Source organism: Zootoca vivipara, chromosome 9 (assembly GCF_963506605.1).
Source record: "Zootoca vivipara chromosome 9, rZooViv1.1, whole genome shotgun sequence".
Taxonomy (NCBI): Eukaryota; Metazoa; Chordata; class Lepidosauria; order Squamata; family Lacertidae; genus Zootoca; species Zootoca vivipara.
Window position 1 is genome coordinate 40,854,853 of NC_083284.1, and position 72,089 is coordinate 40,926,941.

General features: G+C 41.6%; 1 protein-coding gene across 5 annotated transcripts; it reads right to left on the reverse strand.

The window, feature by feature from the left end:
• Nucleotides 1-29,648: 29,648 nt before the first annotated feature.
• Nucleotides 29,649-51,938, reverse strand: MAP9 (microtubule associated protein 9). 5 transcript variants are annotated; one of them, XM_060278671.1, is made up of 15 exons: nucleotides 51,711-51,938; nucleotides 49,038-49,169; nucleotides 48,090-48,174; nucleotides 46,641-46,856; nucleotides 46,299-46,538; nucleotides 43,529-43,758; nucleotides 42,524-42,635; nucleotides 41,820-42,097; nucleotides 41,123-41,178; nucleotides 39,860-40,025; nucleotides 39,038-39,127; nucleotides 38,113-38,277; nucleotides 35,958-36,103; nucleotides 35,130-35,262; nucleotides 29,649-31,371 (listed from the first exon to the last, which is right to left on the reverse strand). In XM_060278671.1, exons 2-15 carry the CDS (start codon nucleotides 49,107-49,109, stop codon nucleotides 31,249-31,251), a joined length of 2,112 nt encoding a protein of 703 aa, XP_060134654.1. In that variant the 5' UTR covers nucleotides 49,110-49,169; nucleotides 51,711-51,938; the 3' UTR covers nucleotides 29,649-31,248. The 5 variants fall into 5 exon arrangements, with proteins under 5 accessions (XP_060134654.1, XP_060134653.1, XP_060134655.1 ...); XM_060278670.1 differs by having other exon boundaries at nucleotides 46,299-46,541; XM_060278672.1 differs by lacking the exon at nucleotides 46,641-46,856 and having other exon boundaries at nucleotides 46,299-46,541.
• Nucleotides 51,939-72,089: the final 20,151 nt, after the last annotated feature.

A 72,089-nucleotide genomic window follows, 5' to 3' on the forward strand; every position in this document is an offset into this window, starting at 1 on the left:
CCCTCCTTTCAAACCGGGCACAGTCCCGTCCCCATCAGAGTTCTATGTCAGTCAGGCTGGAGGTGGGTTAACTCTTTGCCAGCCGGGCAGGAATAAACATTTTAAAAGTGCTTCAATTTGTCACACTCCTCCTTTAAAAAAAAACCACGTGGAGAATTAGATAGAGTCTGTTGTGTAAGTGTCAGTTTTAAAGTCCACACCTGACTTTCGAAGGAACATCAAGACCACACTCCCTACCTTTTTTGGATGTATCAATTTTAATTAAATTTTTCACTTACAAATCAATCATATCATACCAAGTATTCCAAATTATACAAATGCATATCCATTAATCCCAATATTATGCCAAATTATATAATTTTTTGATGTCCCATGCTTCAGATTCTGAGGATTCTATACATCAATAATTACTGCCTTCTAATTAAAATTCCAGATCTTTCCCAACAGTTCTATTATTATTCTCCTTCGATCTTCTCACAGCCTCTGAGATGTTTTCATGCGAGATTTAACAAAGAGTCTCTCTTTCTGTGTGAATTTTATGTCCAGCTTCCCCATAAATCCTTTCAGATTCTCTTTCTAGACTGGAATGTTTATCAAGTCCCACCAACAGTTTATCACGAGCAGTCGCCATCTTGAAAATCCAATGAATCATGTCCGAGCTTCTCCTTCTGCTCATTAATTTCTCTGGTTGCAGATTTACAGTCTTTCCAGGCAAGGTTCAGCCAAGTCCAGATATTAAACACAGCTAATAACAAACCAATGGCTCCCTCATCCTTTGACGGCTCTTCCGCTACCCGGCCTCCATTTTGGTGGGCTCAATTATAACTACGTCACAAGCCACAAGTCTTCTTAAAACCGTTTACAAAGAATTTTAACAAACTCCAGCTGTTGATGTAACCACATTGGGGAAGCTTTGATCTTACAAGCTTATCGAAGCAAATACAAATACAGCGTCTGTTATATATATTTCAATATCCACACAGTTTATATTTTATAATTTCTCGCTTGTTCTAAGTATTTTAGATGGTTCTTCCAGGGAAGGTGTTAAGTGTAATCTTGAAGCATGAAAATAAAAGAGTCTCATTCCCCTTTCGGTTCTGTCCGACATACCATATCTTTAATGCAATATTTCCTTGACCCCCAGCCCCTCCTTCCTTCCAAATTTGGGACCGGGTAATGGGCAGCCGCGGGTGAGACTGCATCTTCCCTCACCCGGGAAGAGTTGGGGAGGCTGCTTTACTCCCACAACAGCCTCTGAGCCCTGGACGGTCGGAGCGATGGAATGTTCGGCCGCCATCCGTCGCGCCCAAGCGGAAGTCTAGGACGTAGAGATTTATATAGACCAATCAAAAATAAAGAAACTTCCATACAAAAGGAGCACTGATAGAAATTCATTGTTACATTACAGTTTAAACCATCCTAGACACCTTCGTAAAAATCTTCCCCTTGGTCAATTTTTAAGATTAAAATGAAATTCATCTGATCCCCAGGACTTTAAAGTCCATTCAGAAAAACTGTCTACATCCCTAATAAGACAGGGCTACACACACACTGTTATATCCACCACCATTCAAAAAACATATTTGACAGAGAGATCGACCCTTCTTGCATCTTGTTCAGAGGTTGAAAAAAGACCTACGTGTATTCATGCCTCCCTTGAATACAACCACGACTTTTGAAATAGAAAAAATTGTCAGGCGACATTGGCACATTCTTAAGGACATTCCAGGGTGCGATATGATCCCCCGTTTTGCCAAACATCGCACTAGATCATTGAGGGACATGTTGGTTCACACGGATTTAAAACCGACACCTACACAACAGACTCTATCTAATCCTCCACGTGTTTTTTTTTTAGATGTGGTCACTGTACCTCATGCAAATATGCACTGCAAGTAAAGGAGTTTTCTAACAAAGAAGGCTTTAAATTTGTTTTATATTACTCCTTGCAGCATATGGGGAATGGGGAAATCTGTCACTCTTGGTTTCCTTCTGTTTCTCATTTTCTCAGTTTGCAATTTTTTTGAAAACAAGGACTCCTCTTGGAAATTTATCAAGTAAACTAGTGCAAATTTCTCCTTATATACACATTTGCAAGCTAATAAAATGCATTCTGGTATCCCCCCACCAACTAGCATATGTGTTTTTATGTGTTGATTCACTTTTGTACATACTACTTGGCTGGAGAACTGCACAGCAAAACTATGGATAAGTGGGTATTTTGAAGAATGGCCATGTTTTGGTTCAAATATAGTTTCAGGAAGTGTGAATTTTCTAGATACATCTTTAAATGTGTACTGAATTTCTTCCCCATTGCTGCTGCCAGCTGAGCAGCACTAATATATCTCTTTATATAGGAATTGAGGGAAACCAAGCCAGAAAGCTATAGATGCAGAATACATTATTTATCGACAAGACTAACAGTATAATCCAAACTCAAGATTCACTGGAATGAGAGAGGTTGTATTTGGCAGATCTTGACCTTTCTCAGCTGGGGCTATTCCAATGTAAGTCCGTCACCCTGGCTCGCTGGAGATATGGTGGCATAACTTTCTCAACGCAGTTCAGCTGGGGTTCAGCTAGCAGAACTTAAGTTGGTATAACTTATACTAGCAAACATCCCTCCCCTAAAAGGGGCATTCTGGGGGGTATGGTCAGGGCAGAACAGGACAAGACAAGGAGAGACTTCCACCTATTCCATGTCTCTTTCAGCTCAGCCATACAACCTGGCATGGTGGAACTTAGTCAACAAAAAGCAGGGTGCAATTCAAATTTCTCTTTAATTGTATTTGGAACAGGGTAAATCATGCTGGCTAGTTAAGACTTTTCTATGAAGGAAGGAATTTGAAGATGGCTCTGGGATTTTGTTCTGGAAACAAAGACTGCAATCTTCTACATGCTTATATAGGAGTAAGTCCCATGGAAATTAGTGGGACTTGCTTCTGAATAAACACCCAGACATTTTTTATTATTATTATTGATAGCATTGCCTGTGGCATTATCTACCAATGAGCAGAGTGAAATTAACCGAAAAATTAGTTAAATGTGTTGTAGAAATGCACTAAAAAGCCCCACGCGCTAAGGAAAATGTCAGGTTGACACGATGCAGTGTTTATTGTAAAAATAATTTGAAAGCAGTCAAATGGAATAAACGCTACTATTGTAGTTCTCAGTAGGTGACCCACAAATGCTAAGCTCAACAGATAGTCAGGTAATAAATACAGTGTCAGATGTTTTCGTATGATCTGAGACTTTCCACCATGGTTTCAATGGGTCATGGTAACCTACAACTGAGTTGAGACTTCAACCTAAAATGGATCATACCAGTGGAACTTCACCCATTGTTCTTTTTTCAGAGTATTTAAAGTGGGAGAAAGAGGCAGAAGGAGGTGGAATGACAGAAGCAGGAGAGACAAGGGTCAGAAAAAGAGATAATGAGGAGGTGGTCATCTTCAAATACAGTAGACCCACAACCTATGTGAAGGTCACGTTCTGGGGATAGCACATAAAACCAAAAACTTGTATAGTTTCAACACATTGATTGGTATGGTGGGTGGGATTTTGAAAGTTCCCCACCAGACACCATCCTCCTTTTTATTTTTTATCTTTTGCCATGTGTGTAAAGCTGAATACACACAAGTTGTGGGTCTACTGTATACATTAATAACATTCATCTTGAATACTGCGGTGAAAGATGGATCCCATGTCTGAAAAGATGTATGCGTTATGCAAACTTTCTTTCTTTTAATCCCCAGCTTTGCTGTGCTTGCTAAATTCTTGGTCCCAGTTCAAAGATCCTTGCTGTATGGTAGGTTTTCTCTCCTCCTCATCAACTACCACCCCCTCAACTACTTATTGGTTAAGGTTGTGTCACACCAGACTTGCAACACCTAATTAAATGTCCTGTTTGAGTGACAATTGGAGTCTGAATCTTATTGACCATCAAGGCTGAACCCACAGGGTATTGGGTACCGAACCCCAATATTTCCGCAACAATACATTTGGAAGATGCAAGTCAGCAATGCATACATGATACAGGCTATAACACATATATAGATGTAGACAAAGTTATTATTGATTACCTTATTTAGAACTTTAACACAAGGTATAGGATTCTGGGGGGATTCTGGGGGGGAATACTAAATCTCCCCTTATTGGCAAAGAAGCACACGGCAGCCATGTTGATGCGCTTAGTGATTTAGAACAGAGAGGGGCCATCTGCTAAAGTTGTACAATCTGAGCCAGTCTTCACCAACCAGGTGGCCTCAAGATGTTTTAAAAAATCTAGGCTACAACTCTCATCAGCCCCAGGCACCAAGTTCTGGGAGATGTAGTCCAAAACACATAGAAAGCATCAGGTTGGCAAAGGTTGATCTAGAAAAAGGTTATTTTCATTTACTTGCCTTTAACGAGCCACACATAGCTGAGGTATGGCTGTATTATACACAAAGAATTCCAAAGCCAGAACGATGATGATGATGTTGTTTTCCCATGTATCTCATTTTCCTCATTTTTCTTTCATCACATAGGTAAACATTTGAGATGGCATGTGCGCTTTTGGTTCCTTGTTCTATAGTAGATGGTTCAGCATGTTTTCAAATATGGTCAAACTACAAGTCTAGGGGCAGGCCAAATAAAATCATGTGGTGGTTCTTCTATGTAATGTGGTAGACTTTTATTTTGCTGATTATATGTTGACATTCATCATTCATTTTGAGGCAGCCAAATCTATTTATTTTACAGTTGCCATAGTAGTATAAATGCATGGCAATCATCTCGAAAGCACCCCACCCTCTTGGCTGAGTCACAGAGAATGTACTCTATTTGTTTCAAAAGCAGCCATTAGCCAAATGGAATATTTCCAACTTAGTGAACATTATAGCATCATTATTGGTTTTATATGCAAAGGGCAAAACTGACTCTTTGTAAACAAGTTGCAAAGCATCTCCTAGGCACACAAAAGACAGAATGAATTTTGTGGATGCAGTTAAATGGAATATTCCACCAAAGACTGCAACAACAAAAAGAAGTAAAACCTACAATTGGTACAAATGTAAACACATGTATGGGCTGAAGGTTCAAGCCTACCTATGGCTCTCCAGTATTGAGCTCTTAACACACACACCCCAACACCTGGTTCTGCAATATACAAGCAGAAGTTGACTGCACTCAGTATTGATTTGCTGGCCCTGAGATGCCACCAGGAAACCTCCCCAAGATCCCTAGTGCAGTTTTGCATTTTAAAACCAGTTTCAGAAACGAACAGGATGAATGAACTGGACACAGAACTCCAGGTGTGGTCTGACCAAGGCAGAATAGAGAAGTACTATGAATTTCTTTGATCTCAACACTATACTTCTGTTGATGCAGCCTAGAACAGCATTCACTCCCCCGCCCTGCTGCATCATACTGTTGACTCATGCTAAGCTTGTGATCCACAAAGATCCCAAGATCCTTTTCACATGTATTGCTGGCAAGCCAGGTGTCCCCCATCTTATATTTGTGCAGCTGGTTCTTCCTGCCTAAGTGTGGAACCTTACATTTGTCCCTACTGAAATTCATTTTGTTAGTTTTGGCCCAGTTCTCCAATCTGTTTAGGTCATATCGAATCCCCATTCTGCCTCCTGCAGTATTAGCTACCCCTTCTAGTTTGGTGTCATCTGCAACTTTGATAAGTATCCCCTCAATACCTTCATCCAAGTTGTTTATAAAGCTGTTGAACAACAATGGGTCCAGGACAGAGCCCTGTGGCACCCCGCTCGTCACGTTTTTCTAGGATGACAAGGAACCATTTGTGAGCACTCATTGGGTTCCATCAGTCAACCAGCTACAAATCCACTTAGCAATTATCTCATCCAGTCCACATTTTACCAACTTCCCTGCAATAATATCTTGCAGGACTTTGTCAAAAGCCATACTGAAATCAAGATACATTACATCCACAGCAGTCCCCTGATCCAAACTCTATTAAAAAAGTAGCACAGCAAAACATTTTAGCATGTAGGTGGATGCAGAAGATTCCCATCTAGAGGCAGTTGGCTATGATTAATATTAATTGCTCGATTCATTGAATTTCAAGTCAAATTAAAAACACCACCCCTCAAAATCTCTCTCTACCCTTTGGCAGTAGGGCCCAAACTTGCATCAACTAGAGTCTAAGAATTTTGAAACCTGGGAGCAAGGACCAAGGAGGCAGATGTCCAGACCCAAAAACATTCTGAGAAGATGATAGAAGAGTAGGACCAAGGCACTGAAATTTAGTATGAACAGAAATGTGGCATGGAATAAATAAGTTCAGCTGCTCAGATATCTCTTCAGTTGCTAAGAATGAAATGATATGCTGGTCCCTAAATTCTTTGTATATAGCAGGAGTAGGGAACCACTCAGCAGACTGCCAGCACAATCCTATCCTATCCTATCCTATCTGTTTAGAACAACATTCCACTGAGGTCATGAGCGTAGGATTGCAGCCCAATTGATTAACTGCTGCCACCTCAGGATGAAGCCATGACTGGCCCACTCCCCAAGGATCTATAGCAATGAGCTTATTACAAAGGAGTTGGGTCTCATAGGCATCAGTACTGTATTGCTTATCCTCGGGGTGCCTGAAATTTTAGCTCCATGTCACAGTTTTTATTACCATATTAGTAAAATGGCTTTGTAGTAGTGCTTTGTTCCTACCTCCCACAGTAGGATCTTAGCTGAAAGAAAAAGGGAAATGAAAACATAAGGAGTGAGTCAGGAACATATTGATTAAAATTTTAAATACATGCTCCCTCCTGTGATCAAAAGAGAACGCAGCCCTCTTTATTATGTCAAGTCTTATCCCCTCCCCAATGTGCTAGACACAGTCTAAGCTAATTTACTGTTAAAATCTCAAGCTTGAAATATCTGTTTTTGATTTGGATATTCATCTAGGGGCAAAATGCCAACCGCCTTCAGTTTTCATTTCACTTTTAATTGGATGCTCAATGAGGGAGAGATAATGACCCATTTTAGACACTTGGAAATCAGAAGCCAAACTGGTTCCTGTTAACAATTAATCAAGCAAATACTGTATTGGGCAAGGAACTGAATATTATTATTATTATTTTACCATTTTGAGGAAACCAAATGGTAGAGCACATGACTTTACACATAAAAGGTCCCGGGTTCAATCTGAGGCATATCCAGTGAGAAGTTTTAGGTTGCGGGTAATGAAAAGACCTTTGCCAGTGACCCCGGAGAGCTTCTTTCTCCCCCAGCCAAAGGATTTTTTCTTCTTCTGTAATTGGAAGTTGGCAGCCTGGCCACCATTTTGCTTTGGATCTAGGGTCATTCCTAGACAAATTGTAGTGAATACTGAATAGTGAAATTATGTCAAGTGGCCTTCTTTTTCAAAGCAGGGTGAGAATAAGAGAATTTTTGGCTCATCTCTAGTTCATACAGACAGACTGTCTAAGTGTCCCCATTTTCCAGGGATGTCAGTAAGATGGAGGGAAAGCTGTCTTTCAGGAAAGTCTGGAATGCAATTCTATTTTATGGTGAGTGGCCAATTACTAGAACCTGTGTTGAAAATCTTTGCCAGTAAAGTGGTTTCCCAGATGTTTCACGGAGTAGCGATATGGGGCATGGATCCAAATGCTAACAAAGCCTTAGAAATAGTGCAGAACAAATTCCTCAGGAAAGTGCTCTCACTCCCCAATGGGACCCCAGCTGCTCTTCTCTGCGTGGAAGTGGACGTGACAACAATAAGGGCTAGAACTGATTATCTGTGTCTAAACCACGCATCCCCAAACTTCAGCCCTTCAGATGTTTTGGACTACAATTCCCATCTTCCCTGACCACTGGTCCTGTTAGCTAGGGATCATGGGAGTTGTAGGCCAAAACATCTGGAGGGCCGCAGTTTGGGGGTGCCTGGTATAAACTATGTGAAAAGACTTCAGTCTCTCTCGGAGGAGAGATTCCCCTCTATGTCCCACACAGAACGGGAGCAGACCAGATGTTGGAAGGGTGGCATTCAACGCCTCTTGACCCAATATCAATTACAAAATATTCAGGTGATCATGAAGATGGATAAGAGGCACTTAAGAGATTGTCTCTTCAGGTCCGATGCAGAAAGGGATTTAACCACGATTGCCTCTACCAAAAGTTCACCATGGTTCCCACTTATCAAAACGGGGCACATCCGAGCTAGTTATTTGACAACGCTCCCACTTGCTGTACTAAGAATCGCTTTTACAGAACTACGATTCCAATTGATGCCCTTGGCGGTGGTGGATGGTCGGTACGGCAATGTACAGTACAAGGAGAGACTTTGCCTGTGTGGGCAACCTTGCGTACCTATACCTCTATTTATTGCAATGCCCGCTATATATAGAACCAAGAGACTGATTTATAAAACCCCTGCTCATGAATGGAAGACACTCGAACAGGGTGGAAAGGGTGAAATGGCTGCTGAGTAATACTGATGACTTTGTAACTTATAAAATAGCACTATACGCGTTGGCAGCTAAGAAGATCAGGAGAAAAAAACTAGATAAAATAGTGGTCAACTGCAAAGGTGATTCAGACATTTAACCTGGCACATTCTACCTGATAACCCCTTGCTATTCTATTGTATGCAACAAATAACTCTTAGGAGATGTGACCGTGGTTTATTTTATCTGCAGTGCCTGATATTTTTATGGTTTTTATGGCTATTGTTGCTTTTCTTTTTGTTCCCTTTGTGAATGATGCCATGGCCTTTGGCTAGTGCAATAAAGTTGTTGTTGATGATGATGTACCGTACTTGACTATACTGTGTGCATATAGCTTTCTGCTCCCTTTCACCTAAGTGGTTAATTTTTGAAATCTCACCATGGGTGAAAAAAACAAACCCCGAAGCTCCTTAGCCTCCTCTACTTCTCCCCAGTTGCCTATGATTTTTGATGCTTGAACATGAATAGTATATGGCAACATCTGCATAAAGAGAGATTAGTATATGATTTATGCAGGTATCACACAATCCGATTTGGAGCAGCTTTTTGCCCAAATGAGTATTTCAGACCAGGTGTCTCCATTGAGATTTATGTCAAGCTCATTCAACTTCAGCTAATCACTAGCATTCTTGCCACAAAATCCCCTTTTGAAAGTCTGTTCAGGTTTCTCCGAGTCCCACAGACAGAGCATAACAAAAAAGAGCTGGAGATTCCTGAAGGAATGTTGATGGTGAAGCGAAATAAACTGTAGCCTATGAGGGCAGCTTTCACAACAATTGTTTTTGCAATTCCCACATTTCACTCAAATGTAGGGATTGGATTGGCTTGCTAGGCAGCCCCTATTTTTGGTAGACGCCTCCACTGCATCCTCTGTGCATGTACAGAGGGCTTGGGGGGAAAGCAGGATGGTCTCTTATTTGTGCAGGATATGGTAAGGTATCTTCTAGTTTTTTACCTGTATGAAAAGTGCAGTGGAACTAAGACCTGCAGAGTGGGGATATACTGCTCAGAAACTCACTCCTGGCAAGCGAGCAAGTGGCTTTGTGGATGCCTGCTTAAATATAATATATACCCTGGTCAAAGTGTATATTTAACTTCAAAGCAGTGATGCCATCAGGGCAGGACTTGGTGGGAGCTGTCCAGCGTTCTATGCAACAAAATAAGCAGGAGGGCCTCTAAAAGTGTCTGCTTACAGGATTTTGAAGTAAGTTACATAATGCACATTTCCATCTGAAAAGGGGAAGGGGAGACCATTATGTCCCACATCTAAAACTACCTACCATTGCAAAAAACTACCTACACCACTGCAAAGAAGAAAGAGGCTTTCTACCAAAGTTTATCCCCCTGTACTCATAACAGCATAACAGAAGCAGAAGACATCAAGAAGAGGTGGCAAGAATACACAGAAGAATTATACCAGAAATATATGGAGGTCTCGTACACCCCAGGTAGTGTGGTTGCTGACCTTGAGCCAGACATCCTGGAGAGTGAAGTCAAATGGGCCTTAGAAAGCACTGCTAATAACAAGGCCAGTGGAAGTGATGATATTCCAGCTGAACTATTTAAAATTTTAAAAGATGGTGCTGTTAAGGTCCATCAATATGCCACTCAATATGCCAGCAAGTTTGGAAAACTCAGCAGTGTCCAGAGGATTGGAGAAGATCAGTCTACATCCCAATCCCAAAGAAGGGCAGTGCCAAAGAATGCTCCAACTACCGCACAATTGCGCTCATTTCACACGCTAGCAAGGTTATGCTTAAAATTCTACAAGGCAGGCTTAGGCAGTATGTGGACCGAGAACTCCCAGAAGTGCAACCTGGATTTTGAAGGGGCAGAGGAACCAGAGACCAAATTGCAAACATGTGCTGGATTATGGAGAAAGCTAGAGAGTTCCAGAAAAACATCTACTTCTGCTTCATTGACTCTGCAAAAGCATTTGACTGTGTCGACCATAGCAAACTATGGCAAGTTCTTAAAGAATTGGGAGTGCCTGATCACCTCATCTGCCTCCTGAGAAATCTCTATGTGGGACAAGAAGCTACAGTTAGAACTGGATACAGAATAACTGATTGGTTCAAAATTGGGAAAGGAGTACGACAAGGCTGTATATTGTCTCCCTGCTTATTTAACTTATATGCAAAATTCATCATGCGAAAGGCTGGACTGAATGAATCCCAAACGGGAATTAAGATTGCCGGAAGAAATATCAACAACCTCAGATATGCTGATGACGCAACCTTGATGGCAGAAAGTGAGGAGGAATCAAAGAACATTTTAATGAGGGTGAAAGAGGAGAGCGCAAAATGTGGTCTGAAGCTCAACATCAAAAAAACTAAGATCATGGCCACTGGTCCCATCACCTCCTGGCAAATAGAAGGGGAAGAAATGGAGGCAGTTAGAGATTTTACTTTCTTGGGTTCCATGATCACTGCAGATGGTGACAGCAGTCACGAAATTAAAAGACGCCTGCTTCTTGAGAGAAAAGCAATGACAAACCTAGACAGCATCTTAAAAAGCAGAGACATCACCTTGCCGACAAAGGTCCGTATAGTTAAAGCTATGGTTTTCCCAGTAGTGATGTATGGAAGTGAGAGCTGGACCATAAAGAAGGCTGATCGCCGAAGAATTGATGCTTTTGATTTATGGTGCTGGAGGAGACTCTTGAGAGTCCCATGGACTGCAAGAAGATCAAACCTATCCATTCTTAAGGAAATCAGCCCTGAGTGCTCACTGGAAGGACAGATCCTGAAGCTGAGGCTCCAATACTTTGGCCACCTCATGAGAGGAGAAGACTCCCTGGAAAAGACTCTGATGTTGGGAAAGATGGAGGGCACAAGGAGAAGGGGACGACAGAGGACGAGATGGTTGGACAGTGTTCTTGAAGCCACCAACATGAGTCTGACCAAACTGTGGGAGGCAGTGGAAGACAGAAGTGCCTGGCGTTCTCTGGTCCATGGGGTCACGATGAGTCGGACACGACTAAACGACTAAACAACAACAACATCAACAACTGTAATCAATGGCAGACTTGGGTACTATGGCACGCTGTGTGAAGCCAAACTTTGGTGCCCCCCAGCCCTTGGTCAGCCTTTCCAAAGGCAGGTAAGGAGGCAGTCAGTTTGGGAAAGGAGGTGTGAGGCTCTGGTAGGGTCCTAGAGTCCCCTCCCACTGCCTTCCCAAATATGGGAAAGTGCTAACTAGGCTTTGGGAAGGAGACAAGAGGACTCTAGTACCCTGTCAGAGCCTCACACCTCCTTCCCAAAGCCAAGCACCTCGTTTACCGGACTTTAAGACAGCATCCCCTTGGCTTAGCTGTAATGTGTGTTGTGTGGAGCTGCCTTAAGTTGCAGCTGGTGGCTAGTGGATCATATAACACTCCTGTACAAGCTGCATGGGTTGCCAGGGGATCTCCAGGCCCAGTTTAAAGTGCTGCTGGTTGCCTCCAAAGTTCTAAACAGCTCAGGACCAGGTTATTTGAAGGACCACCTGCACTTGTATGAACTTTTCTCCATTCAATAGCTGAAGCAAATGGTACAGGCAAGTCATATGGCATGGATGCAGGGTTGCTACCTGTATGTCACACACACACAAAACAAGAGGCCACAGACTTGCGTACAGTAATTTCTATGTACTGAATTGGAAATGATTGCTATAATTCAAATAGAAATACAGTACATCTCACCTTAGTGAGGAAGACTGTGACCCAGTGGCCTGTGTGTCTGCCAAGTCTGCTCTACGGCTGCTATCTTGCTGGGCAACTTCAAGATACTTGCTTTCCCTTCTTGAATCTTTAAACTGGGCTTGGATCCGGACAACCTTTCAAAGAGAAGATTCTTTCAAACAGAAGACCATCGTTTTTAAAGCAGGACACATGACCATGCAACATGAATAAATGCAAGTTTGCATATTGAAGTGTGCATATGCATTGCAGCACGGTAAGGATAAGCTAGGCACACAAATTGTGCTTCAGTTGTTTACAAGTGCTAGACATGACCCAGTATTCATGAGAGGAATAAATGTGGGGAGTGTCAAGGACCCACTTAGGGTCCATAGGACCCACCTTGCCTGAGGACCCACTTAGGCTGGGGATGGGGCCTGAAGATAGACAAACATTGTTCAGAACTCTGCAATGCTCTGGAGCATCTTTCCCATTAGAACTTCTCACAGAGCAAACAGCGTTTAATGATCTTCCCAGTCCTTTGTTGTATACCAAGGAGTAGACAAATTTCTGCGATATGAAAGTTCTCCTCCATCTCTGTTTCCCCCGTAATAGACAGCTTATTAGAAAAAATGCATTTTTTCCCCCAGGACCATGTTGACAAAGACTGTTGCTCTCTAATAACTGTGCTTACGGATGTCTCACTCTTGCTAAGTATTGCAATGCATTTAGGACTAAATTGTGAGTTAATAGAAGCACTTTTCCTCTTCAGCCTTCTCAAATGTCACATTAGTCTATGACAAGAAGCAAACTGTAACCTTCCTCATCTTGGCTGTTACCATACTCACCAGCGGAAAAAAGTACTGTATTAGAACAATTCAATGGATTTTTCATAAGAGATGTGATGAGAAAGAATAACATGTTTTGGACTTTCTAGAGTACAGTCTGTGTCCTTAGATGCACTGTACCAATTTAAGAATAAGCCTGTGCTTCGTTCCTTGTTGTCTCCTCCAGTCACAGATGTTCCACCTTCCTTGATCTGACTTATTGACAAGGAACAATCATACACTCGGTTCAGTCATTTGACTCAAATGTTTCCTTTGTCATGAAAACGAGCCTGCCTGAAATGGTTCTTAGGAAGCCTTGACAACACAGGATGGAATGTATTATATTAGAGACCAAGCAGTCCATTTGGCCCTCGAGTAAATGAAGTAGTAATCCCACTTAGACTCCTTTTTTTCTTTTATTAATCCACAGAATGTTCTAGGTTTAATACTTCATCATATGGTCCAATGGGGAGCTCAGGGTGGTTTCAGATGTCACATTATCTACTGTTCTGCTCCACACTCGCCAAATAAATAAATGGAGACTACCCAAGCAAATGCTGGAAATGTGCAAAGGGAAGGAGAGGAAGAAGTCCTGTTGTGGAAGTGGATGCCTGCATATGCTACTCTGCATCTCACCCAGGACTTTTTTTTCAGCTGGAGCTCACAGGAGCTCAGTTCCGGTACCTCTCAGGTGGGCGCCACTGCCATTCTAAGAGAACAAGGGAGAAGTTTGTGGTCACCTCTGGCACCTCTTTTTCTAGAAAAACAGCACTAATCTCACCCAGTGATTTTTGGTTCCAGCAGAAAATTTAAACACATTCTTTGAATTTATCAGAACCATGCTGGGAGGAATTGTTTAGCTCAAGAGAGAATGCAATTGACTTTGTATTTTCTGAGTGCTGGACAAAAGGGACAGAAGGAAAAGCTTCATTATTGCTAGAAAAATGATGTGCAGATGACAATGGACTTGAATTTTGCAGGGGATTTAGCAACTTCTTCTATGCTGGTATCTGTTTCTTCTTTACTTTTTAAGTACTCGGCCATTGTAAATGGGAATTATGTTTGATTTCCTTGTGTGGAAAATACATGTTTGGATTTCAGAACAGGCTGGGTTTGGAGAAGCAGTGGGCACAGGCCAATAAATAACCGCCCCTGCTGAGGTGATGCAGGCCGGTGTGCTTCAGGTGCAGGGGGGCAGCTCATTCTGAAGTAACAACCTGACATTTCTAGAAAGGAGCACAGGAGGAAATAAAGCAAAGCTTTTGGCTTGTGGTTCTCATTTGCATTTGCAACTAGCTAAGAAACCATATTGGGGCAGCAGGTTGCGAGGTTTGGAGAGACAGAAATCTATTTGCCAGGAACACCTTTAGACAGCTACTCCTCCCATTCCTTCTCCTCACTGTCGGAGCCAACTGATTGTTCACACTTGCCATATGTGAGCCAAACCTATACAGAATTCCCTCCCATTAAATATTTGACAGGCACTGTCTTTGCTGTCTTTTTGGCACCTACCGAAGACTGTCTTCTTCTAGCCAGCCTTTTATGCAGAGTCTCCATCTGCACTGGAATTGTTTTTAGAGGTTTCAGTTGTTGTTGTTTTTTCATTTGTGTGTTTGCTGCCCTGGGCTCCTTTGAGAGCAAAGGTGGGATATACCGGTACTCTTAGCCAACAAAATAGCAACAATAAAAAACTGCCGCAGGAGAGGGATGTGAACAACAGCATGGCAGGGGCATTTCTAGGACTTAGGTGAAACCGTGAAGCACCCTCATTATTTTTGCTATTGGATGCTGCATGTTATTTAAGTAGTCTTGTTATATTTATAGCATGGAAACTGGATTGCATGTTATATTTGCCATTGTGTTCTTATGAAATGGTTACTAATGTGATTGTTTTGCTGTTAATATGGAACTGTTATATATTATTTTACTATGTTTTTATCAAATGGCTTTTGTGGTGTTTGTTTAAAAGGTATTCGTTGTTGTTGTTGTTGTTGTTGTTGTTGTTGTTGGTGTTGTTGTTACTATTTATTAAGCTACTATACTGTCCTTTATCTGAAGATCTCGGGGCAGTTCACAGCTGCTTCATGGATGTCCTGACTGACCCAGTGTACTGAACCAGTTCATCAGACTGGTTTTCAACACATGTTTTGGTATTGCTGCAAAAAAAATCAGGGTTGTCAACTATTCAGCATGCAAAAGTACATGGGTGGTTTGGCTTGTTGGGTTGTAAGTTGTGCAGGCTTACCCAATAATACAAGCAAGACTGCCCCATCATGACTTGGCAGCATTATAAGCAAATGTTAATTTACTCTCTCCAAATTCATTCCTAAAGCATTTAACTGAACACGGAGACTCCTTAGAGACTCAGAAATCCTGCACTTCTAAAAGAAAAAGAATGCATACAAGCAGCAGCTCAGACCAAAATCCAGTCAAATGGGGTTTCAGCCAGCTGTTTCTCACTGTTCTACACAATTGTCAAATCAAATCAAAATTCCTGCAGGCAGAAACACCAAACAAAGAACACACAATTTATAGTTCAATAAATAATGGATCTGCAAAACAATCGAAGAGTTCTTGCCTTCTTTTCCATTTTGTAAACACACACACGTCTTTTGTAGCAGCAATGCCTTTGTTATGCCGCCCCTCTTTTACACTCTTCAATAGGTTGCATCTCAACTTTTCTTTTTGAAGACTCTGCTGAACATGTAAAGCAACAGCAGCTAAGTGACGATAAACTCAGAATATTCACAACTACACAAGGGGCTCCAAGCTTCAGGCCAATAGCTGTAAAAACAAAATTGCCCATTAAAAAAATAGTCGCAAGTCATTCCTCAGAATGCTCCACAAAGGTCTTGTTTCTTGTTTTCTTTTGTAATGCTGCATGTATTTATCAGTATTTTATTTCGGAGTTGGCTAAATTACATTTACTCTCAGTCTCCTCTCTTGTACTTGAAGTTTCCCCAGTGCCTCTTTCAACTTGTGTAATGTGAGGAAGAAATGTGGTGATGAAGGCCTGGGCCTCCACAGGACTCGGGGAGCTTGCTAAGGTGGCTTTGGCTGCGAGGGGGGAGGGCATGTCCTAGCAGAGCTCTGTCTATGTAGTTTGGCACAGTGGCATCTGTGACCATGGCCACAAGAACTGGCAAAAAGAATTGGGTAAAAAAGTTTTTGATAAAACCCAGATGCACACATATTTTTCTGATTTGGCCTGATAGACACTGTATAAAACACTGTATAAATCTGAAGCCCCAAATAGGTAAATATATATATATATATATATATATATATATATATATATATATCCTGCAGGATAAATCTTTTTATTTAAATATTATTTCTCTGTGTCGTGCTCCTCTTACATCTCCCGATTCCTTTAGTCATATTTCTAACACAACTAAGGTAACAGTCATATTTCTAACATGACTAAGAGAACACAAACTGCCAATCAAAGGTATGAAGTGAAGCACGAAGACCTGTTTGATTTTGAACACTGGCTCCATTAGTCATTGGCTATCATTAGATATAGACAGTAACAAGCTTGATTCACTAGAACTGGATATTATTACTTGGCCAGCTCAGATTGGGTTTGTGTCATTAAAAGGAATATGTATGGCCAGAAGAAGAAAGCATTTCAAATTAGATCTGTGCTAGCAGCTTCCTATATATAAATTCAAGTTACTAACACATGACATTAGAAATCTCTCTGAAGGTTCTGAAGAAGACAATGTTATTATTTAGAAATCTCTAAGTGGGGAAGTAATTAATGACCAGATATAAACCAAGAATTAGTCTTCTGCCTGGCACTGCCCACAAAACAAAACAAAACAAAACAAAATGAAGGGGTTAGGGTCTCCTCTACTTACCTCGGGACCACTGCGATCTCAGCTGCTTCCTTTCCAACACATTCCCCGTGTGCAGCCACCGTAGTAGGATGCCCCTCTGCTATCCAGCTGGTGAGTAGAGAGTTCAGCTCCACTCAGTTTGGCTGTGCACATTTGCAGTCCCTTGCTGGGAACAGGCACATATGAAGTGCAGTGGGTGCGGTTTAAAAGCTCTCTTGCAAACAGTCCTGGGCTGCTCTTTGCAGAGCCTGATTGATTGCCTCTCCTTCATCCTGCACACCCTCTGACAGCCCTGGAGATGCTCCAGGTGGCCCAAAACCAGAGTGAGCTGGGGGTTGTCTTGTCTTGGACTCAGATTGGCTTGATTTGGTTTTGGGCTCTGGCACTATTACTTTCATGCCAAATTTGGTAAAAAGCGCTGCAGTTTTGAAAAGCTCTGCTCACATTCTTGATTCAGAATGGCATCTGATAGTATCCGAATATAGAGCAAAGCCAGTCCTCCATTTTCAGAGACCACTGTACAAAATTGGACAATGTTTCTCTTCAGAGGTGTGCAAATCAGTCCAGTTTTAAACAGATCAGTGCTCCATCTTGATTCAAAATGGCACCCAACAGTATCCAAACATAAACCAAAATGCTCTCCTCGCTTTTGGGAACCGTCACATCATATCGGGCAGCCATATCTTCAGAGGCTTCCAAATCAGTGCAGTTTGGTATGGTTCGATCAGCTAATCTTGTTTCAAAATGGTGCCCATGACACAACATACTTGGAATGCATCAGAATACCACCAGCGTAATCTGTAAAATCTCCAATATTTTCAAGGCATTGCTATATCAGTGAAATTAGAATTCCAGGGAGTTTTTAGAATAGTAACATACCAGCTCCAGGCATCAGATAATGTAAATCACTGTGGTGTTTCTTGCTTCAAATAGTTTTTCTGCTATCGCCTTATCTTTGTTTTCAGCTCTGCTGGGAAGATATTTATAATAGCTTCTTCCTAGGTACAGATGTGAGATTGTATGAAAGAACAACAGAAGCTCCATCCAGCTTTGGTTAATGACCAAGAGCTCCTGTTAATTAAATATACCATGTTTTGACTTTATGGTGGCTCAAATTTTGTGTCTTCTTTCCAGTTCACTGATTCCAGCTTTTTCTTCTTTTATGCTGCTCTGCTAAAGGCTAAAGTAAAAAGTCATGATACAATCTGCAACATCCAATTTATGTTTCCAGCTAACCCTTTGCCTTGGGCATAGTAAGATATCGAAAACAGCTGAAGAGCCTTGGTAAACATATTTTTTAATAATCAAAAGATACGTTGTGCATCCTTGTGGGTGTAAATTTCACATCCCCTCTTCGATTGCTTTGGATTCAACAGAGAATAAATATACAATGACGTGAATTATGTGTACAAGAACAAATAGCTAGATAAACCCTTCTTCTCCAAATGAATATTGGCTGTTTTTGCAGCTGTAGCTACATATAAAATAACCAAGCAAAACATTTCAGCGTTTGTTATAAGCCCTCACGTCCTGCCTTTCAATTAAAAATGTCCATGGGAGCTTAAAAGAAAAGATTGCATTTTATTGTTTTATGAATCAATAAAGCAGAAGCATGACAAAGCCCAACGTTCTAAAACACAAAGGAACTAAAAACTCGATTCATTAAAAGCCCGGCCATTTATATATATATATAAACTCTGAACCTACATGCCAACTGGTTTCTGCAAATCACTCTGGAAGCTTCACTGAAAGGTAGAGTATAACTCTCTTAAATAATTGTAATAATAGTTATAACTACCTCATTGATGATGGTGCCTGGGAGCATCTCTAGGAAGGTCATTCTAAAATTGGAGTGCCGCTGCTGAAAACACTCTGGATTCTAATGGCTGCACTTTATGCAGGGCCTCCAATGATAACCTTGAGAAGTGGGAAGGTTCTTTAGAAATGGTATTTTAGACCAAGGATGGGGAACTTATGGTCAGCTGCTGGACTACAGCTCCCATCATCCCTGACCATTGCCTACACTGGCCGGGGCTAATGGGAGTTGGAGTATCTGGAGGGGAGGGGGATATTTATTTATTTATTTACCTTATCAAAGCCCAACTTCCACTCAAATGGTTTCCAGACCTGTAATGCTGCTACCAGAGCAAATGGGGTTCGTCAACCTGGGAAGGTAGCCCATCTAGGAGAAGGAAAACTTTGAACCTAAACCTCTGCTGCCTTGCAGGACATCTTTGGGAGAAGAAAAGGCTAAGGAGTAAACCCTACACAACTCTCAGGAGTGGAGTCTCTAAGACAGTCTTGTGCACCTTCTTTTGGCAACTCCTGCAGCCAAGCTGGTGTCAAACCTTAGGACCACATCAGTGAGGCAGAGGGGGTGTGTGTGCTTTTTATCTGGGCAGCCCAGGCCCTCCATGCACACTGCCCAGGCTTGTACCCCAGGGAGGTCACTTCAGTGCTGCCAACATAGCAAAACAATTCAGGAGGCAGTAGTTACAAGTAACTGGTCTCTGCAGCCACAGCAGGCGCTGTGATTCTCCAGCAGTCTGCCTTTACCGCCAGAGATACACTCCATTGTCTCTCATTACAGACGGATGCCAACAACAACTACTGCCACCATTTAATATAATTTATACCCTTTGCACTCTTTACCTACCAATAATCCTAGTGGTAATTGTGGGCTATAGGTGTAGCACAAAGCCAGTCAGATATAGTCACCACATTCAGCAAATATAATAATGCCTTCCTATATACATAAAAATGTAATTTCATGGCCCCCATTGGAGGATTTGTAGTGTCTCATTACAATCCTGGATTTGCATGAAATCATGGTGGGGTCAGAGGAGCAAAAGAGAAGGCAGATTGCACAACACTGGTGGCCATGGCATGAGAACTAGAATGACAGGACAATGACATGTGGAAAGAGGTGGTATGAAACCACAGAAGTTTGAATAAAGCAAGAATGGACAGACATAGAGGAAAATGGCAATTTGAAACAACAGCAGAGGTTTGAGTAAAGCAGGGACATTTTCTCACTTCTTATGGTTTTCAACAGCTGCTCTGGATTAAAAATAATAATCTTATTTTTGCTCACCCCATCTGAAAGAATCTGTTATAGACTGTAGGGACTTTGGGTATCCTTTGATTCATCATCTCATGCGTCCAACAGGAAACTATCTTTATCCAAACTGTGCATTGCGAGGCTCTGCGTAATTTAAATTTTGATTTGATGTTTCAAGCACTCCAAGAGTTCGATGTGATTTTTAAAAGAGGGTGGGGGAAGGAATTGCCAGCACACAGTCAGATTTGCAATTGTTTTCAGGACAGATGGAAATATTATTCTCTGCTCTCTGCACTGCAAAAGCTGTCTCGGAGGAGTCATTTCCCCATGGAATAAATTCTATTTAATTTCACTCATTTTGTGGTCGCACAGCTGAGTGATGCGATACCACCGGGAAAGAGCAACTTTTAAAGAATACAAGCGACTCTGTATGCTGAAGCTTGGAAAGTTAGGATTCAATTTTCAGTCTGCAACAGATGTTCAATATGAAGAGAGACACTGAACATTGTATTAAAATTAAAACAGTGATTAGAAAAATACCCTTATCAAGTTCTCTCACTATAGCATATAACACAATTGGTTCATTAAAAAAAACACTAAATGTGATTTTAACTAACTTGGACTTTCCCCCCTCTCTGAGTGCAAGCTGGTATGAACTAAAATTATTTTCCTCTTTTCCTTCCCCAAATGGAATGGGTTTCCCAATGTATATAATGGCAGGTAGACCATCTGATTGTCACAACTTCCGAAGATGAGTTGCCTCGTTGCTTTTATGAACTTTGCAGTGCCCTCCATATGAACTACAACAGCTGCTTTGTGTGAAAACTTCATTGGAGGCTGAACAAGGAAGTGAGCAGCAGAGGAGTTCACAGCCAGAAGGACTTCTGTTTAGATGATTGCTGCTCTGGGGAGCTTGTGACCAAGGGCATTTGTGAGGGTGTGTTGAGGCTAAGGCCCGAAATGCTGTCTCAAGGTGTATGTAGGGCCAAGAGACATGGTTTAATCAGGCATCCCCAAACTTCGGCCCTCCAGATGTTTTGGACTACAATTCCCATCATCCCTGACCACTGGTCCTCTTAGCTAGGGATCATGGAGTTGTAGGCCAAAACATCTGGAGGGCCGCAGTTTGGGGATGCCTGGTGTACTGCGGTAATTTGTGTGCCCTGCTAGTTACTCTTCTAATAAGACTACATCTGCCTCGTAATGCTGGAAATTTACTACTTAGCATCATATCTACTAACTATGCCTTGATTTTGTTTAAACAGAAAACTACCTTGAGGTTAATTAAAGTTATTTCAAAACTATCTGCCTCAAATATGCAGGCGTTTACATAGATGTGTTGTTATTGTGAGAAGTGTCTGCGTCCCTCTTAATTTGCTTCTGTCCACCTTGCCTGGTTTAAATAGTGGCATGTACACCACACACACACACACACACACACACACACACACACCCTTAATCTCTACCCTGCTTTTCTACATACATTTGGTTCTTTCCTCACCATCCCTTTTATGGGTTCTTAACCATCTCTTCCTTCTTCTCATCTTGACTAAAAAAACACAAACCCTCTTGGCAGCTGTGCCAGATCAACAGCATGGAAGGAAAGTATATCTGACAGGAATGTTATGCATGTTAACGAGTTGCTATATGCATGACTTTCTCATAGTTCAAAGAAATTATCTCCGGACCTTTCTCAATTCAGAAATGCTACCTCTTCATCAACTCTGCTCCACAAGACTCCACTGGATGCTTTCTGAAGATCTCACTGTCAAGAAAATGGCACATTGAACAGTGGCTGGAAAAGCATATGGAGAGATATTGTTAATTATGAGGGAATACTGTGTATTTTTAGCATGTAGTCTCCTCTGCCAAGTATAAAGTATGCATCACCAAGCTGAAGCACATTTAATGGCTTTCCAAAAATGTGATTTTACTTGACAGCGCTGCTTTTTTCTTTTTTTAAAAAAACTTCTCAGAACAGCTTCCTCTAGACTAGGAAGAAAATAAGCAGGTATGAGTACCATCATCTTTAAGATTCAAAGGAAACCTGTGCATGTCTACTCAAAGGCAAGTCTCACTGAGTCCAAATGGGGTTGCTCCCAGGTAAGTGTGTATAGGATTGCAAGCTTAATGTTGAAAGGAAATCGTGAGAAAATCTAGTGATCTATATATTATTTTCCTTCAGCTTTTTTTAAAAAGCATGTACTGTAAATGTTTGGCTCTGGGACATGAAATACCCCCCCCCCCCATCGGCCAGCTCAATGGTTGGGGATATTGAGAGTCCAACAGCAACTGTTGAGAACCTGAATTATCCCTGAATTAGGCAAATGATAATAGGGCATCCTGAACACAACACATTCATTTTCCTTTGCATTCCTAAGGGATTACACTTCATATTTTGGGGGCAAGGCTGCCATTACACAAAAGAACTGAAATGGAGACCCAACAGTTAAAGTAGGCCCTACTTTTTGAAAAATTAAATAGGATTGACTTTGCAATTTTTTTCATTTATGTGATTTAAATCCTGCCCTTTCTCCCAAAGGAGCCCAGGGTGGCAAACTACAAAGTGATAAAACAATAAAAACATATTAAAAAGCAGTGCTATTTTTCTATAAAAAGATGTGCCTACAAACTCCTCCATTGTTCTCTTAGAATGGCAATGGCACCCAGCTGAAAGGTGCCGGAACTGAGTTCCAGTGAGTTCCAGCTGGGGGGAAAGTGAGGAGAGATTGGACAGATAACATTTTTTTCCTCCTTTGCTTGCCTTTTGCAAGGTTCAGGGGGTTTCTCCCAGTTCCGCCATAATTTGGGGACCAAAATTCCATGGTTGGGAATGCTTTAGAAATTCCCCATAGGAAACAATGCAATAATAATAATAATAATAATAATAATAATAATAATAATAATAATATATTACTTAGACCTTAGACCCTGCCCATCTGGCTGGGTTCCCCCAACCACTCTGGGCAGCTCCCAACAGAAGATTAAAAACATGATAAAACATCAAACATTGAAAGCTTCCCTAAACAGGGCTCCCTTCAGATGTCTTTTAAAAGTCAGATTTCCTTGACATCTGATGGGAGGGTGTTCCACAGGGCAGGCGCCACTACCGAGAAGGCCCTCTGCCTGGCCCTGTAACCTCACTTCTTGCAGTAGGGGAACCGCCAGAAGGTCCTTGGCACTGGATCCCAGTGTCCGGGCAGACCAATGGGGGTGGAGATGCTCCTTCAGGTATACTGGGCCAAGGTTGTTTAGGGCTTTAAAGGTCAGCACCAACACTTTGAATTGTGCTTGGAAACATACTGGGAGCCAATGTAGGTCTTTCAGGACCAGTGTTATATGGCCTCGGTGGCCACTCCCAGTCACCAGTCTAGCTGCCGTATTTTGGATTAATAGTAGTTTCTGGGTCACCTTCAAAGGTAATGGAAATCATCAACTTGTTATGTGAACACTCACCTAACAAATGATTACCTGAGAACACATTGTGTTTGGCTAATGGGACTGGTGTGTAATTCATTGAGTGTGTAATTCATTAAGAGCTACAGGTCCATTCTTTCTTCCAGGAAGAGGGGTCTACAGTTGATTTCCAGCCCCTTGGAATTCTCATTCGCCAAGGGGGTATCGTTTCTCTGCAGACTTTTACGACATACTTTATAGCTTATTGACATTATAAACGTTCACAGAAGCTGATCCAGTACAGAAAATTCCCTAAGATATTGCTGTTGGTGGGCAGTAATGTGTGTCTGTTCCCTGTGCCCCCCCATCCAGAAACCTTTAAAATGCTCCAAGAATGTGAGAACAGGAACCAGCACATGCAGTAATTGGTGCTGGCATCTGAAGAGAAATAAAAGTTGAACCGATGCCTCAAAAGCTATTTGGTTTTGACATTAGAGATCTAAAACACAGGACTGTCCCTTTTCGATTCTCTGCAAAGCGCTAAACCCACCCAACCTCGTGTGGCATGGGCTTGGCTCCTATCCGTTGCAAAGTTACCAACTGCTGTTTGCTTGGTGGTATTTGCACATAGCTTCATTCTTTGAAATGTTAGGTGCCACACAGATTTTCAATAGCTGCAACCAGATGGAAATATTTTTAGCACAGTGATCCACCCAAGCCTGGTATCTGACTTAAGGCTTGTTTGATTTCCATTATCCACATTTTCATCACTGGAGGCAGATACTGAACATGAGGCATCACACTCTGCTGCTCTGCCCAGCAGGTTATGTTTAATACCCAGCCATTTGCAAAGAACACCTCTTTGCATAAGAGCTTTGATCAGTTTGGTTCATGGGAGATGCAAAACATTAGTCACAGGGGAGGTTACCTTACCTTTCCTTTCCCAGTAGCCCATAAGGCTGTAGTCTTAGGCTTACTTACTTGGGCACAAAACAACAAGCTATTCATCCTAGGTTGGGAAGTCTCACTGGAGGAACCTGCATGAGAACACCTTGTCTGGCACCAAGAATACTGTGTGCTGGAAACATTCACAACACAGGCTCCTTGAGCACATAGAATCATAGAGTTGGAAGAGACCACAAGGGCCATCCAGTCCAACCCCCTGCCGAGCAGGAAACACCATCAAAGCATATGGAAGATGTATCCCCCAGGACTGCTGGAACTCACAATGTTCCACGCAGCAGGGAATAAGGGAGCTGTTTGGGCCTCTAGATCTCCTTCTGCAAAAAACAAAAACAAAAAACCACCTGCCAGTCGAGGGGCTATTGATAAGAGTGTGGCAAAGGACGCCCAGGGAATTATTCTACACCTCTTATTACAATCCAAAATGAACCTGCAGTGATGGTGCCTGGTTAAGGATTTGACCGAGCATTATGAACTGGTCAGATTCACACCCTGAACCACTTCAATGCCAATTGGTGGAATATCAACCGTGAAATAATTCATTTTTGCATATGATCCATATGGCCAGAATTGGTTATGTAGTTTAAAGGGAGTCTAATGTCATATCCAGGATGTAAGCATTTGTTGGACTTTTGCTAGTTTCACTACCTGAGGTTTTTCCCAAAGAATCCTGTCCATTGGTGTTTGATGAGCTGGGGGTTCTACCCTTACCTTCAGCCTCCAAGAATGAAATTTTCCCAGTGGGAGTAGGAATGACAGGTAAACCGGTTTAGATCGGCAGTGTAGACATGCATTCTGGGTTTTGCTTAATGTGAACTCTGCTTAAAAGAAATCTGAGGGTTGGTGCCATCTGGAATAGGGTTGTAATATGTAGTGGTATTCAACTAAGTTTTATTGAGAGGAGACCTACTGAAATCAATTAACATGACTAAGTTAATTTCAGTTGGTCCACAGTGAGTAATACCAAGCTGAATCATCACCCTAAGGGTCAGTGGACAAAGATTGTTGGAGGAATTAGGAATGGTCAGGGATTATGGGAATTGGGTGGTATCTGCAGGGCTTCTGGTTGAATAGCAATATCTTCATTATGCTTCATTCTTCCAAGGGCCAAATAAAACAATAATCCAAATAGGAGAATAGAGTTTATTATATATAAATAAATATTATCTTCAAAATGTGCAATAAATATAACCATAGCATCTGCTTATGGAAAAACAACAACTTGTTTTGTAGAAATAAATAAAATATACCACACAGGTTTCTTTAAAAAACAAATAAATCAGTGCACAGTAATCATACACAGCCAGTTTCACAAAATAACATATATTTTAACTTGTCTGTAATTTTGCCTCGCATCTTAAAAAATAAGAAAACATGCCACAGAGGCACTGTGTCATCTCCGCCATCCTTTTTCTCAAACCATTATCTTCTAGCTGCTGAAAACTGGCTTTTTTTTTTTTGCTGTTGTTTAATATGCCACATTCGGGCACCCATTGTTATCTCTTCTGAGTCACCAGCTACAATAATTTCCTGAATAAATACAACCTTTAAAAGTGCCTTTCTAATTATCCAGATCCTAATCAAAATGAGAAGCTGAGAAATACTTTAGACCAAATAGCTACGGGGTAGCCAAAAGAGGCAGATTGGTACTTCAGAAAAAGGACTTGCCTTGTGTGCAGGTTAGTATTGTAACTATAGTTCCCCAAAATGCAAGTGAAGCCTCCATGCAAAACTGCAGACAGTTGCTGAGAGAATAACCATGAAAGAAGCGGAGAAAAGAAAGAAAGAAGGGGGGGAAATTAGAGGAAGGGAAGGAAGAAACAAATCTAATGTACAGGGTGGGTGGGGTGGGGGGAAGAGACAGATGATAAAGGTGAAAGATGGGGGGTAGCTTAGTTGGTAGAGCACAAGACTTTTAATCTCTGGGTTGTGGGTTTGAGCCGCCCCTCATTGGGCAAAACATTCCTGTGTTGCAAGGGGTTGAACCAGATGGCCTTCGGGGTCCCTTCCAACTCTAAAATTCTATGATACTGTGACTTATATTCCTTGAGCGGAGAAAAATTGCATTAGAATAATGAATTCTGGTACCTGGGTAGGATACAGGCGTGTACCCAAAAGTAGATAACTACTTGCAGAGCAAGAAAGTGGATTTAAACACGTTGTCCTGCCAAATCACATGCATGTATCAAGGGATTTAGAATGTAGAAACTTCCTACCCATTTTATAGGAGGAAACAGTCTCAAGGATGATCGCTGCCACCATGGTCTGGAGTTGGCAGGTGGTCGCCTGGGCAAGAGGCAAGTCATGAGGAAGCGTTGCTTCCCCAGCTGAGCTGAGCTGGCTGTCTACCTCAGTGGCTTGCACCTATCAAGAGGAGTGGAGGCAGTGGCAGGACACACTTACCAGTGACTTGTGGATGTGCAGAGTACTAAAGAGTGACTATGACCAGGCATAGGCCAGTGGTTTGCAACCAGGGTGGTGTGGCACCCTGGGGTGCTTGAATGATGATCAGGGGTCTGATTGGCAACATTGGCCTCTGTCCCTCTTTCCTTTCCTCTCTCCTCTAATGCTCTCGTCTCTCTGGCTCCCAAAGGCTTGCACAGCTGTTTGTTGCAGCTACAAGCTCCCAAGGAGAGGGGAGAGGAGAGGTTGTTGAGGGAACACTCCACAAAGGAGGGTGTTTGAAAAAGGGGAGAGGCTGCCAGCTCTGCAGGCAAGGGGTGACATAACTGGACTCCTAAGCCCCAAAATGGGTGCCGCAGAAAGAATGTAGCTGGTTAAGGGAGCTGTGGGCTCAAAAAGGTTGGAAACCTCTGGTTGAGGCCAAGCAATTAATTGTATGATTTCAGAGTGCCAGAGAAAAAGAGCCTATCCGGAGAACAAATATCTTTTTGCACACTGGAACATTTTAACACACAATATAACGGATAAGTAAACTTGAAAAAACAACAGAAAGATAATTTTTCTGAACCAACACAGACCTACCTTTTTCTGTCGTTTTTATATTGTGTACTCCTTGTACCATTTAATCCGTTCACCCACCGCTGTGTATCAAAATTGACATTAAAGTTGACAGTTGCATCTTTCCCCTCAGCTTTGACTAACTTTTCTTAAACAGAAAACCCTCTGGGCAAAGAAGCACATCATTTTTCTTCTGTTCTACATAGCATATTACAAGTTGAGCACTGACAGATTGTTTCTAACTATAATGGCGGCACATTCATTGCTTAGCATTTCCTCCAGATGGAAAGTAAAGTAACAGCAGCAATTGTAACTTTTCCTAAGTTACAGCCACTATCTGGGCAAAACCAGTCCCATCTAGAACCACTTTTAAATGCAGTATGTCACACACGGAAGTAACTCTGGTGTATGGAAGAGAATGCAGATTGCATGCAGAAGGTGATGGAAACTTTTATGTTTAATTTCACGGTGTCCAAATTTGAAAGGTTTATGTGGGGTTATGGGACAGACTACCCCATCACTATGTGCTTTCCAGGTAGAGAATTTGTCTCATTTGAAAGAGCCTTTCATTTGAGCTAAATAACACTTTGCATAGCTAATCTGTTTATCTCATGCTCGGCAGCACAGACTGACAGCCTAACAGGATGCATACAAATGATTGTAGCATTAATGTGATGGAAAAGTTTCTTAAAGATCTAAAAAAGAAGAAAAAGAAAAAGGGTAGCACATCTAATTGTGTTAAGCAGGGTGTTTAAAGTATATTATCTCTGCAAAGAGGTTTGCCATCTTTTCTTTTAAAACTAGCAGCAGGAATCTAAAAAGTAGAAGGCAGGAGCCATGGTAGTCCCTTCAAAACACTGCTGTTTTACCTCAGAATTGTTTTAAAAGCTGAGAAAAGTAAGCCAAAAGAAAAGCAGGTGTGATTTTAATAGCTTACTATTGTAACTAACTGTCAGAAGTGTTATGATGAAATGAGTTTCACACAATTATCTATTTTGATTCTGGCAAAACAACCTAAAAAACAAACAATTTTTTTTTGTAAAGCCCCTCAAATACTTTCTGAAGTCCAAAGAGAATTTAGCTCTTTACAGAATGTTAAAACCACATGCCATTGTCTGCCAGGGTCTTGAAACAAGACTATTGCAAAGTCTGGCATAAGACTTATTGCAAAGTCTGGCATAACAAAGCAAGCTTCTGAGGTGCCTGCCTCTGCTAAAAGACAGAAAACAACCCACAAACAGTTTAGTAGAGATGATTTGCCCTATCGATTTTTACTGGTTCCTTTTCATTTTTATAGACAGTCATATTCCTGTGTGCCAAGATCAATGAAATAAAAGCACTGCTGGTCTTTGTAACTGATTCACACGTAGGAGAACAAGTGGAGACCTTTGAATTTTTTTTTTGCAGGAAGGAAACTGTTCTTTCCACTTCCTTTCCTCTCACCTGACAAAAAGGACCCAGAGAAGCTGTCACCTGCCAATCCAGTTGATTTCAGACCTCTTTAGGCTGACAGACTAAAGAGCAAGGCGGCAACTGTTCCCTGTGCTTTGCCCCTACAATGAGAGGGGCGTGCAGAGATATCTTGGGTTGCACTGTGAAGGGTGCAGGTGGCCTAAAATCCGCTCCCAATGCCTTGATCAGTCTGAAGGCTGCATTCGCTTCTGGGTAACATTCTGAGGGCCACCTGCCAGTGGTGGGTGTGGCCAGATCCAAAAGCGAGAGGGGCAATGAATGGAAGCACTATCCTTGTGCAGTGGGCTTATTTCTACATCCTCTCACACACCTCTCTATCATCCTTCCTCAAGGAGGATGCAAAGCAGGGCCACTGAGGAGTGAGGCAGGCGGGGGTGGGGCTGTATTTGGACCCTGGACCTGAGTTTCCCAAGCCCTGCCCAAGAGGCAACCCCCGAGGACTATGCTTTGCTATAACTTGGACATCCACACCCCAACACAGCTAAACGAACTAGCAGTGCTGGTTCAACAATATTTTCTCCACCAGAGAGAATGAACGCGATAAATTTTAATCCAGACAACCAGAGCTGGAGAGACAGCTTCCATCTGTGAGTCAGGGCTCACAAATATTTCACCATTCCCTCTGGAGGTCAGCAGAAGCTGTAGTTGCTTCCGTACCCTGGCACAAATTCTGAAATAATTGCAGACAGAACGACATGGCTAATGGTGCAGGTGCCACAACTCTATTGCCAAGCTGCGAATTAAATAGGTTTTGGGATTAAAACCAAAAGGAAGGCAAGGCTATGGCTCTTGAACTGCTTTAGTCATGATTCAGTAAATTCATGAAATCTACGTTAAGTATGAATGTTTATTCTTTTAGAAAACAATGTTGGTAAAGGGACTGTTTGTGTGAAAGCATCTGAAAGCAGGATGTAGGTCTGTTAGAAATAGCCTGTGCCTAAAATGAAATCTCTCTCTCTCTCTCTCTCTCTCTCTCTCTCTCTCTCTCTCTCTCTCTCTCTCTCTCTCTTTAGATCAAGCTTTTAGATCCACACAGGCCTGAAAAGAACATATTAAATTATGGATTTCATGTAAAAAATATATTTTTAATATGTATTATAGTAAATGTGCATGCCTGGTTCATCTAGCCGCTTACGGTGGATAAACCCTGGGAGCCATTTGCTACAGATTGCAGCTGAAGGTCTGTTCACACATGCAAGCATCTATTTTTAATTTTATAGCATCGTGTATAGGGAAATACAGCCAGCAGTGTGAAGAATCCTTTTGTGCAACAGTATTTCCCCAGAAGCTAGTATTCAGAAGTATACTGCCTCTGATACTGGAAGTAAAATAGGAATCATGACTAGCAGCCACTGATCCTCCCTGCATTTGTCCAATCCCTTTAAAACCGTCCAAGTTGGTGGTGATCATGATACTGTATCTTGTGGTACCAAATTCCACAGTATACCTATGGGCTGTCTGCAAGAGGAGTTCGCTGTCTCTCCCACCATTCAGCTTCATTGGATGACCTGGGTTCCTAGTCCCAGTCAAACCATCTTCTCCACACTGTGCAATCTGGCACACCTCTATCATGTCCTTCCCCCTCCTCACCTTTCTTCTAAACTCAAAAAGCCCAAATGTTGTCACCTTTCCTATTGAGGGAGTTGCTTGCTCCAGCCCACTGATCATTTGGGTTGCCCTTTCTACACCCTTATCCTGGTCTACACTGTGAATTTTGAGGTGCACTGACAACAAGTCTACACAGTATTCCAAGTGCAGTTGCATACAGGTTTGTATTCAAACATTATATTGGCTGCTTCGTTTTCAACTCCTTTTCTGATCTGCGACACGTAGCTCAGCTTTCTCACAGCAGCCACACATTGGGCCCCTGTCACTGCCAACCCTCCCCTAAAGAAGTTCTCTTCATTCATTTGGACTAACCCATTTGTTGATGCTTTCTAGGCAGGCAGTCAAGATGTCTTTCTTTTGTTAGGTTTTATGAGTTTTAGCCGTATGTTAACTTTTCTGGCTACTGCTTTTCTTTTGCATATTTTTATAGTGGTTCTGCTGTTCTCTAATATTTATTCTATCAGGATTATGTTTTTATTGCCGGGACCCACCTCAAGAGCCCTTATGGTGGTATATAATAAAATAAAACCTTACATCACAAAATGTTAGCTCACTGTAATTTAAGAGGATTTTCTAAGGCTTTAAGAAGCACTTTTGGGACAAATCACAGCTCCTTAAACTGCTCCTCTCTAATTGAAAATTATTGCCCTTTCGGTATTCCAAATATCTTTCCATCAACAACGGTGTGCTACAGCCGCTTCTGTTTACTACTGCACTCAGTATTTTTTAATCTGCTGATCACGTTGATGAAAAAACCCACCCTGACCTACTTAGCGTAGTGCTATAAAACGTGCAGCTTGCATTCTGGGGAATGGTGTGCTACACACTGAGCACCACGTCTTTAGGACAGATGGCATTCCCATACCAAAGAGCCAAATCACCACCTACACTGAAAGAATGAAAGAGCCAATTTCAATTCATGTTAAAATCAGATGTTGTGCAATAACGGTGATTAGACGATGGCAGAAGGTTGGAACTTTTCCTCATGGTGCTGGGCATCTCAGTAGCTTCTTGAAGAAACAACTTTGCCAGGTGGGCTCCATGGAGGTGGAGTTTCATCTTCAAGGATAACCTGGAGTTTCTTTTGCTTTGTCTGTATCATCTGGTTAATTTCTTTCTTCTCCTGTTTACAATCAAGTGCATTGAGATAGTTAGTAGCAAGCTGCCTGGATAAATGCTAGATTAGTTTGCAATTTGTTCTCCACAAGACAATGTTAGCTTCCTTTACAAAATTACAGATGCATCAGATGCCAATTTTATGTACTTATTTCTTAATTATTATTTAGCTTAGCAGAGCTGTATGTTTATTTACAGTGGCATATATTGTTATGAAAGTGGACTTCAATAATTTAGTTAAAATAAATCAGTCATCTCTATTTCATGCTAACAGTTCCATAAAGTCTTAGTGGCTTTGTTTTAGCTTCCAATATAGCACCAGGCAGCTAAAACAATTAACCTTTTTCCCAACAGTTTAAACAAAGTATCTAGTCTGTTCTGGTTATAAATATTTTCAAATGTACTGTTTGTGGAGTAAAAAGTACATTTATAAATTTCTGTAACTTAATGAACACCAGCAGTTGCTATGACACTCTTTATAAAGATAGCTACCCTTACAACACAATCACAAATATTTCAAATACATCCATTTAAAACCAGCACAATAATCTATTCAATGTGGCATGACAGATGCTCACAAAGCATATAATTTGGAGGGCAATTTTAGCTTATTCTTCGATTTCACTCTTTGGGTATATGCTAGTTGTACATAATCACAACTTTCTTATACCTGTACAATAGGAGCATGATCAGTCTCTTGAGAGGACTCAAGGAGCCCTTCTTAAACTTTAAAGTTATATATAAAGCTATGATGTACAGATTTAAACCATGCTGAACGCTGAAATAACACTTAGCAGATGTACTGTTGACCTACTGACCCTAGATATGTTAATCTTAATACATGTATTTTCAGATCACCAAGCTGATGTTTGTGCGTAGGACAAGATCAGCACTAACAAACCAAGCTTTAAATAGCATGGAACAAACTAAATAGATGTTTTTTAAAAATGATGTATCATTGGTACTTCTCTCCTGAGAATGTATAAAGGAGTCTCAAATGTTTGCTGGAAATGCCAAGAACACGAAGGGACATTTTATCATGCTTGGTGGACATGTAAAAAGGCTAAAAAATATTGGCTACAAGTACGGCATATTGATACAACAGATTCTAAAGGTTAATATTCAATTGAAGCCAGGGAAGTCTTTGTTTTAGGCTTAATGGGCATACAACTGGAAAGGGATTAAGGAAGATTATGTCAATATATTATTACAGCGGCGAGACTGCTGTTTGCACAAAGATGGAAAGATAAAGCCCTACCCACTATAGAGGAATGGCTGATAAAACTATTGGACTTGGCTGAGATGGCAAAGTTAATGTGCTTAATTAGGGAAAAAATTCATTATCGACATTTATTCAGGACTGGAAACTTCTTATGGACTTTTTGCATGAAAGAGAAAAACGAACTTGTAATATTGAGATTTGAAGATTGAAAAATTCTGGTTTACAGAATGGCTGGATTTTAATGTGTGAATAATATATTTAGCTGCAGGATGGAGAACCGGAAGTCCTTTTATGTTTCTTTAATCTCTCTCTTTCGGTTTCTATGAACAGGCAAAACAGGCCATAAGAGGGAAAAGGAGATCTTCGTATGTATCATCACCATCATCCTACCCCTCCTAAAATGAGATCAGGGCAGCATATGTCGTTCCCTCCTCCTTCTTATTCTCACAGCCAACCCAATGAATTTTATTTTATTTGGTTTTATTTGTCAATTTACAAGCCACCCTTCATCAATTATAATCCCAGAGTGGTTCACTACAATTACATTAAAACAATAAAATACAGTGTCTCGTATTGAAATCCCAAGCAGTAACAGTACAGCAAAGAGATTACATCATTTAGAGCAGGCATTGGGTGGGAAGATGTTTTGTTAAGTGGTGTTGGAAGCCTGATAGTGACATTGCTTCAGAATTCCACAAACAAGGTGCCACGACAGAGGAGGCCCTGTCCTGTGGGCTACATCAATTGGGAGAACACAAAGGGCTTTCCCTGCAGACCTCAAAGCCCAGGCAGACTCTTAAGTTTAGACACACACACAGAGAGAGAGAGAGATTGGCACAAGGTAACACAGAGAGCACCATGGCCGAATGGGGAGTTGCACTTGCAGTTGTACCCTAACATTCTAGCTGTTACTCCCCTTGACTGCGCGATCCAGATTACTCATGCTAGTCACTCGGCTAACTTGTATCTGGCAGAGGCAGAACTAGGCTTGTTTAGATTTAGATTTAGGCAGATGCTGCTGCTCCATTCCAGCCTTTTTCTGCCTGCATCTTTGTCTGCCTCTTTCCTTCCTTCTGAAGTCAAGGGAGCTGGGATGTCTCCTTCCTCTGCCTGCCTGCCTCTTCCCTTAGTCTCAACCCCTTCTCTGCTGCAACAGCCGTTGGAAAGACCACTGCCAGAGCCAAGCACATGTAATTGAATTCACACAAGTTAACGCACGTGTGATGCGACCACACTGCGTAACATAAACCATACTTTTCTTTTCCTGTTCCAAGAATGCGGCTCACATTACAGTGGTACCTCGCAAGATGAAAATAATTTGTTCCGCGGGTCGTGCCGTCTTACGAAATTTTCGTCTTGCGGAAACAAACGGCAGACGGCCAAAAAAAATCATCTTGCGAGACGTGGCCATAGAAGGCTTCGTCTTGCAAGACAACAAAGAATCGCTTTCGTCTAGCGAGTTTCTTGTTGTGCAAGGCATTCGTCTTGCGAGGTACCACTGTATATATGCCACTGCTACTCTTTGCATGCCAGTATTGGACGTGTTGGCTCTTGTCCACCGTGAAACTTCTTAGAGTGGTTTTTGTGCATCTGGTGCCCTCCAGATGTTCAGGCCCAGCCAGCAACTGGAGGCACCAGGGTGGTGAAGGCTGGCTCAGAGTGAAGCGACTTCTAATAGCTAATAGCTACCCCCCCCATTTCCACATACATTTTATGCTGCAACATTTATTTATAAGTATAAAGCATAAGTCATCACTATTCTATCAACTCTGAATAAAGAAAATCCTCATCTATGAAACCAGTTCCTTGCATCTACATTCACTCACTTGGGCAGCTGCTACTGCTGCTACACTTTGCTGGATCTTTGCTGGGCTGACATGGCTTTGCAGAAGCAGCGGCTCTTCCTGACAGTGAACAGGAGAAGAAAAGACTCTACTGTCACCGACTATAGCATTGGGACAAGAAACTGCTAGTGAGGCAGTGGTATACATACCAAAATCTTTGTGAGGCGGCCGTCATGTTCTACAGAAACAGAAACATCTGGAGGGCCACAAATTAGCCATCCCAGCCATCCTTGGGTGATTATTATTCATATCTAGCTTATACATAGATATCTAAAATAAACCTTGTTACAGATTCTTAATGTCAAGAGTCACCGGACCCTACAGTGGTTAGCAGGTGCCCTCTTAAATTTAGTAGCTGCTCTCTGCACTCCACTCTCCAAGTCCCTCAAACAAAAGCATGTCTACTGGGAAATTCAAACACACTTCCAGGAAATCCCACAAAGCGGGCAAAATAACACTTTTCCTCTACATCATCTATGCAGCATCTTACTTTAAAGGCAGAAATTTAATACATGTCTGCAGAATGCTAGGTATTGCACATACATCTGAGGGTTGTTTTCTAAGTTCTAGATCCAACAATCGTAGGAAGAGAGATTATACTGCCACCATCTGGCAATTTTAAAACAATGAAAGTTCACTCCCCAAAATTTCTATACAGTATGTCAAATCTTGGATATTATCAAAAGTGCAAACACTTACCAGCCATTTTTCATATTCTTCTATTGCTCTTTTATCCTTTTCTTCCTTCTCAACTTCTTGTTCTATTTGTTTTCTTCTTTCTTGGGTTTTTTCTTTTTTCTTTTGCTTCAGGAATTCCTCTTTTTTCTCGTTCCTAAAGATAAGGAGAAAATGTTTTAATACAGGCATCCCCACCCCAAACTTCGGCCCTCCAGATGTTTTGGACTACAATTCCCATCTTCCCCGACCACTGGTCCTGTTAGCTAAGGATCATGGGAGTTGTAGGCCCAAACATCTGGAGGGCCGCAGTTTGGGGATGCCTGTTTTAATACATAAAGGAAATGTATGCGTCCTACTCAAATAACACAAAACAGCACTGTAACACAGAGACATATACTTAGCATTGTTAGATTCAGGTGCTTGTCTGCATCATTATAATGTTGTATGAAAACCAAATGGAGGCATATGCAGGCCTCTGCCACCAGCCAGGCATCAAGGGCCATGGGGAAGCTGCACCTCATGCCTTCCAGGGAGACCATGGATGTTTTAGCTGAGATTCCAGCATTGCAGGTGGTTGGACTAGATGACCCTCGGGGTCCCTTCCAACTCTACAATTCTGTGACCTGGCCCCACACATCCACTGGTCAGAGAAGGAGAAATGACTCCAATGCTTGTTTTCTACCTCCACATTCCTTTTTCCTTTTGTATCGTGTCTATTAGATTGTGAGCCTGTGGGAAAGGACTGTTTTATCTTTTAATATATGCAGTGTTTAGAAAATGTCAGGTACTTTTAGTATTTAATACTGCTGCTGCTGCTGCTGCTACCAACAATGATTATAACAACTGTACCATTTTTCAACAGCGGATGTGCTGTCTTTCTTCTTCTCTGCAACAACCTCCTCTTCTTTCTTCTTCTTTAATCTTTCAACTCTTTTCTTCCTTTCTATTTGTTGTTTTAAATATTCAGCTTTCTTTTCTTTCCATTTCTCAAAAGCCTAAAGAAAGCAACAAGTCCATCAGGGATGTGCACCGAGGAGATCTTATCAGGGTTGTCAAGCAATTTAATAAGTTCATCTGCTCTAAACCAGTCAATTGATTGCTTAAATGTGCACAGTGCAAAATTAGTTAACAAACAAACCTAACATTAAAGGAAGGAAAAGGCACCTGTGCTTTATGTATTTAATCCGAACAGTTTATTAGCTGCTTTTCAGCATGGCTCCCAGAGCAGTTTGCAAGATAAAATTATTAAAATACAATTAAACAAATTGCACCAAACCGGTTTCTGGCCATGCCTACGAGTCAATGGCTGTGGTTCTTCATAGCCCTCCGGGGGCTGCAAAGTTCAGGCAAGGGGAAAGGGAGAGAACAAGGCATAAAGCCTCCCAATGCTTTCCAGTGGGGTCTCGGAAGTTCACTGAATCCCGCAGTGCCACACAATCCCGGGTCTGCCAATTTTGAAGGCAGAACGGGAGTGATCTGGGAGTGTGCCCCTGCCACGGACGAGCCTCTGTTACTGGCATGATTTGTGGAAGGTTCCTCCTCAATCTGGATAATTGGCATTAATCAAGAGGCGCTCCCGAATCATCATATGCAAATGGGCTGCAATGAATCAGCTGCCGAAAGAACTGGGACTGGGTTTTAGAAAGTATTAAAAAGGTTTTCTGAAGCTTGAGAATCCCTACAACATCTGTGAAGGAAAGGGGGAGGACAGGGCCTTCTCGGTAGTGGCACCCACCTTGTCAAACACCCTCCAATTAGATGTCAGGGAGATAAAGAACTATCTGACTTTTAAAAGACATCTGAAGGCAACCCTGTTTAGGGAAGTTTTTAATGTTTGATGTTTTCTCTTGTTTTTAATATTCTGTTGGGAGCCACCCAGAGTGGTTTTGCTATGCTCCCTGCCACCCAACCAAAGGTGAATGGATTTTATTTACGACTACTTCTGGATGGGGGTGTTGTTGGAGGAATGCAGTGGGGAAAAGAAAAAATGACCCGCTGCTGGACAGTTGCTGAAGAGAGGCTGAATCTGAGAAAAGGGTGCATGGGGCACATCATCCTTGTTTAGAGTTTTATAGGTTGAAACAAGCACTTTAAGTATGCCTGGAAATATATTGACAGCCAGTGTAGTAGTCCCAAAATGGCACAAAATATATTTGTCCATTGATCAGGCTGCTGTATTCTGCATTTACTTGCTCCCATACAATTTTCAGGCTATATCCCATGTCCTCAATGTTTTCTTTTATTCTGTATTATGGTAACGCACCAGAATCAAACCAGGTTAGAAACGAGCAAGTCCTTAACTCTCAGCATCACCAATGAGAATTGGCCCTTGCCAATTAACTCACTGAAGCTTTATCGATTAGTGTACTGATTAAAGCTTGCAGCCGTGTTTTATAGATTTTGCCCATTACTAGGCCTCACAGATTACAAGATCCACTTGCAAAATTGTTTTGTTCATGCATACGTTGCTGTCGTTGTCCATAGAGTTTTCTTGGCAGGGATACTGGAGTGGCTTGCCAGTTCCTGCTCCAGGTATTGAAGCTGAGGCTCCAATACTTTGGCCACCTCATGAGAAGAGAAGACTCCCTGGAAAAGACCCTGATGTTGGGGAAGATTGAGGGCACAAGGAGAAAGGGACAACAGAGGACAAGATGGTTGGACAGTGTTCTCGAAGCTACCAACATGAGTCTGACCAAACTGCGGGAGGCAGTGGAAGACAGGAGTGCCTGGCGTGCTCTGGTCCATGGGGTCACGAAGAGTTGGACATGACTAAATGACTAAACAGCAGCAACAACAACAACAACATGTTGCTGTCAAGAGTAAAGAAAAGGAAGATATCCTACTGTGGGTAATTGGTTTATGTATGCAATTCATTTACAAAATTCAACACTTATTAAGATGAATTGTAAATGTGTGGAAATATCATGAGCATTAGCTGCAGAGTCCATTTGTCTGCATAGTCCTCTCTCCCCAATTTAATATTTGCAATATGAAATTGTCTCACTGCCTTTTGGGCCTCTTCCTTCTTCTTCTCATTCAGTTCTGCTTCCATCTTTTTCTTGGCCTCTTCTAGCCTTTTCTTCTCCGCCAGTTTTTTTGCTTCTTTTTCTTTCATGGCCTTCCAGGCTTCAAAGGATGCAAGTGCTTCTTCTTTCTTAGCAGCTGCTTCCTATGTGGGAGGCAACATTGGCATTGTTAAAAAAAAGAGAGAGCTCAGTATTATGATGTCTGGACTTAATTGGGAAAAGGTCAAGCAAACATGTGTACTGCAGTAATTTGTGTCCCCTGCTAGTTACTCTTCGAATAAGACTACATCTGCCTCGTAATGCTGGAAATTAACTACTTAGCATCATATCTACTAGATATGCCTTGATTTTGTTTAAACAGAAAACTACCTTGAGGTTAATTAAAGTTATTTCAAAACTATCTGCCTCAAATATGCAGGCGTTTACATAGATGTGTTGCTGTTGTGTCCCTCTTAATTTGCTTCTGTCCACCTTGAAGAAAACTGTCCAGGGAATGTTCTTCTAGTTTCTCGCAAGCAGCAACCACTAATTATGCTACCTTTGTTCAATCTCATTGTCCTTTCAGATCAGCCTATGCTGATGCAGATGTTTTGGATTACAAGAGGGGTGGATTTAGGGCTGCGGGAGCAGGGTGCATGCACTGGGCACTAAGCCGAGGAGGGAGTCTTCTCAAAGCCCTGTAAGTGAGGTGCTCACTAAACATATCCTACAAAGACATTAGTGCTGCTGCTAGAAACAACAGGGGAGTGTGAGGGGCTGTGGATAGGAACAGAGAAAGTAGAGTCTCTATTGCATCAGTGGATGCGTGGTCACACGATGTTGAATCTCAATGTTAGCATTTAGCATGCGGGAAACTATATGCTATAGCAAGTCCCTTTAAGACGAACTATTTTCAGAACAAACCTTCTCATTCTTTTCCCTCAAGTTCTCAGCTTTGTTTCTTTTTATTCTTTGTAGTTCCAACAGAAAGATTCTTTTCTTTTCCAACCAGTCCTATGGAAGGAATGAAAAAAGCAGAAAGCTGTAATAGGCAATTTTCAGACCTAACATGATGAAATTACCTTTTAACAGAAGGGATAATCTGCTTTTATTACACAGGATATCCCAGCTGCTCTCATAATTTGATATATGCAAGAGCGGGACTTTTGTGCTGAGATTAAAAAGAATGTCCTAAGCATGCACAAGTCTTTCTTATCAGGCAATCCCCTACCTTTCCAAATCATAACTTCTCATGCAGTGTTAAAGGCTGCTCCTTTAAGCTTCACCAACTTTCAGGAATGACTGCTTAAGTTAGGAAGTGGGGTGTGTGAGTTTTGACATACAAATAAATGTTAATCTTGCCTCTTTTTATCTATAATGAGAGGTGGGGAAAGGAGAACAAGCTCCAGAGCCACTCGCAATCCTAGGTAGAATACCAGGGATAATATATCATCTGAACTGGCTGCTTCAAGAAAATTTAGCAGGCAGCCCTCCTCTGTAACTTAGACCATCTGAAATACAGTATGAAATTATTCTTCAAACAACTTTTAAAAGGGCAAAACCTTTTTTAAAACTACAAATGTCTATAACTGATTTTCAGCAAGGTGAAATGCAGACTATTATATTCACATCTTTGCTGAATGACACATAAATCTACAAAGGTTCATGCCTCCCTTAAAGCAAATTGAAAAATATTCTTAATGGCAGAAGACCCTCACACAGCATTAAAACACTCTAAAGGCTTACCTGGTAGACAGCTGCCCGTAAACTATCTGCTTTGTCAAGTTCAGCACTGAATTTTTGCAAATGCTTATTGTCCAAGACCTTTAATGTTCCCAAATACTGAGATGATGTACTTATTGGGATGGGGGAGTGCTTCCCAGTTTTCTTCAAGTAGGTAGAGCTGAAAGATCTGTAAAATAAAAATGACATACCAAATTTTGTATACGACATGTAAAAGCACATAGGTGTCCCCACTTACTGAGAAACCATACACATTCTCTCTCAGGTGTGTAATAGTCTCAAAAAGCACTTCCAAGTGACTGGGTCAAGTCTGAGTGCAATACTCAGATATTCAAAGCCTTATGTGCAGAGCCAATTGTACCTTGTAGAGAGAAACTTGCTCATGAAATTATTTGGAATAACAGAAATGGCCCTCAAGTTTGTAGGTACAAAGAACTGTGAGTTACTGTAACTCTGTGAGCTGGTCTATACATTATTTTATTTAATCCCTTGGTCTATACAGATGATGATGTTTGTTGTCTTTTAGCCAATAAGGTTTTGGTCTGGGGCTGATCTACAGGAATGTCATCCCCAAAGTTTCCTCCTTGTCTTTTATGAGTATTAGTGTAGGTGTTCTTTAAACCCACTCTTGATGTTTGGATCTTTCGTATTTGTTAATGAGTCAAGAATTTCAGAAAAGGTGAAATATAAAATTTCATTAGATGCTTTAAATCATTTTAAGGAAAACTATGCTTGCTATACAAAGAATCAGAAGTTTGAAAAAATTGACTCTGATATTTGGAATGATGCTTCAGGGCCAAAAAAAAATCAATCTGGAGGAATTTAAATGGAAAATAATCAGCACTTAAACATTCATGCCAGAGAAACGTATTAAAAACTGTAGCCATTCACATGACCTTTTTAAAATATATATATAAAGTAAGAAGAACAATGTGGTTTGGGGCAAATGCACTATATTTAACATCACTATTTCTGTAATGGTACATTGTTTTAAATTGTTTTTACCATTGGGTCTTAATTGTTGTAACCTGTCCTGGAAACTTAGGGAGAAGGGCGGGAAAATAATAATAGTAATAATAATAATATTTCAGAATGTGGGCTCAGAGAACTGATACTACCTCATACAGAGAATTAAGCCGGTGAAATCTGCCATTTGTGACTTAGAAAATTGGAAACATTTATGTCACCTTCCACAGTGATTGTGTCCAATATTTCCAGTAATGAAGAAAACAACCAGGCTTCTGAACGATGCACCAAATTTCCTACCTGCTTATTGGAGATTTTGCTTTTTGTGGACCTGTCTCTTTTTCTTCACCTTCCTCCTAATAAAACCAGAAAAAGAAAACTGGTTGTACAGCCTGGAAAGTAACAGTACTACTTATGCAGCACCTATTTTGAGATATTGGGTGTGCCAAATCAAAAGCCTCTGAATACTCAGAAGGGTCACAATATAAAATTGCAGAATCCTGCCTTCATGAAATATAAACCAAATAGCAAGGACTAAGAATTCCTGCATGATCCACATTTTCCTCCTATTTATAGCTTCCAGAGCATCTTTTGCACTTGAGGGAAGAGGGTTCAGGGACTACTAACCACGTTTGTGTGTCAGCCAATCAGTGACCACCCTCTGAACAAGCAAAAATGTATTCTACTTGTGCAGTGGGATCTTTGAATCCAAGCTATGTCTGCTGGCAATATTACCATGGGGTCTTTATCCACGAGCATTGATTTTGTTCTATCAAATGTCTTTTTTGAATGGAGCAAGAGGAAACAAAAGTCAACCACGACTGAAATAGACACCAAATGTCTAATACTAGTAGAGCACAGTTTAGTTTACCACTGGTAGAAGAACATCGTTCTTTAGTCATAAGTGGGTAGCAGCCAAACGAGTTTTTTTAAACGTGAATAAGTGTGCATATGCGTATCAATTTAAGGCTATATGACAATAGTCCATCAAGCACACCTTTAACGAATCCTTTGAAGTACCCAGCACAGCCTTTGAAGTACTTAGTGCTGCCTTTTGTTCAAATTTATTCTCCTTTGTTGTCTCATTTGATCCATCCTCAACGGCACTGTGTTCTAATGTCTGCAGCTTTCCTTCCAGATAATCCTCAGTTGACTTGTGAAGTTTTTTATTTTTCTCATAAACTGTTGTCATCATTAGTTCTATCACAGAAGGGGATTCTCTGCCACTTTCCAGCAATTTCAGATCATTGCAGTTATCAGTTTCTTTCTGTTCATCTTCAAACATGGAAAGAAAAGAAGCCTCACAGGGGTTAATGATCAGACACTGGACAGGGCCAGGGAAGGAAGGAGATAAAAGAATGTGTCTGTTTTGCAAGCTTTTTTCATAATTAATGTTATATGAGACAAATGTATTTTAAAGAATAACTTGAAAGAAAGTGTTCTTTCTCTATTTTAGCATGTTAGCAATTCCCCCCCCCAAAAAAATCCTTTTATGGTGATGGAAGATCAAGGGACAACAAAAGTAGATCATTATTAACTGTGTATTTCAAACTTTGTCCATTAACAACCAGAAATTACTGCAGGGCAACTTGTATTTAAGTTCTTGAAGGTGACTTAAGTTATAAGGAGCTCAGCATTACAAAATAACACTCTCTGAATTGTAATTGTTTTTTTAAATTATTGTGTAGTCGTATTATTTACCTTTTGAAGAAGATTCTTCTGCAGATATTGCCAAATTGGAATCTCCAGTTCTCTCATCCACTGATGAAAAATGAATAGGGAATGGGGATGAGGAGCTTGCAATCCAGGGGCCCTAAGATGCAAAATGAAAGTAGAGGCCATCCTATCATTACTTGTGATTAATCCACATCAGATGAAACAGACTTCTAAAAAAGAAAATCCCCCAAATGTATCTCCCAAATTAAAGACTAAAAACAATTTAAGGTTTAGCCTACCTCAGGTCTACAGAAATTCAGCTCCTAGAATTGAAAAACAAGCTTCTTTATCCGCCCCCCCAATCTGTTTCTTAGGTTGCCATCCTAACCATGTCTGCTCTCCTACTGAATTCAATGGGAGTTGGGAAAGTGGAGTTACTGCCTGCACACACCATACATTTAAAGCACTCCCATGCCAAAAACTTCTTCAAACTGTAATTTACCCCCCATAGAGCTACAGTTCCCAGCACACCTAACAAACTACAGTTCCCAGGATTATTTGGGAGCGGGGGATATGCTTTAAGTGTATGGTGTATATGCAGCCTCTATGTGTAAACTGAGCCTTTTCTCAGAGCTGGTTTTAACAATACTTCCCTGTGTTCAGATCCTGAATTCCAACCTCTTGGGTGCTGAAGTATCATATACATTAGAACATCATTTTGTTGCACACTGGAGCACATTTCCACCCTGAAAATATATATGTAACCTTTCCCAGCTTGTTTTTTTGTCAAAGTTAACATTTTCTCTCTGGTGAAAAGCTATGGAATGATTGTAGAAGACGAAGGGTAAAAGCATCCGCATATGTTGGAACAAAATATAAACTTGGTAACTTTAGGCATGATCCAACCATCTATCTCAGTGATTTCAGAAGAAGAGAGTTAAATAAATATGTGTTTAGCTCTCCATGGATAGCAATGCAACTTGTGAGAGTTTCACTCAGAATGCCTTCCACCCTTTATTCATATACAACAGATCAGATTTATTTTCTGACCTCAGGACCAGGACTTTCAGAAAGTGCTCTATTTTCAGATTTCTTCAATTGATCATTTAGCCTTGTTTCAGAAGATGGTGCAGACAGTGAAAATCTGTGGCTGTGAGATGTCCTATCCTCCGCCTTAGTTCCTTCGTAATCCTCCACATGGCTGCTTTTTCTCAAAACACTCCTAGGTTGAGAAGATGGCTTTGCATAATCATATCGCGCGGGAATGCTAATATTCTCAGCTGAGAAAAATACAAAGAAAGAAATTGTAAATTGGCATTTTAACGGGGGGGGGGATAAATTCAAACTATGGAAGTCCCTGAACTGTAGTTTCCACTGAGTCAACTAAGGTTACCCCCAGAATCCCTCATTCTCTTAAGTCGTCCCTGTAGCTCATGCAAGTACAGACAAAGCAAGGGGTAGGCTTTTACCAGCGACAAACTCTGGCACGATGAGCTTACAGGTATATCTATAAAGGGACTCTATCTAAGCTTCATTTTAGTCAGGTCAGGGAGCTTCCCCTAATTTGATCAGACAAGCGAGCTCAGGGATTAAACAACTGCCTTGCTCCAAAAGCTCAAGAGCTTTCCTGAGCTGTGCCCCTGGACTTGCACAAGGAATGCAGTTCCCTGTGCCATTAAAAACCAGCCTACAGGAATTCTCGTAAAGCCTTGATAGAGCTACTGTATGATTATGACTTCCATAAAAACAGCAAAGCACTTTCCGTTCGCACTGGCTTTATTTGTTTAATGCAAGTGAGCACTGCCCTGGTGCATAATGTTCAAAAGTTCCACTTTGGTTTAATGCAGAGTGGTTTAATGCAGAGTGAGCCAATAAGGGCCCTCAAGATGCTGTGGACCATGACTCCTATCAGCTTCAGTCAGTATTGCCAACATCCAGGGATAATGGGAGTTGTAGTTCAAAATACCTGGAGGGGCAAAATATTCCTGCATTGGACTAGATGATCTTTGTGGTCCTTTACAATTCTATGATTCTGTGGCACTTGATTCACTACCCCAGATTAAATATGGCATGCAAACCAGACTTGAATTTGGACATAGCCAAACATGGACTATGCTGCCACCAAGTGGAGAGAATTTTTTTATTTATTTATTAAAGGATCATAGGGCAGTTTACAATATAAAAACACAACAATACACAACACAGTAACAAACAAAACAATAACCCCCCAACTATTTAGTCAGATTGCAACCTGAAATGTTTAATGTGCAATTATTTCCCAAATGAAAAATGGATCATAGAATTCTAAAGAGTAAAACACTGGTGGCTTAAGGCATGACTTCTCTCAGTATCTTAAATTGCCAGGAAGTGCTGACTGTCCTTAAAGGGTCACATGTGCTTCAATCCTAAGAATCTGGTCTCATACCCAGGGCGATTTAAGACAGCAGCCACAATCCAAATTGGAATGTCCACATCACCAAGCACAACGTAGTTATAACTACTGCCAAGCACAAACCTAACATTACCATCATTATGCCACACCTGCTGTCAGCACTTGAAAGTGTGTGTATCCACTTACAATAATATAGTAATCATGAAGGTGCACAGTGTGTGACTTCAGACTTTAGCACTGGTGCTAAATCATCTTGGTTTAGAAGTTAAACAATGTGGTAACCTTCGTACTTCACCACACCATCAATGATAGAAATACAAATAGCACAGCTCCCTGACTGCCAGACACACTTGACCATAAACAGAAACTCTTTTAAGAACTCATGGGATACAACAGAGCTAAAGGCAAGATTCTCATAAACCAATAGCCTCTTGGGGCTCCCTTTCTGCTATTGCCTGCAATCCAAAGAACAGCTGGACTTCTGAGCACCTAAGGTAGCCTTGGGGTTGTGCCTCTCAACGAGCAGTTTTTCATGTCAGCAGCCAAACCTACCTAGAAACTTGTCATGAGTTTAAAATTTAACCTTGCACTAGGCACATTTAGGAATGAGTGAATCTCAATTTCAGTTTCTCATATTTTTAGTTCTCCACGTTTCAACATCAGTTTGCATTTTTTTAATTTAAAAAAGTCCTCATGAAAATCCAACAACATTTTAATGTGAATTTCTCTCAATCCACACATCTACATGCAATTTTTCAAAGCAATCCCCCCCAATATATTTTTGTATGCTACTTTCCCCAATATACATTTTAATGCACACTTTACCTTGATATATGCATTTCTGTACACATTACTTGCCTTGAAAACTACATTGTAAAATTCAAAGGATGGCTGTGTTCCAGTAAGTACAAATTAGGTCGGTTTGCCTTAAAAGTGAACTGAGTCATCTTTCTTTTCTGTCCCTGGTGAATATCCAAGGTTTTGGACACATCTAACTAGCTCTGTAGATCCTGATCACTCTTTTGACAAATCCAGAACTAGTTATGATACGTCATATGGGAACTGGCAGTAACTCTCTTATCCAACAGGTGTAATAGCCTGAAATTGATGAGTCACCAGGGCATTGCTCTAAGCTATTATAAGCTTTGTTGTAACAGACAGCAGAACGACTACTTTTTGTTATGTATAAAATGTAATAAAATATAGATTATCTTGGAATATAAAGAAATACAACAACAAACAATCTGCCAACAGGAAAAAATTAACTTGATGCTGCAGATTTTTTCCCTTTAAAATGCACACATTAAAAGGAAAAAAAATCTTCCACTAGAAGGATAATCTATACAAGGACTTTTCTTAATAATATTGTTTAAAACCCGAAAAGCGCATCATAATGCATGCAGCAGAATTTTATTATGCTTGCTTTACCTGATGCTGATGCTGCCTTGGTCTTAAATTCCCTTGGCCTTGGCACTGGCTTGATTTCAGTTTTGCACTGAACTGTATCCTCCCTCTCTATCTGCAAATCAAATATTGGTTCCTCTTCCTGCTGATCACCTTCTTCTTCAAAACCTGACGCTTCTTCAGAAACTGAGTCATCTTCTTGCCTCTCTTCAATCCGATGTTTACTCTCCAGCATGGCTGTTTCTTGAGGTCTCTTCTCTTCAGCTTCTGTCAAAATCAAGTCATCAGCATGTTTTTTTCCAAAAGAGTAGTGATCTGGCAGAGATACTTTAAATGAAATGGATGTTTTTGCTGCACTCCCTTCACCTGACCCAGAATGTTCAGCTTGCCTCTCGTCACTCAAAATCTCTCTCTCAAACCTGGACACATATTGAGGTCTCTCATCTTCATCTGACGAAGACAAGTCATCTACACTTTCTCTTTTCAAAGTGCTCATATTGCGAAGATTATACTTGGATGTTGCAAAGGAAATTGATTTCTTTGGGGTGTTTTCCAGTGTTTCAGGAAACTCCTCCTCTGAACCTGAAAACAGAGTCGATTGGCATTTCATGGATAAAAAAAGGGAATCAAGCTGGCTTTGGTTAAAAGCATAATTCTGCCATGCATTTTGATCCTGACATATTTATCAGTTTATGGTGCCACCCCAAAACTGTATGTTTCTCCTTCTAATCCCTAAAGTCATATGTCATGTTAGAGTGAAACAGGTTTCAAATATGGAATTTGAAATAGTTTGATCGGTGAGAATGAATGAATATCCTTTATAGACCTTGTCCCACTTCAGTATTCAGAACATGAAGAACATTAATAATACAGTAAAACAGATGTTTTCAGCCATCCAAATCCACAGAGAAAAATCTCCCAGATTTGCAGTGTACTGTAATGTACATTTAGAACAAGCATCATATATATAGAGAGAGGGGGGGGGGCTTAATTCTCTGAGTGTGGGTTGTGTAGCCAACACAGCAGTAACCATGCAAGCAGTAACCATGCAACCCCAAGTCTTGCATAATTATACATTTTTAACCATGCAACCCCAAGTCTTGCATAATTATACATTTTTAAGGTCAGGTGGAAATAGAAACACCAAAACCAGCCCATTTAAGAGTGAATGTGCTCTGTTGACTCAAATTTAAAACCTGGGCAGGGTGGGGGGAGTGGTGTGACTAGAAACCTAAACAGGAAAATATCAATTGCAACATTTTGTTACAGTCTGATTTGTTTTCCATAAGAGTCAAATCCCTATAGAGAAAGAGATAGGCCATTATATCTCCGTGTAGCGGGGGGGGGGGGGGATGAAATTATAATAGCTTCTGAGCTAGCGTAAAGCAAAAGATTTGATCCACATCAGCCTAGATTCAAAGAAAGCTCTGCAATAAGCTTCAGGGCCACTGTGTTTTGGCTACTAAAAGAACTCTAAGGAACATATCCCATGAAACTCATTGAAACTTACAGAACAATCCTAAGGGGCTGAGGTGTGAAGTGATTCATTCTTTGCTGCATCTTTAGCCTTGCTGCCTCCAGCTGGTCAGGGCAGAAGGTGCATATGAGCAGTCATTACAATAGAAGCCAGAAGACTGGGACATCCAGTCTTAAACCAATCCACCAGCACAGAAATCAAGGTTAGGATGGCTGCTTTACTTCTAATTAAACATGCCTAGGATCATTCTGCATGTAGTTACTGATCAATTATTTATACGACAAAACCATTGAAAGGGCACACGTAAATATTTTAAGGTGTCATGTTATTTAACTTACCTTCTTCATCACTTTCAAAATCTTCCGAATATTCAGAAGATTGCTGTTTTGCTGCGCGAGCAAGAAGTGCTTCTTGTAGTTCATCCTAAAAAATTGTAAACATACTTGCTCAGGAGGAGAGTGAAGTAGATAATGCATTACTATTTCAAAGGAAACAGAGAGTAGTTCCAATCTTACTGCAAATTGTTTTGCTTAAAATATATATATATATACCTAGAACAAACTAAAAATGTGGCAATTTAATGATCCCTAATCTTTTTACCATAAAGTGATAAAACCTGGATTTGTTTGTTTTGTCTAAGTAACAGATTCATGTATTTTTCCATGGGTTCCTTAGGAGTTCTGCCTTGAAGTGGTAAAAAAAATATATGTTTTTGATCTGTTTGGAATCTCCAAGATCTTTTCAATAGCTTGCCTGAGGATATGAAAGAGCTCTCTCAAGAAGCTGAAACTATTGGCTTGAATATAGGTTTTGCATGGCTGCTTGTTGTAGGGTTGTGGGTTTTTAAATAAGTAATTGGCTTTATTAGGGATTTTGTGAGTTGTTTTATAAATTGCTTAAGTAAGCTGCTTTGAACCTAAATGAAAAAAGCAGTGTATCAAATGTTTACATAAATAAAACCATCAACACTGAAGATATACAAATGAGTGTGGTATCTTTTTCATTAATTTTAAATCTGATTCTCCTTCTGTGATCAGCCCACCGACAATGAAAAGCTCCTATATTTCTGAAAGACCCATACATCCTTATGCATGTATGTGGTATATCCAGTTTTTTCATGTATATGTTAACAGTTTCCAGTTCCTGAACATGAAATATGCACAAGCTCTGGGCAATTACACTCATTAACATAATGCAGCACCAAGACACAATCATCAACTTTAAGTTTGCAAGTAACAGAATGTACAGCAATAAAATGTTATAATTTACAGATCAAAACCTTTTACCTGAAAAGTGGTTCTTTTGGAGAACTTTGGGCTTTTGGTATAGGCTAAAGTATTGATATCTTCATCAGACATGTTTCTTGATCTGAGGAAATTAATCTTATATGCTCAACTTGTGATCCAGTGAAGGCAAATCTTCATTATGAATTTAAATAAGAAAGAGAGAGAGAAAGAGAGAGAGAAAAGTGACCCCTTTTTGGCAACACTGACATTCTCTTGAAGGGAAGTTCCCCTCTCTCTCCCCTTAGACTTTGAATCTTGAATATAGAATGAATCACGTATTTATATTCCTTACATATATAGAAAATACATCAGAAATGTAAGCATAGCCTTGTTGGATCAAATCAAAGGCCCATCTAGTCCAGAATCCTGTTTTCACAGCGGCCAACCAAGTGTCTATGGGAAGACATTTTATTCCCCATCAAAAACTCTTAATTGCTACATGACACTTGCAGAGTCACTAGCAGATACAGTAATTCTTAACAGAATATGTTCAAACACAGTGACTCTATTTTAACAAATCCTCAATGCTTAGCAATTCCAATTCTATTCTTGATGGGAGACATAGGTGCCAACTCCCTGGGGCCCTGGGTGCCCAAGCACCCACAAAAGTACCCATGAAGGTGCTAGGCACTCACAAATTTCAGCACCCACGGCCCCAGGCACCCACAGTCGTGGAGCCAAGCTGGCACTCCTGATGGGAGATGAGTTAAAGTAAAGAAAACAGGTCCTATTCTTGCAGAGTTTGTTCATGTTAAGGTCACCTTCCCAGGTGTGCCTCTGTCCACCACAGAAAAAAAAACTGTTCCCTCTCTGGAAAGCAGGACAGAGGAAAGGTCTGAAACACCTTCACATTATTTCACTAAACAAGATGCAAGTGAGAATAATAATGGAGAACACACTCCTGGGCATGAACTATGTGAGTGAACAATGCAAGTGTAAAGCATGCCCTTTAAAATAAGCCCTAGAAAGCTACCTGGTGCCAATCAGATATTTTGGACTGCAACTCCCATCAGCCCAGCCAGCTGATGGGAGTCGGAGTCCAAAATGTCTACAGGGCATCAGGTTGGTGACGGCTGCTCTAGGGCTTCACATAATGTATATTTCAAGTTGTTTGTGTAGAAAACTGAAGTATGTCCTGTAACTCATCTGAGGGATAAAATGGGAAAGAAATAGAAATGAACAGGAAATTTTTGATCTACCGGTAGCTGCATAGCATGAAAAGTTTACTGTTCATTTCTATTTCTTTCCTATCTTATCCCTGAGATGAGTTACAGGACATACTTCGATTTTCTATCTACATAAACAACCTGAAAGATACATTAGGCTGAGGTGACTTGCTCAATGCTCAATATTTATACCTTTGAACTTTGGTGTTTACAGCTTCCTAAGCTATATCCTCTGCACCTAATTTGTTTCCATCAAAATTACCAGGTGAGTAGAAACCAAAGAGTTGCAGTCATCATTCAGAGGAGTCGCATAAAAGGAAAAATGCATCTATTTACACCAGAGAATAAATTTGTGCACCTGTGTCTGAAATGAAGCAATTGTTCCAGTTAACAAATGAGGAACAGGGACTTTATAGAGGTATCTAATATGGGTTATTTTTGGTCCTGCCCCTCCTCATTCAGTCCAGATACCCATGCCTAGCTAAAAATTGCCAATTGTGTTGGTGGCAGTGGGGATGGGATCACAATCCCTGGCAGATAACATACTTTGCATGAAGGTTTCAGGTTTAAGTCTCTGACACCGCCAGGTAATAATGGAAAAGACCCCTGTTTGAAATTTTGGACAGCTGCTGCCAGTCAGTGGAGACAATATATGGACCAGGGATCGGAACTCAAGTGTAAAAAAGTTTCATAGAGTAAAGTGTGACCAAGAATATTCCATGCAGACTGAGGGGACGCAAAATATTAAAAAGCTACTCCCTTCTCAAAAAATAGCACTCATTTAAAACTATAGATGCTTCCCCCCCCCTCAAAGCTCTAGAAACTCATTTTTTTAAAATAAAAATAAATAAAAAATAAAAGCATATTCAAGCACACTCTCCAGTTTTATCAAGGACTATAAAATAGCACTCTCTCCATTTCTCAACAAACTGAGATACTGGCCTCTTTAGAACATTTCTGAACAGTGGAACCACGCCCCCCCCCCCCCGCACGCTGTACAAAAGGGGAACTTCAAGCCACATCCATAGATAGACCCTGATAAATGGGTGATCTTGCGGGGATTATCCTGTGCCCTTTAAAAATGTGGGTATTTGGTGGTGATGGTGGTTGCGGTGGGGTTATTGGGTTGTCGTTTTTATTTTTATTATGTATTTTGTGGTTTTATATCTCGATTTTATTCTGTGAACCGCCCTGAGACCCCCGGGTATAGGCTGGGTGGCAAATTATTTATTTTGCCAGCCTAGGCGCGCAGCAAATGCAGCGCCCCTTACTTTGCTCAGAAGCCCCACTGAGATCCGCAGGGTTTTATCCCCCAGAAAACAGACACCGGGCAGCTGCCGTGAGCATTGAAAACGAACCCATTACGGCCAGCTCCTTCCAAGGTCCCAGCCGGGCCTGGCAAGGATTTGCCTGGGGGAAGAGAACCCCCCGGCGCTCCGCCCTCCCGCCTCTTTCCTCCCAGGTGGCCTCGGGCTCCGCCTGCCCTCCCTCCCTGCCCGCCCGGTACCTCGCATCGCGGGAAGGTTCTTTCTTTGCACTCGGGCGAGAGGGCTGAGCAGGGCCCACTCCGATCTTGCCCCTGCCCCGGCTACAGGTCTATTGAACGCCAAGCGCGGCCTCAGGGCAACGTAGGCCTTTCAGCCGCGCGCGTTACCTAGCAACGCCCGCCACGCGGGCGCTGACAGCACAGACCCCGAGGAGCGTTGCCACGGGAAACGAGCCACGCCTCCTCCCCCCCCCGCGGCCTGGTTTCATCTCGCGGCAGATGGAGGGGAGGGGCTGGAGGAGGGGCCGAGGCGTGACGAAATAAAGACTCTTTCTTCTCGCCCCGCCCCCTTTCACTAGCCAGCTCTGCAAAGGGGCAAGCTATGGGTGGGGGGGAATAGTTCTTGTGCTTACTAAGAGTGCAGGTTGTGAGTTAGTGTATGTTTCGCTTTGTCCCAAAGCTTAAGTTCAGAGGCAGAGAAGATAGCTCAGTTGGTAGAGCCGGAGGAGACTTTTCATCTTAGATTCCTGCATTGCAGGGGGATGGCCCTGGTGATTCCATGATATTAATTTTGTTTTCTGTGTACGCTTCTAAGCAGTACAAACCATAGAGCCAATCCGTATTTTCTCCTTTGATGTTCAGCAGCAATGAAAAAGGTGAAATTGGCAAAAGCATCACCAGCACTGGATAGGTTCACACATCACTTTTCAGTTGAACCATGGTTAAGCTTAATTGTAGTTTAAAGGTGAATACATACTGTGAATACATACTGTGCAAAGGGTTTAAATGGTGGCAATTTCACTCTGTTGTGGCACTGGTGACAGCTTACCCATGACCCGGCTTAGCATTACATTGATTTCATTTGTGGTTCCCCCACAACATACAGACAAACCAGGTGGTATAAACTATAGTTTATTTGAAGAGAGACAGAATACTAGGTCAAACCATGACTTGCCTCCCAGCAGGAGAGCAGTGAAGCTGCTGTGATTTTCACCCATGGGTGGGTAGCCATTCTCAGCCTGAGGGCCACATTCGCTTCTGGGCAACCTTGGAAGGGCCACATGTCAGTGCTGGGCAGGGACAGAGCAATGAATGCACATTTCTCTCTTGAACAGTAAGCTAGTTTCAACACACATGCCCACGTCCCTCTTCACCCTCCATTCGGACAAACAACGTATGCTCATCGTAAGTTTTCTAATTGCTATGGTCATAGCTTCTAAAATATGAATGGCCTATAAAATGCCAGAACATGTGACCATCCAAATATCGGATAATCATTTTATTTTCCAATCATGCAAACTCTATTACACTGACAATGCAATGCATTTCAAAGTACCAGTACAGTGGTAGCTCGGTTTATGAACACAATTGGTTCCGGAAGTCTGTTCATAAACTGAAGTGTTCATAAACTGAAGCGAACTTCCCCATTGAAAGTAATGGAAAGTGGATTAATCCGTTCCAGACGGTCCGCGGAGTAAACGTTCATAAACTGAAGCGAACTTTTCCATTGAAAGTAATGGAAAGTGGATTAATCCGTTCCAGACGGGTCCGTGAAGTACTTAAACCGAAGCGTTCATGAACTGAAACATGGGTGTAATTGGTTCCGGAAGTCTGTTCATAAACTGAAGCGTTCATAAACTGAAGCGAACTTTCCCATTAAAAGTAATGGAAAGTGAATTAATCCGTTCCAGATGGGTCCACGGCGTTCATAAACCGAAAATTCATAAACCGAGGTGTTCATAAACCGAGGTTCCACTGTAGTTCCATTTAGAGAGAGAAAGAGAGAGAGAAAGAGAAATGCTTGTCATCTCCAGAGGATGGCAGCAAAAGATTTTGCTGCAAATGGAGCGAGACATTTTTGCTGTTTAATTTAGTATGTCACCATTTATAGTCAAGCTTAGGAAAAGAGGCATTTTTAATGACTTTACCACAAATTAGAACAAAGCATTCACAGCAAAAATGAATTTGGAGCAGGGAACTGAAATCAAATGATTGTCTGGAAACAAGTTATGATTAAAGGCTGCAGTTCTAATGCACATTTCACTGGGGAAAACAATAAAGAGACTTGTGACATTTTACAGAGTTGCTGTGGCATTTAAATCTTGTAGATCAGAGCCCACTACATCAGATGCAGGAAGCTTTATCCTCAGTTCTCAGGAATCTATCCTAGTTTCTCCCCTCCCTAGAGGGGAGAAATGTGAATAGTGGAATTAAATGACGGTGAAATACAAAAAGGACCATAACAAGGTGGGGTGATTGCCTCAGGTGTCAGGATTCACAGGGGTGGCAAATCCCCTACATCATTCCTAATGTAGATCTTCAAGCACACCTTCTTCCCTAGCAGGGAGGGGAGCACCATTTTGCGGTTCAGCTCAGGTGGCAAAATGTCTCTGGCCGGCCCTGGAAATGACAAATGTGGATTGCGTGAAGCGGAGATCACTTGATGAAGCACAGTTAGGGCCAGCAAGGTATAGGGGTGGATATTCAGATATCCACATTCAAGAAACTCAAGAATGAGCAGCTTTTGTGTGATTTGCTTGTGAAATTGGCAGTCCCAGTTGTGTGGAAGCCTATGCATACCATGGGCCCCCGGAACAGTGTTGGAATTGGATTGGCAGACTCTGATGCAGCAGCAGCAGGAGGAGGAAGAGGAACCACCAAAAGAGGGGATCTCCTCCTTCTGGGCCAGCGTCTGCTGTTTTAGGAGGCAGAGCAAGGATGTCGGCTTACCCCAACTTTCCTATGGAGTGGAGAGCCTCAGTGGAGGTTTGGGTGCGGCGGCTTTGATCAGCCGAGCAAGAAGGCAGAACAGGAGTCAGGAGCAACTAGACAGGAGGGTGCTGTGTTGTCGCCTAAAACCATGTGCCACCTTTGCAAATAGGAGCAGACTCACCTTCCTCAATGGGGTGCATGCTTGCAATCCCAACATTCCCACAAGGAGAGTCTTGTGAGTGAGCGCACTAGGCCTCAAATTTAAAACCTTGGCAGGTGAGGAAATATGTTGGGACATCTTTGCCACTTCCATCCAATTCTGGACTTCTTGCCCTGCTCCTGAATTCCTGACCCATGACATCTGAGTCCTGTGTCTGCTGCTGAGCCTATACTGTTACTTGCCTGAATAAATATACAGGTATTTCTTCCTGACATGAGTCTCAGGTTGTAGATGGTGAGGCAAGGAGCCAGTGCACTGTGCAAGCAGCTGCTTATGTGTCTGCTTCTTTAGTGCAGACACCCTGACTGCTGCATGGATGGCTAAGCAGGGGTCCAGGAGAGAGGCCCTCAGGGCAGCTCTATGATGTCCTCCTCATGAAGTTCATGACGATTCTACACAAAGCTTAAGATAAGCAAAGCGATTGTTCAAAACCAAAACAGTGGTAAATACACAATTATACTAGCATTGCCCACCCCATGTGTAGTGGGACAGAAAACCATTATCCCTATTCCAGCCTAAAGGGATAGAAGCAAACTTCTTGATAAATTCTAATCCAACATTTTTATGCTTGAATCTCGCTTTGAAATTCCATTTTTGGGGAAATGGCCATCTCCTATATCACATGATTTTGTACTGTTCTTGTGTGGTGAGCCAGTATGGTGTAGTGGTTAAGAGCAGTGGACTCGTAATCTGGTGAACCAGGCTAGTCACACTTCTTGGAAGTCTCTCAGCCCCACCCACCTCACAGAGTGTTTGTTGTGGGGAAGGAAGAAAGGAGATTGTTAGCCACTTTGAGACTCCTTTAGGTAGTGATAAAGCGGGATATCAAATCCAAACTACTACTACTCTTCTTCTTCTTCTTCTTCTTCTTCTTCTTCTTCTTCTTCTTCTTCTTCTTCTTCTTCGTGTGCGGTTGGGGTCGTAACAAGGTTTAGCCATGAGGTGGCAATGGACTTAGTTGCATCTGAATAGAGTCAGGTGTTTCCCTTGTCAGACCATAGAGAGCTTGTCCATGTTCCTGACTGATGTGTCCTCTTTAAGTCTTCCATGGTGTTAAGCAAATGGCATTTTTTGCCTTAAAAAGGGCACCGGTAACTGCAAACAAATTAGCAACTTTTTAAAAAGTGTAAATGTTTATGCTAAATAGCGCTTGCTTGTTTTCTTAAATTTTGGAAGCCTAATGGAAAATTACAGCAGAGCAGCACAATATTTTAAAGTCATGTAAATATTCACATTTGTTCCTTTGGTGCTAAACCATGAATAATTAAAGTGACAAGACAAGCAGCAGCCAAAGGCCTTGGATTTCTGACACTAAACCAGAATAATGTGTAGTCTTCTAATGTGTTGTTGTTCAGTTTCTCTCCCAAGTTCATTAATCAAGTAATATTTTGTCGTCTGTTCCTCCCTGAAGTTGTACCAGTGGACTTCTTTAAAAGCCACAAACTAAACTATGATGGAAACGCTGGGTGAGATCCCATGGACAGTAATACTAAAAGGGAAGGGAGTTCATGATGGTTGGGAGTTTGTTAAAAGGGAGATATTAAAAGCACAACTTCAGGCAATACCAATGAGATGGAAACATGGAAGGTGCCTAAAGAAGCCAGGGTGGCTATCTAAAGATCTTTTAACTGAGTTAAGATTTAAAAGGGATATGTACCAAAAATGGAAAAAGGGGGAAATCACCAGAGAGGAATTCAAACAAATAGCCAGCACATGTAGAGACAAAGTCAGAAAAGCTAAAGCACAGAATGAACTCAGGCTTGCTAGAGAGGTTGAAAGCAACAAAAAGGGCTTTTATGGGTATGTCCGTAGCAAAAGAAAGAACAAGGAAACAGTGGGGTCACTTAGAGGAGAAGATGGTGAAATGCGAACAGGGGACAGAGAAAGGACAGAACTCCTCAATGCCTTCTTTGCCTCAGTCTTCTCCAAAAAAGAAAACAATTCCCGACCTGAAGAATATGGAGCAGATGATTCAGCAGGGGAAACACAGCCCAGAATAAGTAAGGAGGTAATACAATAATACTTGGCTAATTTAGATGTATTCAAGTCTCCAGGGCCCGATGAACTACATCCAAGAGTATTAAAAGAACTGGCAGAGGTGATTTCAGAACCACTGGCAATAATCTTTGAGAATTCTTGGAGAACAGGCAAAGTCCCAGCAGACTGGAGGAGGGCAAATGTTGTCCCTATTTTCAAAAAAGGGGAAAAGAGAGGACCCAAACAATTACCGCCCAGTCAGCCTGACATCAATACCAGGAAAGATTCTAGAGCAGATCATTAAGCAAACGGTCTGTGAGCACCTAGAAAGGAACGTTGTGATCACTAAAAGTAAGCATGGGTTTCTGAAAAATAAGTCATGTCAGACTAATCTGATCTCATTTTTTGACAGAATTACAAGCCTGGTAGATGAAGGGAATGCTGTGGATATAGCCTATCTTGATTTCAGCAAGGCCTTTGACAAGGTGCCCCATAATATTCTTGTAAAGAAGCTGGTAAAATGTGGGCTAGACAATGCTACCATTCAGTGGATTTGTAACTGGCTGACTGACCGAACCCAAAGGGTGCTCATCAATGGTTCCTCTTCATCCTGGAGAGTAGTGACTAGTGGGGTGCCACAGAGTTCTGTCTTGGGCCCAGTCTTATTCAACATCTTTATCAATGACTTGGATGATGGGCTTGAGGGCATCCTGAGCAAGTTTGCAGATGACACCAAATTGGGAGGGGTGGCTAATACCCCAGAGGACAGAATCACACTTCAGAATGACCTTAATAGATTAGACAACTGGGCCAAAGCAAACAAGATGAATTTTAACAAGGAGAAATGTAAAGTACTACACTTGGGCAAAAATAAAAATAAAAAATGAAAGGCACAAATACAGGATGGGTGACACCTGGCTTGAGAGCAGTACATGTGAAAAGGATCTAGGAGTCCTGGTAGACTTGACATGAGTCAACAGTGTGATGCAGCAGCTAAAAAAGCCAATGCAATTCTGGGCTGCATCAATAGGAGTATAGCATCTAGATCAAGGGAAGTAATAGTACCACTGTATTCTGCTCTGGTCAGACCTCACCTGGAGTACTGTGTCCAGTTCTGGGCACCACAGTTCAAGAAGGATACTGACAAGCTGGAACGTGTCCAGAGGAGGGCAACCAAAATGGTCAAAGGCCTGGAAACAATGCCTTATGAGGAACGGCTTAGGGAGCTGGGTATGTTTAGCCTGGAGAAGTTAAGGGGTGATATGATAGCCATGTTCAAATATATGAAGGGATGTCATATAGAGGAGGGTGAAAGGTTATTTTCTGCTGCTCCAGAGAAGCGGACATGGAGCAATGGATTCAAACTACAAGAAAGAAGATTCCACCTAAACATTAGGAAGAACTTCCTGACAGTAAGAGCTGTTCAACAGTGGAATTTGCTGCCAAGAAGTGTGGTGGAGTCTCCTTCTTTGGCGGTCTTTAAGCAGAGGCTTGACAGCCATATGTCAAGAATGCTTTGATGGTGTTTCCTGCTTGGCAGGGGGTTGGACTGGATGGCCCTTGTGGTCTCTTCCAACTCTATGATTCTATGATTCTATGGATTTTGTTGCTTTAAGATTTGCTTTTTTAAAAAAAGCTCCCACCACCAAACTATTTAAAGATCTTGGGGAGAAAGATGCTGTAGCAAATACTGCAGAAAAACCTACAATGAAATATCCATTTTGCAAATCTAGTTACCTGAACTGTGACATCTTCAAAATGTGCTGAACTTTTGCTGTCTTCCCCCATGTCTCTGTGTACACAGTTGCTCAGGAAACATAATAGCTCTTTCCTGTTGCTGGAGCATTCCGATCTACCCCAATTGTCAGTAGCTACTGATGCTGAGAAGCTTAATGAAATTCTGGCCATGCAGAACATCTCCTGGTGCTTCAGTGGGTCTTGGGGGTTGTCTGAAAATACTTGCAAGGTGGCTTGCAGTTTGCCAACCCAGATTTGTACAGATATATGTGATCTGCAGCTCTTTGCACCCAAAACCCATGTGTGGGCACTCAGTGGTAAAGGAGTGGGGATGTTTTGCTCACCCAACTCCAACACCAAGCTAGTTGTGCAACCCAAAAATGGCCATGTGTTGATCATGGTTGTTTTAAGAGGAATTTGTTTGCATGAACAGCTGTTTAGATAGAAGGCTGCTTGACATGCCTTGCTAAGCCTAAACTATCACTTAGCGTGAATGTAGAGGTTCCCAGAGACCGCAACCAACTTTGCTCCTACTTGGATGGAGCCAACTAACCTTGGTTTCAGCTCATGGTTAAGTCTGGAGAGTGTTAAACCATGAGCATGGATGGCATGCTAAACCAAGCCATGGCTTAGCTCAGCCCAGCAGTGGAATGATGAGGAAAGAGCAATGCTGCTATGATCTCCTCTCAAGGAGCCAACCCACTTATGCATTCATGCGAAGTCCTGGGTTGGTTTAGCACACTGTGTGAACCTAGTCAGCCTGCCTCTTCTCCAACACATTTAGTGCCCTACATGCAATGTTTTGAATAAAGATTATATTGACTGATACTTTCCATTTCCAAAAAGTAGGCAGGGCTTAAAGATTAAATTTGCCGCAAAGCATGAGCAAAGCACAATACTTCTATCCAGTCATTTTGAGTCTATTTCCAATTGGAAAGCGGTGTTCTCTCAAAGGAATTTCATGACAAAATGCAGCTGAGACAAATGCATGCGAGCGGAAAGCAGATCAATATGGGATTGACGCAGAATAGCTTGCTAGCTAATCTCTCCACACAACATTGCAGAGTTTAAATATTTCCTTAATAGTCTTGCAGCTAATTGGTTGAGGGACTATTTTGCGTGTTTCATTAAAATGGCCAAATTGATTATATGCTACCCTTTGATTTAATTAAGATCTTCCTTACCCCACCATTTCTTTGCTACTGTTTCATGAAAGAAAGTCCACAAACCAGTTTGAACAAAAATGGAGCACATTAAGTAGAATTGGCAGGAGGCGGTAAAGTACTGTGTTTCCCTTCAGAAGCAATGGTAAAGAGATGCAAATGAATACAAATTTCACTGAAATTAAAGGAAGGCTAAACAAAGTCTACAAGTTTACAGTTTGTTGATCATCTATTTTAGGAAATCTGTTTTGACTTCTGCGACGAAAGTCCCTCTCACTTTCCGTCTTATAACTCTGACCTCTCAATTATTAAAAGCACTAGCAGGGATTTCTGAGGTAAATAAAACCTCCCACTTATCCCTCTAGCCTTTCTTTAAACCCTCTAGCACTTGTGGGTTTTCAAAAATAAAAGAGAGTCATCTTCCAGCCTAAACGTGACCAGGTACCTATATAGACTTGGGGCTATAAATAAGACTGTTCCTATGTGCGCTCAGATAAGGGTTTCCCTTCACTAGAACCTCCCTTACTGTAAAGCTAGCCTCCTTCCTGAGGTAACTTTATTATCACTCAGAACCTGTCTCCTCCTTTAACCCCCCCGCCTTTCTTGGTGCACTCTCAGCCACAAACTAACCTTTCTCCTCTAAAAGGCAGTTTTGACAGTTTAAAAGAGTTCCCCACCACCTGGGTTCCTGGGTACCTTAGCTGGAAAATGAAATAGACGATTACTAATGTGACACTTTAAAGATGGATATTTATTGGCTTGAATCTTAATGGTTGCTTTCTGGTAACATTGGTACAAACTTAATTTCACAGATAACGTTCTTGGTAATCAAATAACAGAATACCTATCCACTACTTCATCTACTCTAAATTCTACCTTCTCCACAACCACCCAAGCTCCCACACAGAAAACCCTCAACCGCCAACTGACATAACTGTTCCCCTTTCCATTTAAACCCCATGCAGGCCACGCCTCCCATGGAATGTTGCTGTCAGTTAACCAGGAGTCTGGGTTAACCCTTCAATAGGTCGGTTGCAAAACAAAAACATAACATAACAGTTTCAAATCCGCCACATATCTCCCTACCTCCGAGAAATTGCATAGGCACTTACTTACTCCTGTTCAGTAGTGCCGGTGCAATGGATCAGAGTTCCTTTTAACAAACACCTCTACCATGTTTTACATAACATTAAAAAATTACAACACTACATATTGTCAATAATACATAGGACATATACATATTGTCAATAAATAAACATACACATATTGTCAATAATACATAGGACAATACATATTGTCAATAAATAGTCAATACCAACAACTGCTATGAACATTACCATGTTCCCAATACCCTTTAATTATGCACAAGGCACAAACACACTACCATATTGATATCCACTTATATATATATTTAGTATAGTGTGAGATTAAACTTCCTCCTTACAGATAACTTAGGTATTTCCCAAAATTTTAAGCTAAACTTTTCTGAGCCTCAAATAAAACAGCATTAAAAATACACTTCTTAAATCACTTTCAATATTCTAACAGAACTTGAATACCTTGCTTTTAAAGACATTTCCCCTATCTATATAAGTAAAACCAGTCAGGTGACCCCATATCCTATCATACTATTTCACACCTTTGACATTTATGTACTCCTCCTCCCATTCTACCTTTATACTAACCTGCTGCATACAGCCACAGCAAAAATCAATGAGATAAATAAGATCAGAACACACCGTTAAGATTATAACAATTAAGTTAGCTGCAGTAAAAAGATCATGTTTGCCACCATTATCAAAATCACATTTTTTTTTCATTTTATTAATTGGACTGGGGGTACTTTTTCAACTGTCCAAATTCACCCTCTCGTCGATGTCCCCAAATAATGTGGTGCGATCTTATTATCACTCGGCTCGTCCAACAAAGGAGGAATCGGTTATCAACATTTCTTCCTATGACATCTAAGAAAAAGAAATCCTTTTCCCAAATGTCAGTAACAATTGAATGAATAAGTTCCATCCAGTGAAGTAGAGAAAAGTCTCGAGTTGAACTTTGTTGTTGCACTTTTGCCGACTCTGCCTTGCAAATACCTTGCTGTACTCCACTACGTTCCTTTTCCTCCTCCTGCCACATCGCTTTTCCTTCATTGCGCTGCACTGGCCATGCGCTGAGTAGATCTTCCGCCTCGCACTGACGACTCTGCAGACAAGTTTCAGATGGTACTGATGCCTTCACGGGAGATTTTACAAAAAGTTCCTCTCCTCCATTTTTTCTTGTATTTACACTTGACACAGTCTTTGTTTGGATGCTCACGGGCCAATCCTGTTCTACTCGCAAAGCACTTGCTTGTACTGCCATGTTTACTCTCCTGTTGCAGTTTGTACTTTGGTACTGGAACATGCCTCTCGGCGCAACAGTCCGGCGCAAGCAAATCTCAAGCCGCTTTCGCTTTCGGGCAATCATCTTCCTGTGGGCCTCGCGCTGTTTCCGAATCCTAGCTGGAACATACTCAGCCTCAGCAGGACCACAAGATGACGGATGAGGAGCATGTTTGCATATTCGAGCTGCTCCTTTGCCACACTTGGGATTCCCGTTCATAATCAGGCTTACAACCCCTGATGTCGAACCTTGCTGTGCCCTTTGCACCCGGCCACCAGCTTGCCTTTTAGTCTCTGGCCTATAGCTTTGCAGCTCCAGGATGCTAGATACAACCACAGGATGTACCACACTCTCTTCCTCCTTCCATTCAGGCTGTAATAGTTGTAAAAGTGAACAGGTTTGCATCCTCTCAGTTGTAGTCTTAAAATTCTTCGGCCCACAAAGTGTTAAAATCTCTTTCATAGTCTTTGACGTTACAGCATTTCCCAGGTTGGTTATAGTCTCCTTAGAAAAGACCGACCCACTTTTGGAACAACCCTCATCAATAATCTTGAATACACAGGGATCCTCTATATTCCTCTGTGTGTCAGGCAATTGGGCTTCCCCCCCACGTTCTGCTGATGTTATATCCCCTTTATGCTCCTCCAAGAACTGTTTACTGTGCTCTTGAGCAATGGGCACATCGTACTGTGAGGTACTTTCCTCAGCAGCTACAGGTGTTTCATTAGTGGCTGGAGGGTGACTCTCTATCGCCTGAGCTTACACTCGGGTAATGACATTAACCTGTTGTTGTGGTTTGGCTAAGTCACTCCCAATAAGGATGGGAACCTGTAAATTATCCCATCTCCCTACTCGCCACTTTCCCTGGAAATTATTATACTTTGATCTCAATTTAATTTCCTCAAGCCTCATCTTGCTTAGTTGTACCTCTCTTTCCATGGCCACTTGCTCCTGCTCTAATTTTAATTTTTCACACTGCATTCTCTCCTCAGCAGCAGCCCTTTCTCTCTCAGCTTCCACTTTGGCTAATAGCACTCTCTCCTCAGAAGCTATTCTCTCTTTCTCTTTCTCTGCCTCTACTTGGGCCATCTGTAATTTAATTTTCCATAACTCTAGTTCTGCATTAGGGTCCTCTCTTGGCTCACTCTCCTCAGTTCTCTCATCCCCTTTAGCTTCCCTAGCCTTCCTCAAATGTGCCATCTTTCTGTCAGAAAAAATTAAAATCGTCTGTTTCCCAAATAAATAGGCGTGTGGGTGTTGAATTCGGATCCCGGCGCTGCCACCAAAATGCGACGAAAGTCCCTCTCACTTTCCGTCTTATAACTCTGACCTCTCAATTATTAAAAGCACTAGCAGGGATTTCTGAGGTAAATAAAACCTCCCACTTATCCCTCTAGCCTTTCTTTAAACCCTCTAGCACTTGTGGGTTTTCAAAAATAAAAGAGAGTCATCTTCCAGCCTAAACGTGACCAGGTACCTATATAGACTTGGGGCTATAAATAAGACTGTTCCTATGTGCGCTCAGATAAGGGTTTCCCTTCACTAGAACCTCCCTTACTGTAAAGCTAGCCTCCTTCCTGAGGTAACTTTATTATCACTCAGAACCTGTCTCCTCCTTTAGCCCCCCCCTTTCTTGGTGCACTCTCAGCCACAAACTAACCTTTCTCCTCTAAAAGGCAGTTTTGACAGTTTAAAAGAGTTCCCCGCCACCTGGGTTCCTGGGTACCTTAGCTGGAAAATGAAATAGACGATTACTAATGTGACACTTTAAAGATGGATATTTATTGGCTTGAATCTTAATGGTTGCTTTCTGGTAACATTGGTACAAACTTAATTTCACAGATAACGTTCTTGGTAATCAAATAACAGAATACCTATCCACTACTTCATCTACTCTAAATTCTACCTTCTCCACAACCACCCAAGCTCCCACACAGAAAACCCTCAACCGCCAACTGACATAACTGTTCCCCTTTCCATTTAAACCCCATGCAGGCCACGCCTCCCATGGAATGTTGCTGTCAGTTAACCAGGAGTCTGGGTTAACCCTTCAATAGGTCGGTTGCAAAACAAAAACATAACATAACAGTTTCAAATCCGCCACCACTTCATTGACCTTTCCCCATTTAACAGACAGGGAGCTGAGACGAAAAACAGTGATTTGTCCAAAGCCATAACAGTGGCTTATGGAGGTAGAGCTTGGGCTCAAGTGCCATAGGTGACTAGTCCCTGCTTTGTGTACAGTGGGCTGCACCAACTTATTACTACGTAGAAGCAGTGCCTCAGCAAATTCTGTCTTTATAATATTTAATATACAGATTCCTTAAGCAGTTTACCTAAAATAATAGAAGCCAAAACTTTAAATATCACAAAACACAAAGTCACATTTTCCCACTCAAAGAATCCTGGGATCTGAACTTTGTCAAGGGTGCCAAGAATTGTAATTCTCTGGGGGAGTGCTTTATATGTATAGTGTTTGCAGTCAAAAATATCTCAATAGAACATATCAGCAAGAATAGAGCAGTGTGATAAACCTTACAGTTTGAGCCAGGAAAAACCTGTATAAAACAATGCATCTTCAGGAGGTGATTAAAACTAAAAGCTCTATTGGTCTCATGAACTGCAGGTGGGAGAATGTTCTAGAGGGTGGGTGCCACCACCAATAACTCCTGCTTTGGAGATGTCATAAGACGACATTTTAATAATCATGGCATATTCAACAAAGCCTCCGCTGTAGATCTTATCTATGGGCTGAGGGGAAGGTGGTCTGCTAATTATCCTTGCCAAAAAAAATAAATAGAACCATGAGGGTGGTTACTTCCAGAAGTAATTTGGAACTCCCAAACCTTAGAGAAATTTGACTGAAGAGAATCTCAGAAACATTACTGATATTCTACACCCATAGTCTCTGAACCATTGCCATAGTCCAGTTGATTATAACACCAACAGCAGCAGCAGCGACAACAAAACAAAGCTCAATCATCTATTGGTTCATTGCTCTGCACTTATAACAAACCAGTTCTACAAATAATTTCCTTTAACTTTACTGCTGCTATGGATCTCAAGGGCGTCAGTATAGAAGAATTTGTAGGTAAATGTTCTGTGTTAATAGGCCTGTTTATTGGAAAAGTAGAAGAGGATGTATAACAACAAAAAGGCCACATTCTTACTTGCACTGTGCGTTGTATTTAGCTTTTTTAAACATCATCTATTGGAATTGGGAGTTCTTCAAGTGTGTCTGATTCAGAAGTATTTAAATTCCCTTTCTCGGTGCTCTTCTTTTCATTACTTTATAAGTATTACATGCTTAAAAGGGTTAGAAATGAGAGTGTGTATATATATATATATATATATATATATATATATATATATATATATATATATAAAATTTCTGAAGGACACATCGTTGGATGTCAAAGCATGGTTGTAAAAGTTTCAAAATCCCCCCAATTTTATGGGGTGTGAAAGATTTCATGGTGTGCTAAATATAGTTCTGTAGCTAATATATTTCAATGTCACTAAATCAAGCTGGAAAATTTATATGGTCTATCATGGAAACTTTATTGAATATACAATCTTTTTGGCAGAAGTGAAGGCTTTCTTATCTTAGGATTGGTTTTAAAGCAAATTCTTCCTTTTTTCAAAATAAATAAATATGATTCTCACCAAGAGATAAACAGGGAAGAGCACTGTCAAGACTTGTAAAAGTCAAACTAGGTATGATGTTAGATGCATCTTTGCATTTAACCTACGTGCTTTCCAAAATGCAAATTCAAACATTGCAAAATGCAGGCATCCACCCCATGTTCTCTCTGAAGGTCTCATTCAGTCTGGCCCCCTCCTCTAATGCTGTACCGTTTTTAGCTTCCGCCTTGAGACATAGATATGCAGTAAGTGCAAGGATTCATAGGAGGTGTTGTTCCTATGGATTCTGATGTTCTTGCAGGGGTGTCACAACCCATGGAAATGACATGAATAGGTATGCATAGGATTGTACTGTAATTAGAGCAACATACAAAAGGGGGTCCAGTATATTTATTGGGAACATAAGTTTCACATAATTTCAAAGTGACACATTGTAGATTATAGCATTAATTGCATTTCAAAAATCATATTAAAAAAAATCTTATGGAAAATGTGTTGAGAAACTGAGATTCTGTTTGCGTGGTCAAACAAGGAAGAACTGTACACTCATCATTTTGCTCATGCCCACTTGACTCTCTGCCTTGTTGTCACCATGACATCTACCAGTAACCTTTGTTCCCCCCTAGAATGCCCTTTCCAGGAACACACACTGTGTCTAGAACGAAACAAATGTGTCAGCTTTTAATTAAATATTGACACAAAAAATGTATCTTTCATCTAGTCAGGAAAGAATCTTTAGGGACTCAACATTTAAATGATTTTGGCCCTTTGAGAACAAAACTGTTTTTCTGTTATCCAGTTTTCTATCTGATATGCCAGTAACTTGGTATTATCATGTGGCTTTTCAGCTATTATTATACAGAAGCTAGTCAGAGCGGTCCTAGGGGGTCAGTTGAAATGACCGCTTCTGTGTCAGAGCTTACATCAGCATAGCTGGTTGTGATCGTATGATTTCTCCATATAGCAGCATCAAGAGTGCAATAATAGTGGTTGGTATCAGTCTGTCTCGTAAGACAATGAAGTGCATCTCCAGGCATGAAGTTAAACAGCTGCATTGGCAGCACTGAAGTGACTTCCCCGGGGTGCAAGCCTGGGCAGTGTGTATGGAGGTCCTGGGCTGTCCAGACCACAAGATCCCCCCTCTTAATGTCACTGATGTGGTCCAAAAGGAAAGCAGAGCAATATGTTTGGCACCAGCTTGGCTGCAGGAGTTGCCAGAAGGAGGCATACAGTGGAACCTCTACTTACAGTACAACCATAATCTGTTCCGGAGGTCTGGTCTTAACCTGAAACTGTTCTTAACTAGAGGCGTGCTTTTGCTAATGGGGCCTCTTGCTGCCACTGCACTGCCAGCACACGATTTCCGTTCTCATCCTGGCGCAAAGCTCCCAACTCAAGGTGACTACTTCCAGGTTAGCAGAGTTTGTAACCTGAAGCGTTTGTAACCTGAGGCATTTGTAACTCGAGTTTCCACTGTACAAGGCACCATCCAGCCATTTTAGGGACTCCACTCCGGATTTGTGTAGGGTTTACTCCTTAGTCTTTTCTTCTCCCAAAGATATCCCACAAAACAGTAGAGGTTTAGGACCAGAGTTTTCCTTCTCCTAGATGGGCTACCTTCCCAGGTTGATGAGCCCCATCTGGCCCTCAGTTCCCTCTGCAGCACATGCAGAAACCACCTTCTTGGCTGCTGGACCCACTGTTGCTCTCATCCCCTCAATCTGTTGAAGCCTGTCTTTGTATGCAGAGCAAGTCCCTAACTCACCAAGTTTTTGAGACCTATCAGCTACCCTCACCTGGCTTAGTCAGCCAGTGAAAGCCATTTCAAGAGTGTGGCCGCTGTCACATGCTGGGAGCTTCTAGGAGCCACAAACGAGAGCTTAGTGCATGGTGGACAAACTACCCCAGAAACAGCATGGTATATTCCCTTACCGGAGGTACTAGCCCTCCCTTAACACCCCATGCACCCTGCAATAATAATAACAGTAGCTATAGGAAGAGGCAGTATAATGATGCAGCTCATCTCACGGTGATCCTATTGCCGCCACCAGTCACAATCTGGCGACTCTCCTCATGATAACCCTACAAGAGTTATGAATGGGAAGGCACAGCTATGGCAGGGAAACTGATATGACATCATAGAAGCCACCCCACACATGATGCGCAACTGAGGTGCTAGGAAAATCTCCTGCCACAACACCAGGCTGGCACAAGCCCTGACTATCCCCACTTCTTCACCCACCACTTCTGTATCTGTACTTCTATAGACATCTAGGGAGAGTGAGATAACATATCTAGGTGATGTGGCGTTGCATTTCACATTAGACTTTCCCACATCCACTCAATCTGCGGCATGAGGAGCCAGACTTTGTCTGCTGGACCCACCTAACATCAACATGCCTAAGAGGTCTGCCCCCTGACTTTCATGCATCCACTGAAAAAGGTTTGAATCAGGAGCCTACATGTGCATGATTCCTGACCACAAGTAGAAGCCTATGAGCTAGTTTGCACATAATGCAAAGCTGAACTATGGTATAATGTGAGTGCGAAGCACATGGATTCTTAGAGAAAAGATTGAGGCTGTATTGTCCCTTTGTAGTCTTCCTGCTTTTATGTTGTTCTGAGCTAAGCCACAATGTGGCTTAGTGTGATGTTCAGACCCAAGCTTGTGGATTGTCCCACCCCACACAAAGCAAGAGATGTAACCAAGGTTTACTCTTGGGATCTCCTTTCAGTTCTCACGCATCTACTCTAAGCCATGGTTTACCTTAACATTGTGTACACAGCTGCAGATATATAGGCTCCACCCTTCAGGGGGATGGGGAAAAGGATCGGAGCCAACAGGACTGTTGATGTTGGGGGCTGAGTCACTGAGCAAGTGGAAAGCACTTTTGAAAATTGGGGTCATAGCCTCCAATGTGACTGAAAAATCCAGTGGGTGGTGGTGAGAACTATCTTGTGTTTTGACCAGGAGCGAATGGCAAGGTGGAGTGGTAGAAGAAGAAGAGTTTGGATTTGATATCCTGCTTTATCACTACCCAAAGGAGTCTCAAAGTGGCTAACATTCTCCTTTCCCTTCCTCCCCCACAACAAACACTCTGTAAGGTGAGTGAAGCTGAGAGACTTCCAAGAAGTGTGTCTAAACCAAGGTCACCCAGCAGCTGCATGTGGAGGAGCGGAGATGCAAACTCGGTTCACCAGATTACGAGTCTACCGCTCTTAACCACTACACCACACTGGGGTGGGACAATCAACTAGCACTTACCTGGTCTCCCAACAGGTGACTCACTGCTGTTTACTGAGGAGAGTGGGAAGGGCAAGGCAGTGGGGAGGTTGGAGCTGTACTAACACCCCGGCAGAATCCCTATGGCACTCCTGCCAATGTATGCCCAGTGCCAACCTCTCTGCTTCCTTACCTCCCCCACGCTCCCTTGCAGCAAGCAGCAGCGACTCATCTGCTGAGAGATCAGGTAAGTGCCACCCCCCCATTTGCTGATGTATGTTTTGAGCAGTGAGGGATGGGGGTCCAAGCCTTGGAGGAGGGTAAGACGTCAACCTGGAGCTGCATCATTACAGGGGATTTAGTAGCAACCCTGGTCTTGTTCAGCTGCTGCAATTTGAGGATAGGATTGTACTATTTAGTTGCATAAGCTCATCTCCGCTCCACAAACTCTTGATTCCTTTAGTATTTCAGTTCTTAAGAGATTGATTGCTTTAAAGCACTCCCTATATTGTTTTTGGAGATTAAGGTCACCGTGGAAGCAAAAAAGAGCAAATTCTTGAGATTGTGTGCATCAAGCCAGGCTCAGCTGCTGGCAGTCCAGAAAAAGTACATGACATAGCTACATTTTTAAGTTGCTCTTGCTCTGATAGAACCATGTTCTGGAGGCCATCATAGTCACCCACTCCCACACCCTGCCTATCACAGCCACAATAATGAGGGATCCCAAGGAACCTTATAAGGCTCTAATTTCTTGACACCCCTGATTTAGTGCATGGAAGCAACTTTAAAACTCACCGACTGGTAACTCTAACCACATGAAGAGTCTGTTCTCTGTCTTCTGGCCACATGATGAGCTGAAACACCTCCATTTGCGCACACCAGGTTTCTAAGCTATTTCACAATAACATTCTGGCTTGCTCAGGGTTTTAGAGGACCAGAGCCATAGCAGTTCTGGAAAGTGCAACCATGACAGACATTTTAATTCGTAGAGGAAACTGTGAGGAGATATGATAGCCATCTTCAAATATATGTTAACCAACATTTTGCCCATTTACTGTATTTCAAACATCACCACCACTTATCAGCTACCTAGTCTCTTTACAGAGTTGCCATCGATGAAATGCAATGAAAGCGTAGCCCACACCAAGTTGTATCACCTGAGCTTGTTGCTAGAAAGCAAGGAATGGTCCTCCCAGGATGTACACTAACTGCAAGATATAGATTAGAACTGTTCCACCCCCAGCTCTTACTATGGTGTGGATATTAATTAAATGGAAAGAAATAAAGAAAGCAGGCAGGCAGCCACCCTCGAATGTCACTTCCATTATAGGGAACATGGCTGAGAAGATAAAAGGGGATCAAGCTGAGCACAAAAATAAGCTAGAGGGGCTTAATCTCTTCATGGGCGGGGGAGCAGATACCTGCAGATGTTGTTTTGCTCCTGAGAGAACAATCTATAGATGAAAAAACAGGCACACCCTTTCAGAATTCAGAGGTGGGCAGATATTTGTGTATACGGGTATTGCAGGGACAGATTTAGCAAGACCTAAAGCCATCCCAAGCTAAACTGCAAAAGAGCAGTGTACTGTATTTTAAATGCATTTGCTGGGTGTTATTATTACCATCATTATTATTATTTCACAATAACTATTGCAAAATTAATGCCTGACAAATAGGCACCCCTCCCCCAATAATAGGATTGGAGCCTTTGGCATGCATACATTCGGATTCTGTTTGTCTTTATATAAAACATTTCCCAGTCACCCTTCAACCCAGCAGTAAAAATAGAATGCAGCATAAAAATAACGCTTCATAGCCTGTAACTGTAGTCATGGGAGTGTCTTCTACTTGCCTCTACCCATGCTCTGCTATTACATTTGTAAATAGAAGGAAATATTACAATAAAGAAAAGAAAACCGATTAATCTTCAAATGTTCTCTCATTTAAAGGAATCCAAATCCAAGTAGTGACATGCCTGGAATTTTTCACCTCCTGGAGAAATGGGGAACAAACAATACCTTTGTTCATATTAAGGGAAGGCAGTCTGCATTCCATCAGCTTCAGACGGCATGATCAACAGCCAGGGATGATGGGAACTGGAGCCCATTCTTAGATTCTAGATCATGGACTGGGAAATGAGAAAGACTAGTGAGGCATGCTGGGAATCACCCCTCTTTATCCTTACCATGACCTCTACATGTCTTTTGAGGCCACATTGCCTGGCTCCTTACTCTGACATGTTGCAACAATGCAGAAATTGGTAAGAATTGGCAAAATAAAGGAAGACTGGTTCAAAACCTCTAATCAGGTAATCTTTTTACCTCAGGAAGTAAATTTTCTCTCTTGCCTAAGACAGAACTCAGTTATAATGTTAAATCAAACATTTGGATTGTGACATACCGGGGCAAACCTATCTATGCCAAACTTTCCAATCAAGCAGGAACTAGAATTAAAGGAGAAAAAAAGCACTTTGCCCAAGGCATGACTGTAACCTTAAGCAAACCCAACTCTTAGGCCACATTCAAATAATACATTTAAAGCTGTTTCATACCACTGGAAACAGTTATGGCTTCCGTTAAAGAATTCTGGGTGGAGCTACACACAGGCGGGGAAACCACTATAAGTCAGTCAGAAATTAAATCGTTATAACAAAATAGAAAAAAACACTATGTAAAATCACAAGGAATTTTCTTTGTTCTTCAGCGCCGCCTGGTGCTGCATGTTTATAACACATTCAAAGCACTGGTGTTTTGTTTGTTTTTTTTTTACTAATGTAGCAGAGTCCCTGGAGTTTGTTACGGGTGCTGAGAGTCATTATGGGACTCTATTCCCCCACAGAACTATAATTCCCAGTGTTCCCCATGAAGCTATTGGTTGTTAAACTACTATCATTTAACCTTGGTGCACAGAAGAGGTATGTCTTTATTATTGATTCTGTTTTCTGGAGTTTCACACCAAACTGACGAGCTCCCATTTTTCTTTAGGATAACATTTCTGCCTCTCCTTCTCTCTTCTTGGAATTTATTCTTTTTTTGGTTTGTGAATGTAGTAGGATATAGGAAGAATGCACATGTGGACTTGGGATTATATGCTGCACTGCATTGTTTAATGTGTAAATGAATGCTCATCCCTGTCAAGATGTAGCAAATCGATGTTTTAGCAGTCATCCTAAGCTTTTGGTGTGAGTGTAATTTCCCGGATTCTGAACTACCTCAGATACGTTCTCAGGGTGGTGGGCCATCGATCGATCCACATAAGATATTTCTCTGTCTCTCAGAAGCTTGTTTAAGTGTTATATATGAAACACACACACACACACACAGAGAGAGAGAGAGAGAGAG

Excerpts from the sequence above, each read along its gene's own strand:
- MAP9 (XM_060278668.1), bottom strand. The coding sequence starts at position 49,109 with ATGTCTGATGAAGATATCAATACTTTAGCCTATACCAAAAGCCCAAAG. Across the intron at positions 38,278-39,037 it reads TGAGGGAAAAGAATGAGAAG|GAAGCAGCTGCTAAGAAAGA; the intron begins GTTTGTTCTGAA and ends CCTCCCACATAG. Across the intron at positions 35,263-35,957 it reads ACATCCGCTGTTGAAAAATG|GAACGAGAAAAAAGAGGAAT; the intron begins GTACAGTTGTTA and ends CCTTATCTTTAG.